Here is a 72,089-nt window from a genome sequence, read left to right as displayed (position 1 = left end):
GTCTCTGTAACCCCCTCCGACCCCTACACACCTCCCCGTCTCTGTAACCCCTTCTGGCCCTAACACCCCTCCCCATCTCTGTAACCCCGTATGGTCCCACACCCTTCCCCATCTCTGTAACCCCCTCCAGTCCCCACACCCCTCCCCGTCTCAGTAAACCCCTTCAGTCCACACACCCCTCCCCATCTCTCTAACCCCCTCAGGCCCCTAAAACCCTCCCCATTTCTATAAATCTCTCTGGCCCCTACACCCCTCCCCGTCTCTGTAACTTCCTGTGATCCCTACATCCTTCCCTGTCTTTGTAACCCCTTCTGGCCCTTACATCCTGCCCCGTCTCTGTAACACCCCTCCATCCTCGACACCACTCCCCATCTCTCTAACCCCTCTGGCCCCTACACCTATCACTCTGTATCCCCACTGCAGCCCCTACACCCCTCTGTCTCTGTAACCCTCTCCGACCCCTACAACCCTCCCTGTCTGTAACCCCCTCCGACCCCTACACCCCTCCCCGTCCCTGTAACCCCCTCCGACCCCTACACCTTCCCAGTCCCTGTAATCCCCTCCGCCCCTACACCCCTCCCCGTCTCTGTAACCCCCTCCGGCCCCTATACCCCTCCCCGTCTCTGTAATCCCCTCCAGTCCCTACAGCCCTCCCTGTCTTTGTAACCCCCTCGGGTCCCAAACCCTTCCCCGTCTCTGTAACCCCCTCCGGTCCCACACCCTTCTCTGTCTCTGTAACTCCCTCCAGCCCCTACACACCTCCCCGTCTCTGTAACCCCCTCCGCCCCTACACCCCTCCCTGTCTCTGTAACCCCCTCCGACCCCTACACCCCTCCCAGTCCCTGTAACCCCCTCCAACCCCTACTCCCACCCAGTCCCTGTAACCCACCCCGACCCCTACACCCCTCCCCGTCTCTGTAAGCCCGTATGGTCCCACACCCTTCCCCATCTCTGTAACCCTCTCCGGTCCCACACCCTTCCCCGTCTCTGTAACCCCCTTCAGTCCCTACACCCCTCCCTGTCTCTGTAACCCCCTCTGAACACTACACCCCTCCCCGTCCCTGTAACCCCCCTCCGACCTCTACACCCTCCCAGTCCCTGTAAACCCCTCCGGCCCCTACACCCCTACCCATCTCTGTAACCCCCTCCAGCCCCTAAACCCCTCCCCATCTCTGTAAACCCCAGGCCCCTACACCCCTCCCCGTCTCTGTAACCCCCTCCGGCCCCCACACCCCTCCCCGTCTCTGTAACCCCCTCCTGTCCCTACAGCCCTTCCTGTCTCTGTAACCCCCTCCGAACCCTACACACCTCCCTGTCTCTGTAACCCCTTCTAGCCCCTACACCCCTCCCCATCTCTGTAACCCCCTATGGTCCCACACACTTCCCCATCTCTGTAACCCCCTCCGGTACCACACCCTTCCCCATCTCTGTAACCCCCTCCGGACCCTACACCCCTCCCCGTCTCTGTAACCCCCTCTGGCCCCTACACACCTCCCCATCTCTGTAACCCCCTCCGGTACCACACCCTTCCCCGTCTCTGTAACTCCCTCCGGCCCCTACACCCCTCCCCATCTCTGTAACCCCCTCCGGCCCCTACACACCTCCCCATCTCTGTAACCCCCTCCAGCCCCTAAACCCCTCCCCATCTCTGTAAACCCCCAGCCCCTACACCCCTCCCTGTCTCTGTAACCCCCTCCTGTCCCTACAGCCCTTCCTGACTCTGTAACCCCCTCCGACCCCTACACACCTCCCCCTCTGTAACCCATTCTGGCCCCAACACCCCTTCCCATCTCTGTAACCCCCTCTGGTCCCACACCCTTCCCCATCTCTGTAACTCCCTCCGGCACCTACACCCCTCCCCGTCTCTGTAATCCCCTCCGCCCCTACACGCCTCCCTGTTTCTGTAACCCCCTCCAGTCCCTACACTCCTCCCTGTCTCTGTAACGCCCTCCAACCCCTACACCCCTCCCCGTCTCTGTAACCCCCTGTGATCCCTACATCCTTCCCTGCCTTTGTAACCCCTTCTGGCCCTTACATCCTGCCCCGTCTCTGTAACCCCCCTCCATCCTTGACACCACTCCCCATCTCTCTAACCCCTCTGGCACCTACATCCCTCACTCTGTAACCCCACTGCATCTCCTACACCCCTCTGTCTCTGTAACCCCCACCGGCCCCAACACATCTCCCCGTCTCTGTAACCCCCTCCGGCCCCTACACCCCTCCGGTCTCTATAACTCCCTCCAGCCCCTAATCCACTCCCTGTCCCTGTAACCCCCTCCAGTCCACACACTCCACCCCATCTCTCTAACCCCCTCAGGCCCCTAAATCCCTCCCCATTTCTATAAATCTCTCTGGCCCCTACACCCCTCCCCGTCTCTGTAACCCCCAGTGATCCCTACATCCTTCCCTGTCTTTGTAACCCCTTCTGGCCCTTACATCCTGCCCCGTCTCTGTAACCCCCCTCCATCCTCGACACCACTCCCCATCACTCTAACCCCTCTGTCTCTGTAACCCTCTCCGACCCCTACACCCCTCTCTGTCTGTAACCCCCTCCGACCCCTACACCCCTCCCCGTCCCTGTAACCCCCTCCGACCCCTACACCCCTCCCAGTCCCTGTAACCCCCTCCGACCCCTACTCCCTCCCAGTCCCTGTAACCCACCCCGACCCCTACACCCCTCCCCGTCTCTGTAAGCCCCTCCGGCCCCTGCACACCTCCCCGTCTCTGTAACCCCGTCTGGTCCCGCACCCTTCCCCATCTCTGTAACTCCCTCCGGCCCCTACACTCCTCCCCGTCTCTGTAATCCCCTCCGCCCCTACACCCCTCCCTCTGTAACCCACTCCTGTCCCTACACCCCTTCCTGTCTCTGTAACCCCCTCCGACCCCTACACACCTCCCTGTCTCTGTAACCCCTTCTGGCCCTAACACCCCTCCCCATCTCTGTAACCCCGTATGGTCCCACACCCTTCCCCATCTCTGTAACCCTCTCCGGTCCCACACCCTTCCCCGTCTCTGTAACTCCCTCCGTCCCTTACACCCCTCCCCGTCTCTGTAACCCCCTCCGCCCCTACACCCCTCCCCGTCTCTGTATCCTCCTCCGACCCCTACACACCTCCCCGTCTCTGTAACCCCTTCTGGCCCCAACACCCCTCCCCATCTCTGTAACCCCGTCTGGTCCCACACCCTTCCCCATCTCTGTAACTCCCTCCGGCCCCTACACCTCTCCCCGTCTCTGTAATCCCCTCCGCCCCTACACCCCTCCCCGTCTCTGTAACCCCTCTGGCCCCTACACCCCTCCCCATCTCTGTAACCCCCTCTGGTCCCACACCCTTCCCCATCTCTGTAACCCCCTCTGGTCCCACACCCTTCCCCATCTCTGTAACTCCCTCCGGCCCCTACACCCCTCCCCGTCTCTGTAACCCCCTCCTCAACTGTGTAACCCCTCCGGCCCCTACACCCCTCCCCGTCTCTGTAACCTCCTCCGACCCCTACACCCCTCCCGGTCTCAGTAACCCCCTCTGACCCCTACACCCCTCCATCTCAGTAACCCCCTCTGACCCCTACACCCCTCCCTGTCTCTGTCACTCCCTCCGGCCCCTACAGCCCTTCCTGTCTGTGTAAACCCCTCTGGTCCCACGCCCTTCCCCGTCTCTGTAACCCCCTCTGACCCCTACACCCCTCGTCTCAGTAACCCCCTCCGACCCCTACACCCCTCGCTGTCTCTGTCACTCCCTCCGGCCCTTACACCCCTCCCCATCTCTGTAACCCCCTCCGGCCCCTACACCCCTCCCCGTCTCTGTAACCCCCTCTGACCCCTACACCCCTCCCTGTCTCAATAACCCCCTCCGGCCCCTTCACCCTTCCCCATCTCTGTAACCCCTCTGGCCCCTACACCCCTCCCTGTCTCAGTAACCCCCTCCGACCCCTACACCCCTCCCTGTCTCTGTCACTCCCTCCGGCCCCTACACCCCGTCTCTGTAACCCCCTCCGACCCCTACACCCCTCCCTGTCTCAGTAACCCCCTCCGGCCCCTACACCCCTCCCTGTCTCTGTCACTCCCTCCGGCCCCTACACCCCGTCTCTGTGACCCCCTCCGGCCCCTACACCCCTCCCTGTCTCTGCAACTCCCTCCGGTCCCTACACCCCTCCCTGTCTCTGCAACCCCCTCCGGCCCCTACACCCCTCCCTGACTCTGTCACTCCCTCCGGCCCCTACACCCCTCCCTGACTCTGTCACTCCCTCCGGCCCCTACACCCCTCCCCGTCTCTGTAACCCCCTTCGGCCCCTACACCCCTCCCCGTCTCTGTAACCCCCTCTGACCCCTACACCCCTCCCTGTCTCAGTAACCCCCTCCGACCCCTACACCCCTCCCTGTCTCAGTAACCCCCTCCGACCCCTACACTCTTCCCTGTCTCTGTCACTCCCTCCGGCCCCTACACCCCTCCCCGTCTCTGTAACCCCCTCTGACCCCTACACCCCTCCCTGTTTCAGTAACCCCCTCCGACCCCTACACCCCTCCCTGTCTCTGTCACTCCCTCCGGCCCCTACACCCCTCCCCGTCTCTGTCACTCCCTCCGACCCCTACACCCCTCCCTGTCTCTGTAACCAATCTCCACACACCCCCTCCCCCCAGCCCTCTGCATCTGGGTTTTGGATACAGTATTGGATTCTTCCAGGTGGCAGTGTGGAGATATGTCTCCACCAAAGGAGGTGTGAGGCGCTCCTTCCCTCTGCTCACCTGCAGGTCACCCTTGGGCAAGGTGTAGCACCTGCTTAGCCCCCCGATCAGGGTGACGTGAAACCATGGGAGCGGGTGGTGGGCAGCCGTACGAGCAGTGGGTTCTGCCACCACTGACGCCAGGCAGACACTCTCTGAGGAGTATTGATAATGGCCAGGGGTCACCCGGATTGTAAAGGCACCCTGCCCAAGCCACTTCAGTAGGAAAATTTGCCCAAGATGATGGTCAGAGACAAGAGTGAATGGAGTCCTCCCCACAGGAGACAGACGGACCAGCAGGTTTGCCCATGTTATCAAAGTGATAATGGTGACTGAATTCTCTGCCGGGGTGTATGTTGAACGCGGTGATTTGATACGCTGTCACTCTGCCCCACTCTCAGTGTATTAGCCTGCCTTGAGGCAAAGTACAACAGGGTGGAGGAGCACAGTGCGTCAATCAGATCTGTGGTGGTGGTGCGGGGAGAGATTGCCAACGCTCTGGGTCAATCTCGTTGAAGCTCATTGAATATTGAAAGGCCTAGATCAAGGCCTGCCAACCTGGGGTTCATGGATCCCTGGGTTAATGGCAGGGGTCCATGGCATTAAAAAATTGGGAACGTGGAGGGGATGTTTCCTATGGTGGGTGAGTCTAGGTCCAGAGGGCACAGCCTCAGAATACAGAGACATCCATTTAGAACAGAGCTGAGGAGGAATTTCTTTAGCCAGAGGGTGGTGAATCTGTGGAATTCATTGCCAGGGACAGCTGTGAAGGACAAGTTGTTGGGTATATTTAAAGGAGGTTGATAGGTTCTTGATTAGTCAGGGCTTCAGGGAGAAGGCAGGAGAATGGGATGGAGAGGGTTAATAAATCAGCCATGATGGAATGGCGGAGCAGAGTCAATGGGCCAAATGGCCTAATTCTGCTCCTATGTCTTATGGAAAACTTGTATCAAATTTTCTCCCCCCCCCCCCCCCCACCAACACCCGAAATGTCGACCGTCCATAAGACCATAAGGTACAGGGAAAGAATCAGGCTATTCAGCCCATTGAGACTGTTCTGCCACCGGAATCAGGATCAGGTTTATTATCACTGATACAGTCAGTGAAATTTGGTGTTTTGTGTCAGCAGTACGGTGTGAGACATAAAAATTGCTATAATGAATATATTTTAAAAAATAGTTTTTAAAAAAAGAGCAAAATAGTGAGGCTGTGTTCGGATGAGGCAGGGGTTCAATTCCCGCCACTGCCTGTGAGGAGTTTGTACGTTCTCTCCCTGTGACCGCGTGGGTTTCCTCCGGGCGCTCCGGCTTCCTCCCACAGTCCGAAGACGTACCGGTCGGTAGGTTAATTAGTCACTGTGAATCGTCCCGCGATTGGGCGAGGATTAAGACAGGGGAATTGCTGAGCAGGGCCTACTCCGCGCTGTGCGTTGATGTAAACCTGACGGCGGAACAGAAGAAGCTGTTACTAGAACACTGTGTGAGTCTTCAGGTTCCTGAACCTCCCCCACTCAATGGTAGTAATGAGAGAAACAATAAATTTTTATATTCAACCCCCTGTCTACAGCCTTCACCCCATAAACTTTAAACCCCTTATCAAGAGCCTATTGATTAACCTAGCCCAGCACATCACACAAACGTATCTTCCATCCTTGGACTCACTATACACCACACGCTGTCGGAGCAGAGTTGCCAGGATTATCAAGGACACGACCCACCCAGCCAACACACTTTTTGTCCCTCTTCCCTCCGGGAGGAGGTTCAGGAGCATGAAGACTCGTACGGCCAGATTTGGGAACAGCTTCTTTCCAACTGTGTTAGGACCACTGAATGGATCCCGACCCGGATCTGGGCCGTACCTTCCAAATATCCGGGCCTGACTTGCACTACCTCACTTTCCCTTTTCTATTTTTTAATTATGATTTATAATTTAAATTTTTATTATATTCACTTTGATTTGTACATCAGGGAGCGCGAAGCGCAGAAACAAATATCACTGTGATGATTGTACGCTCTAGTATCAATTGTTTGGTGACAATAAAGTATTTGTATTTGTATTGGCCTCTGCTTTGAATACACCCAGTGACTTGGCCTTCTCAGCCGTCCCTGGCAATGTGTAATGCTTCATACTCTGGCACCTTAAGTTTCCTTTGTTACCCCTATCCGTGTATCGGGTTATCTATAACCCTAATCAAAGTGAATATAATAAAAATTTAAATTATAAATCATAATTTGGAAGGTATCTATAAACCTATCCGTGTATCGGTTATCCTGAATTAAATTGGCTTATGAGGGCAAGCAGCCAACTGCTTTGTTTGAGTTGCCCCTTGGTTGGAATAGGGGCAGGTGGGGGGAGGGGGAGCCCACAAACCCCATCCTGAATTGGAGAGTGACCTGATTTTCATCTTTAAGCAGCAAGTGTGAATGACTGAGGAGGCTGCTTCCTGCAGCAGGGCAGGTGCTGAGAGATTTCCTGTGTCCGCAGGGTCACCATTCGCAGCTCCATAATTGCTCACAGTGGGGGGGGGGGGGGGTACTGCTCTCCTCCCCCCGCTCCCACCACCAGCTAATCAGGAGCACTATGTGACTCTGTGTGTGTGTGTGTGTGTGCTGTCTATCTGTACGTGAGTGCATCTGTGCATTCATGATGTCAAAATGGTTGTTGTGACGTGCCTAGTGTGGTAGTGCAGTGGGCTGTGCCTGTCGCTCTCACTCTCAGCTCCCACCGCTGGCCAGCCGTCTCGCGGAAAGGAGAGCTGAACGTGTCAGTACACAGCCTCTCCCACAGTAAGCCTCATGTCGCGCCTCCTCGCCGGCAACACACAGAAACCGAACTCCTCTCGGACTTGGGCTGAACTACAGGGGACAGGGAAGAGGTCCGGCCCCTGCCCACGTAGCACACCAGGCCCACCGGTGTGTGGACGTGCCCTGCTGCCCTTGAACCAGATCCCCAGCGATGGGTAAGTAGCCCCACTGCCTCAGGAGAGACGAAGGCTACGGGAGTAAAACCCAGACAGCAGATCCGGAGCGGAGCCCCGAAGGCGGCTGGACGTCACTGAACATCCTCCCGGCAGCTCCTGCGGCCGAGCCGGTGACAAACGTCTCGTTTCATAAGCTTTCCTTCGGACTCCACCAGTGAGGCTGAGAGGGGGATCTTGACGACTGGGCGTCTCAGGACCTCCACACCTTCTGCCCAGGCTCGTGCCCTGGAGAGGTTGCGGCAACAGAACCAATACAGACTAACCCACAGCGCACACTATACTTCCATTGTCCTTCGAGACAACGGATGCCATTATCATTGTAATCTGAACATCTGTCATGTATGTATTTCTGCATGTGTGCACCGTCGATCCATGTATGTGCATATGGCATGCATGTGCTGTGTGTACGTGTCTATGTGCATGGTGTCTGTATCTATGTGCGTGTATCTGTGTGCCTCAGTCCTTCAACATTTTTGTATATCTTTTCTCTACACTTTTCCAGTGTAGCATCATCTGCTTTATGGTCACCATCATTATGTGTCATGTCGTATGACACCATCATTATGCGCCGTGACGCACTGACGTGGGCGACCATGGTCTTACCATAACCATGATAGTTCTTGCAAGTTCGCCTGCAGAAGTGTTTTCTCAAACTTCCAGTAATTGCATTATTCCCTATCCCTGTTTCTCTCTCTCACCTCATCTCCTTACCTGCCCATCAACTCCCTCTGCTGCTCTTCCCTTTCCCTTTCTTCCTTGGCTTCTGTCCTCTCCCATCAGATCTTCCCTACCCCAGGCCTTTACCTCTTTCACTTCCCAACTTGTTAATTCACCCCTACCCCTCTCCTGGTTCCACTCATCACCTACCACTTCGTATTTCTTCCTCCCCCTCCCTCCACCCCTCATCTTTCTTTTCCCCAGTCCCGATGAAGGGTCTCGGCCTAAAACATTGACTGTGTGCTCTTTTCTGTGGATGCTGCCTGGCGTGCTGAGTTCCTCCAGCATTCTGTGTGGTTTGCCATTGCCTTCTTCTGGGCCAGTGTCTTTACAAGATGCGTGACCGTTATCAATACTCTACTTGGCGTCGGTGGTCACATAACACATAACCAGGACTTGTGATGTGCACCATACGACCATCCACCATCCGGGGGGGGGGGGGGGCTAAGCAGGTGCTACACCTTGCCCAAGGGTGACCTGCAAGCTAGTGGAGGGAAGGAGCGCCTCACACCTCCTTTGGTAGAGATGTATCTCCACCCCTAGCGATTGGTATGCCTTTGGACTGTGGGAAGAAACCCATGTGGACATGCAAACTCCTCGTAGGCAGTGGCGGGAATTGAACCCGGGTCACCCGTACTGTAAAGAGTCGTGCTAACCACTACACTACCGGGCTGTCCTGGTACCTACGCTGTCTGTGACGCCGCTTTCAGGCGAGCCAGCCCGTTTGTCTGTAGGTGCTGTTCCAAGACTGTGCACCACGTTCAAAGTAAATTTAACATTAAAGTACATTTAAAGTACTGGGACGGCACGGTAGCGTAGAGGTTAGCACAACGGTTTACAGTACCAGCAACCCCGGGTTCAATTCCCGCTGCTGTCTGTGAGGAGTTTGCACGTTCTCTCCCCGTGACCACGTGGGACTCCTCCAAGTTTCCTCCCACAGTCCAAAGACCTACCGGTTGGTAGGCTAATAGGTCATTTTAACTTGTCCCGTGATTAGGCGAGGACTAAATTGGTGGATAGTGGGCGGTGCAGCGCTATGTGCCAATTCCGCGCTGTAGCTAAATAATAGTTACTATATGCTAACTTGAGATTAATTTCCTTGAGACCGGAAGAAGGGTCTCAGCACGAAACGTCGATTGTTTATGCCTCTCCATAGATGCTGCCTGACCAGCTGAGTGTTCCTCCAGCACCTTACGTGTGCGTTGCTCTGGATTTCCAGCATCGGCACCATCTCTCGTGTTTGGGATTCAATTTCTCGCAGGCTCTGACGGGGCGGGAAAAAAAAAGTATATTAGAGAAACTATTCATGAACAGTCCGGGACTGACAATCAGTGTGCAAGAGAAGACAAACTGTGAGCAGATGTGAAATATCACACTGAGGGGAATTAGCACTCCTAGCAGAGTGCTCGGTTGAGGTCAGCACTGAGTGGTGTGAGGGAAAAAAAAGAGAATGGGCAACCCTCGCGTCTTCTTCGACATTGGTTTTGATAAGCAGCTAAGGGGCCGCATTGTATTCGAGCAAAGGAGCGATTTTGTTCCAAAAACTGCAGAGAACTTCCGTGTGCTTTCTACCAAGCCAGAGGGTGAGGGGTTTAAGGGATCCATTTTTCACCAAATAATTCCTGGCTTTACGTGCCAAGGTGGAGATTTCACAAAAGGCAATGGCACAGGGGGCAAATCCATCTATGGTAACAAATTTCCTGATGAGAACTTCATACTCAAAAACATGAAGGACCGGGAACACTGTGAATGGCAAATACTGGGCCCAATACAAATGGAACACAACTTTTTATCTGTACTGCCCCAACTAGTTGGTTGGATGGAAAGCATGTTGTGTTTGGCCGTGTGGTGGAAGGCTACGATGATGTACAACAAACGGAATCAAAGGGATGGCAGAGTAGAAAGACGAGTATTACCGTTCTGTGGAACAATGTGATGAGAACATTCCTACAGTGGCTGCTCAGTCTTTCTTCCATTGTTACGTTGCTATGAAGGTGGCAAAATCCAAATCACAAGTTGATTTGTGTGATCGTAAGTTTCCAAGTTGCCTGAGGCTTTTGCCCAGGTTGGTGCCTGAACCATTAATTTTCAGTGATCTGTGGCAGTGCTTAGCTTTTAACTTTTTCATGAGGTATAGTGGAATTATTTGCTTATTTTAGCCTTGTACTAAAACACTTCATTCAAATAAAATGTACATTTGCTCACCAAAAAACAAGAAATACTGAGGCTGTCTACAAGAAGGGTCAGAGTCGTCTCTACTTCCTGAGGAGACTGAGGTCCTTTAACATCTGCTGGACGATGCTGAGGATGTTCTACGAGGCTGTGGTGGCCAGTGCTATCATGTTTGCTGTTGTGTGCTGGGGCAGCAGGCTGAGGGCAGCAGACACCAACAGAATCAACAAGCTCATTCGTAAGGCCAGTGATGTTGTGGGGGTGGAACTGGACTCTCTGACGGTGGTGTCTGAAAAGAGGATGCTATCCAAGTTGCATGCCATCTTGGACAATGTCTCCCATCCACTCCATAATGTACTGGTTAGGCACAGGAGTACATTCAGCCAGAGACTCGTTCCACTGAGATGTAACATTGAGCGTCATAGGAAGTCATTCCTGCCTGTGGCCATCAAACTTTACAACTCCTCCCTCGTTGTGTCAGACCCCCTGAGCCAATAGGCTGGTCCTGGACTTATTTTCACTGGGCATGATTAACTTATTATTTAATTATTTATGGTTTTATATTGCTATATTTCTTCACTATTCTTGGTGGTGCGGCTGTAATGAAACCCAATTTCCCTCGGGATCAATAAAGTATGAATGTCTGTCTGATAAAGAGTAAAAGGGAGGTGAGAGTTGAGACTGGACCACTGGAAAATGATGCTGGTGAAGTAGTAATGGGGGACAAAGAAATGGCAGATGAACTTAATGGGTGCTTTGTGTCAGTCTCCACTGTGGAAGACACTAGCAGTGTGCCAGAGGTCCGTGAGTGTCAGGGTGCAGGAGTGAGTGCCATTGCTATTACAAAGGAAGAAGTGCCAGACAAACTCAAAAGGTCGTAAGGTGGATAAGTCACCTGGACCAGATGGACTACATCCCAGAGTCCTGAGAGAGGTATCCGAAGAGATATAGATGCCTTGGTCGTGGTCTTTCAAGAATCACTTGACTCTGGCATGGTCCGGATGGACTGGAAATTGCAAATGCCACTGCACTCTTGAAGAAGGGAGGAAGACAAAAAGAAAGGGAAATTATAGGCCGGTCAGCTCGACCTCGATGGTTGAGAAAATGTTGGCGTCTATTATTAAGGATGAGGTTTCGAGGTGCTTGGAGACCAATGATAAAATAAGTCAAAGTAAGCGTGGTTTCTGTCAAGGGAAATCTTGGTTGACAAATCCGTTAGAATTCTTCGAGGAAGTAACAGGCAGCGGTGAGACAAAGGAGAGGCGGTGGGCGACATTTACTTGGATTTTCAGAAGGCGTTTGACAAGGTGCCACACATGAGGCTGCTCAACAAGATAAATTCCTGTGGCGTTACGGCAAAGAGACTGGCATTGATAGAGGAAGTAGCTGACGGGCAGGAAGAAGCGAGTGGGAATAAAGGGGGCCTTTTCTGGTTGCTTCTCTTTCTCTCTTTGGTTGGTGATGGTTGGGATCCGTCTGACTCCAAGGATAATGGGTGATGATGATGATCATCACAACCCTGGGTAGAAGGTGTGGAGATCCTGAGATGCCCAGTCATCAAGGTCCCTCTCTCGACCTCCAAAGGAAAGCTTATGAAGCGATATGTTTGGCATCGGCTCGGCCATAGGAGCTGCCGGGAGGACGTTCAATGACATCCACTGGGGCTCCACTCCGGATTTGCCGTCAGGGTTCGCTCCCGTAGCCTTCGTCTCTCCCCGAGGCTGCTCACAGGGCAGCGGGGCTACCAACCAATCGCAGGGGGATCCGGTTTGCGAGCACCAGGGCGTGTCCGCACACCGGTGGGCCTGCGTGCTACGTGCGTGGGTGTTTTGGGGTCGTCGGTGGGGAAGTGTCAGCCCTGCACACTGCATACGTGCTTTGATAGTAAATAGTGACCCCCCGCCCCACCGTTTCTCGAACGTTCGCTTTACGACAGCTCGCTGTTAGAAAAGACCTACATTAGTACCTGTTTTCGCTAAAAGAAGAGGATTTCCGCTCTTACGAAAAAAGGACTCCCGCTTTATACTTGTGTTTACCCCGAGAAAGACTACAATGACCGTGAAGCTTTGTGCGGGCAGTTGTGTGCCTATGAGTGAACGTGCTGATTTTTTTTCCTCCAAATCGATTTTAGCTCATTGGCTTCCCGATTCTGATAAGTGAAACTACACCATACATACAATATTTCTACTTTACATAAGCTGTACATTTATCACATTATTCTTGCTTTTACTATATGTTAGTGTTATTTTAGGTTTCATGTGTTATTTGACATGATTTGGAAGGTTATTTTTTAGGTCTGGGAATGCTCAAAATATTTTCCCCATATAAATTAATGGTGACTGCTTCTTCGCTTTGCGACATTCCGGCTTTACGACTGGTGCAGAGCCACCAACCTGTCTCTGACTGTGAACAAAACAAAAGAGATGATTGCTGACTTTAGGAGGGCACGGAGCGACCACTCCCCGCTGAACATTGACGGCTCCTCAGTAGAGATCGTTAAGAGCACCAAATTTCTTGGTGTTCACCTGACAGAGAATCTCACCTGGTCCCTCAACACCAGCTCCATAGCAAAGAAAGCCCAGCAGCGTCTCTACTTTCTGCAAAGGCTGAGGAAAGTCCATCTCCCACCCCCCACCCCATCCTCATCACATTCTACAGGGGTTGTATTGAGAGCATCCTGAGCAGCTGCATCACTGCCTGGTTCGGAAATTGCACCATCTCGGATCGCAAGACCCTGCAGCAGATAGCGAGGTCAGCTGAGAAGATCATCGGGGTCTCTCTTCACGCCGTCACGGACATTTACACCACACGCTGCATCTGCAAAGCAAGCAGCATTATGAAGGACCCCACGCACCCCTCATACAAACTCTTCTCCCTCCTGCCGTCTGGGAAAAGGCACTGAATCATTCGGGCTCCCACGACCAGACTATGTAACAGTTTCTTCCCCCAAGCTATCAGACTCCTCAATACCCAGAGCCTGGACTGACACCTTACTGCCCTATTGTCCTGTTTATTATTTATTGTAATGCCTGCACTGTTTTGTGCAGGGTAGGTCTGTAGTCTAGTGTAGTTTTTTTTCTGTGTTGTTTTTTACGTAGTTCAGTCTAGTTTTTGCACTGTGTCATGTAACACCACGGTCCTAGAAAAACGTTGTCTCATTTTTACAATGCACTGTACCAGCAGTTATGGTCGAAATGATCCAATAAAAGTGACTTGACTTGATTTCTGTCTCTACAGAGCGAGATTAAGTTTTCTTTGTCCTCCACCCTTCAGGGGTCCAATGAAGAACTGCATTGATGATGGAATGGTCTCTCTTCTCTTAACGTGCCCGATCCATCTCCAACGTTTCTTCACGGTGATTGTGTCCTCTTGGTGACCCGATGACATTGCTCCCACCTCGCTGCCCCTCCCGCCGTCCCTCTCACAGCTCAGTGCTCCCTCGCTTCCCCTCCTGCAGCACAGTGTCCCCTCCTCGACGCCTCTGCCGCGCGCATGTCGCCATTTCTTCCCCTCAGCACCCGTCCCAGCTCGGTGCTCCCCAGAAACGTTGGCTTGGGGCGCGAGACCAGGATCTCCGGGAGAAGGACCGGAATGTACAGGAAGGATCGCGGGGCGGAAGAAACCTCCCTGTTTTGAGACGATTCATGAAGCTTGTCGGGGGACTGGCAGGGCCGGCTCCAAACAAGCCCAGCCTCCAAACAAATAAAGTTAATTCACTTTTTGCTGGCATTTGCAGCACACAGCAAACATTGATCTAAAACCCGGTAACTGCATTTAAATGAGTCAGTTGTTCTGGCCCAGGTGTACAATAGGGAGATAGGAGGGGGGTGGAGAGGACAGGCTAAAGAGGTGGGAAATAATTATTTAAATTTTAGCTAGAGGCTCAAGGAGAGAAGGACTGAGACACACACAGAGCGAGAGGGGCAGTGTTACAGGAGCACTGGCCACTCTCTGCTCAGTTTGTACAGCTTCAGTGCCTGGGACTCAGAGTGGGAGAGCAGGAGGAGACCCCTTCACAATGCTAAATGGGATTAAACTGGACGGCGTGGATTTCTCCGACTGGGATTGCTACTACACTGGGAATGAGGTAGGTTCAACTCAATCTTTTTTGATAGCCTCTTGATGAGAAAGCGTTTTAGATCTCTCAAAGGCTTTTGCAGTGTTAGATTTTCGGAGTCAGGTTTTGGAGGTGTAGGGAGCGGTCTGCTGTTGAGATTTGTCCCTTGATAGAGTTGGGAAGGGGTTTGAGTGCGGGGGAAGGGGGCGATCACTACTAGCAAGCAGCGGAGTGTGAGGTTTTTCCAAAGGATTGGAAAGTTTGGCCAAGTCAGGAGTTGTGTGTTGTGACCACGTCGCTGTTGGTTTTCCACTGGCCTGGTTGCATTACTACAGTCCCTCTGTACAGACAGGGTTCTGGAGAGAAAAAATTGTGCAGCACCTCCAAGGTGGCTGCAGTCTCTCAGGGCCCCTACCCAGCTCGCCAGCGGTGGGGATGGACCCCGAGCCACTTTGGGAGGGAACTAAGTAAAAAGAGGTCGCTTTACGGAGAGAGGTAGGTAGAGAGAGGGGGGAGAGAAGAGGAGGTGGAGACAGATGGAGCAATATATATATATAGATTCAGAGAGAGTGAAAGAGGTAGATATGAGACAGGAGAGGGAGAGAGCAACATATATATATAGAGAGGGAGAGGAAATGGAGAGACAGAGATACAGAGTGTGAGAGAGATAGAGAGAAAGAGAAAGAGAGAAAGGTAGAGGGGAGAAGGAGAGAGAGATGGGGAGAGAGGTAGAAAGAATGAGAGAAAATGAGAGAGAGGGAAAGAGGTAGAGAATGAGAAAGAGGGAGAGATAGAGGGGGAGAGAGGATGAGAAAGAGAGGGAGTAGAAAGAGGATGAGAAAGAGGGAGAGGGGGAGAGAGATAGAAAGGGAGAAAGAGAGAGAGAAAAAGGAAGCTAGAGAGAGAGAGAGAGAGAGAGAGAGAGAGAGAGAGAGAAAGGTATGGAGAGGTTTGGGGAAGGAATTCCTGTGCTCTGGGCCTGGGCAATGACAGAGAAATGGGAATAGTGGAACACGGAAATGGCAGAATAGGAAGAGGGCAGTGGGGCTGGTGGAGATCACAGAGGGAGGGATTTGAACACAAGGTGGTGCCAGGCACTATAGAAAAGCAACTCTTTTGTTCCTTCTCTCTGCTTCCCTCACTGTTTGCTTCCATCCCATTAGGGTCAGAGCTGGAGTTACCCCCCACACCTACCTTCAGAACCAATCTCAAGAACTGGCAAACGTACTCACAAAGGAAGGGTGGGGGGAGGGGGAGGGCAATTCACTGCGGCCAGTGGAACCATTCGCACGTCCTAGGGATCTAGAGGAAACTAGAGGGAGGGAGAGGGGGGGCAAGCCCTATGCAGTCAGCAGGTGAGGTCACTATTGACTCAGGACTCTGGAGCTGCCAAGCTGAGGTGATAACAACGCCACCGCGTTGCCTGGTCAAGGGCTGTAGAACGCAGTCCCTGAAGGTCGTCCACGTTGGCACGGCTTGGAAATCACTCCCAGTGAAAGACTTTAGAGAGATTTTCACAGCCTGCTGGAAATCTCAGAGGACTGAGAAAGTAAAGTCAGCCACTTCGAGACTGCTCAAAATCTCGTTCTCCGTAATGGTAACAATAATCATGTCAGAAAACTCTCTGTTAAGCATCCCAGCGTTGACACACCTATTTTACACCCTCCTTCTCAATATGTTGGTTGCCTGTCTTGTCTGACGATGACAGGAGATCTGTGTGGGAGAGTTTTTAAAGTGGAAAAGCCATTGTACTGGGGCTGTTCTGCTGTTTGGACCTCAGAAGTCCAGCTCCAGTGGGACGAGTAGTCCTCACAAATGGGGCCTTCTCTGGTTGCAGTGGATGACTGTGACGCCTTCTGTGCCTTGTCACTGCCCATCGCTCTCCACAGCGCATGGTAAAACAGCCTTCCTGGCTGTTGGATCTCATCTGCCTAGTCCACCAGAACTGACTTCACATGCTGGGACAGGCACGCCCCTACCTCACCCGTCCCTGGACACCCCAATTCTCAATATACGTAGTAACTTTTTTTTGTCAACCCTCACATCTTCTTGTGGCTGTTCTGTTTCTACCAATCACAGCCCTATATTCCTTGGTTGTGAAACATCGATCCCAATGAAGGGTCTCGGCCCGAAACGTCGACTGTTTATTCCCCTCCACAGACGCTGCCTGACCCGCTGAGTTCCTCCAGCATTTTGTGTGTGTGTGTGTGTGTGTGTGTGTGTGTGTGTGTGTGTGTGTGTTACTCTACATTTCCAACATCTGCAGAATCGCCTGTGCTTATGAAACATCGATCAGCCGAGGCTAGGCTGAGGGGAAAGGAGGATGAGAGGTGACTTGATGGAAGCGTACAAGGTGATGAGAGGCACAGACAGAGTGGGGTAATGTCGCAGCTCTATAAAACCCTGGTTAGACCACGCCTGGCAGATTGTGTCCAGTTCCGGTCCCCTCATTAGAGGAAGGACATAAAGCTTCAGAGAGGGTGCAGAGATTCACCAGGATGCTGCCTGGATTACAGTGTGTCTTATGAGGAAAGGTTGAGCGAGTGAGGGCTTTTCTCTTTGAAGCGAAGGAGGATGAAAGGTGCTCAAGATGGTAAGTGGCATAGATAGAGTGGAAACCCAGAATTTTTTTTCTCCTGGGCAGAAATGGCTAATACAGTGGGGGGAGGGCATAATTTTAAAGTTATTGGAGGAAAGGATGGGGGAGGGGGGTTGTCAGAGGTAGGTTTTTCTTTATGTAGAGAATATACAAAGGATATAGACAGGCTGCAGAGTTGGGCAGAAAAATGGCAGATGGAGTTCAATCCGGACAAGTGTGAGATGATGCATTTTGGAAGGACAAACCAGAAGACTGAGTACAGGATTAATGGTCAGTTAATTAAGAGTATGGATGAACAAAGGGACCTTGGGGTTCAAATGCATTCATCCCTCAAAGTCGCTGCGCAGGTTGATAGGGTAGTTAAGAAGGCCTATGGGATGCTAGGCTTCATTAACAGGGGGACTGAGTTCAAGAATAGAGAGGTCATGTTGCAACTCTACAAATCTCTGGTGAGATCACACGAGTATCGTGTTCAATTCTGGTCCCCTCATTATAGGAAGGACGTGGAAGCTATGGAGAGGGTGCACAGCAGATTTACCAGGATGCTGCCTGGTTTGGAGAACAAGTCATTTGAGGCAAGGTTAGCAGAGCTGGGACTTTTCTCTTTGGAGCGTAGAAGAATGAGAGGGGACTTGATAGAGGTCTACAAGATTATGAGAGGCATAGATAGGGTGGATAGTCAGTACCTGTTTCCCAAGGCAACAATAGCAAACACCAGAGGGCATATGTACAAAATTAAAGGAGGGAAGTTTAGGGGAGACATCGGGGTAAGTTTTTTTACACAGAGGGTTGTGAGTGCCTGGAATGACTTGCCAGGGATGGTGGTGGAGGCTAAAACATTAGGGGTACTTAAGAGCCTCCTGGACAGGCACATGGATGAAAGAATAATGGAGGGTTATGGGGTAGTGTGGGTTTAGTACTTTTTAAGGATTATATGGGTCAGCACAACATGGAGGGCTGAAGGGCCTGTACTGTGCTGTCGTGTTCTATGGTTCTGTAGTGAGTGGAGAGAGAGTGGAACGTGTTGCTGGGGCGGTGGTGGAGGCAGATACATTAGGGAAATTCAAGTGGCTCTTAGGTAGGCAGATGGATGACAGAAAAATGGAGGGCTAAGCAGGAGAGCTTGATCTTGGGGCAGGTTAAAAGGCTGTGGGCCAACGGGCTGGTACTGTGCTGTAATTCGATACTCTATGATCTCATGGCTACCTGAGTGCTCTCAGTGGGTGGGTCGGCTGTAGATTCACAATGCGTCATGGGAGGAGGACGTGGCCAGCAGTTCCCCGTGGCCCCACTGCTCAGCTCCCAGTGGCACCTTCCTTACCAGCCTTTCACCCGGTACAAGTTTTTAATCGTGTTATCTCTGACCCTGCTTATTCTGACCTCTCCAAGTGGCACTGTGAGCAGCCTCAGGCACCTTATCTTAAGGATGTGGGGAACATCCACCAGGGAATGAAAGGGTTAATATATGAGGGGCGTTTGATGGCTCCAGGCCTGTACTCACTGGAGTTTAGAAGAATGGGGGGGGGGGGGGGAGAATCTCATTTAAATTCATTTGCAAGACCAGCACCACCCAGGCTGTGCTCTCTTCTCTCAGCTGCCCTCAGGAAGGAGGTACAGGAGCCTCAGGACCCACACCACCAGGCTCAAAGACAGTTATTACCCCTCGACCATCAGGGTCTTGAACCAGAGGGGATAACTTCACTCGCCCTGACACTGCACTGTACCCACAGCCTGTGGACTCACTTTCAAGGACACTTCATCTCATGTTCCTGATATTTATTGTTTTTTTTCCTGTTTCTTTGTACTTTCTGTGAATGCCTGCGAGAAAATGAATCTCAGGGTTGTACATGTATGTAGTTTGATAATAGATGTACTTTCAACTTTGAACTCTGAGTGGTCATGGAGAGATTGTGTGCTATAGTGGGGGAAGTCTAGGACCAGAGGGCACAGCCTTACGATAGAGGGATGTCCCCTTAGAACAGAGATGAGGGGCATTTTCTTTAGCCAGAGGGTGGTGAATCTGTGGAATTCATTGCCACAAATGGCTGTGGAGGCCAAGTCACTGGGTGCATTTAACGTGGAGGTTGATAGGTTCTTGATTAGTCAGGGCGTCAAAGGGAGGAACAGCAGAATGGGGTTGAGAAGGATAATCAGTCAGCCATTTTGGAGTGGCAGAGCAGATGCGTTGGGCCAGTTGTCCTAATTCTGCTCCTGTGTCTTTAATCAGTTTAATCAGAATTATGGACTCTTTACATCCTATTCAGTGCTGCTGGAGTTTGGGGCAGCATGAAGGTCCTCCATCTCTGGCGATGTTCAGGATTTCCTTAATCGTGTGTGTAGCTCGGGCATGCACGTCCTGAGTGGAGACTCAGGAATACCGTTGCACTCAGATGTAGAAAGAACTTTCACTGCTGCTTCTGTAACAGTTTTGTTTGACCAGTTAGGGTTGTCGGCCCTGAGCTGAATCCTCAAACCTGGAGGACCGGTGGACCACTCTTAGTCTGACCTCTACCCTTTGACCTGTTTGGCATGGGTGACCCTTCCAGGAGCAACAGAGTCCTGACTCCAGCCAGCATGGCTCATTGAGGCACACAAGCCTCCAAGCCAGACAAGAAAGCTGCGGTCCTCTCGGAGGTCTGTTCAGCGCCATGCCAGAGTAACCTGTCCTTTCTGTCCAGCAGTCTCCAGTGTTCACAGAGGGCTCTGTGTTCCTTCGTGATTCCTCCACTGGCTGATTACAAGTGGTGGTACTGGGATTTGTATCACTGTATCACTGTCACCTTTGTCTGAAATGCGTGGTTTGCACCAATAACCAACACAGCTCCATCATGCGCGCCAGCCTCCCCACCATTGAGGACATCTTCGAAAGGCGATGCCTCAAAAAAATATTCAGCATTTATCATTAAGGATCCATCATGCAGGACATGCCCTCTTCTCATTGCTACTATCAAGAAGGAGATACAGGAGCCTGAAGGCACACACTCAGCATTTTAGGAACAGCTTCTTCCCCTCCACCATCAGATTTCTGAATGGACATTGAACTCGTGACATTGAACAAGTACCTCACTACTTTTTCCTCTCTTTTTGCACTACTTATTTATTTTTTCATAAATATGTGTACAGTATTTCTTATTGTAATTTATAGTTTATTGAAGTTATGTATTGCAATGGACTTCTGCCGCCAAACTATGTTTCATGACATACCTATGCCGGTGATACTAAAGCTGAAAGGAATAAGGAGTCGATGTTTCATTCTGAGACCCTTCATTAGGACTGGAAAGGGGGCACAAGCCAGAATTAGAAGTACTCTTCTGACCTGCTAAGTTCCTCTAGCATTTTGTGTGAGATAAGCTAATCGCAGAACCAGGTTTTCAGCTTTGAATTGAATTGACTTTATTTCTTACATCCTTCACCTACACGAGCAGTAAAAATCTTTATGTTACGTCTCCGTCGAAATTTGCAATGTGTAATTTATAGTAAATTGTAAAAAAAAATAGTATGTACAACAGGGCAGTCAATATAACTTTTGAGGGGCATTGGGATCCGCTTTGATGCAGAATAAGTGGGCCTTGTTGAAATCCAGCTTTATTTTCATGTTCAGCTACAGGGTATAAGTTTGGCAGATGAGACCATTATGCCCCAAGTGGCTACTTTGTTAGGTAGAGGAGTGAAACCTGGCATGGTCTTCTGCTGCTGTAGCCCATCCACTTCTAGGTGTGAAGTGTTGTTTATTTGATTATTTATCAAATAAAGCGTGGTTATTTGAGTTACTTGTCAGCCTGAACCAGTCTGGCCATTCTCCTTTGATCTCTCTCATTAACAGGATTTTTTTTTGTTTGGATAGGCACATGGATGTGAGGAAGATGGAGGGATATGGATATGGAGTAGGGAAGAGGATTAGTATTTGGGGGCTTCTGATTTACTTCGTAGCTGGTTTGACACAGCATTGTTGACCAGAATTCTGGCGCTGTAGTCTTTATGTTCTATTGCGTTCAGTTCAGGTTGCCCAATTGTAGGAGGAATATGGAGGCTTTTTGCAGAAGCCGTATGGTATGTCGGCATTCATTGGTTGGATGATAGCGTTCAAGAACTGTGAGGTAATGTTGCTGCCCTATGAAACTCTAGTCAGACCACACTTGGAGTATTGTGTTCAGTCCTGGTCGCCTCATTATCAAATTAAGTCGCTTTTGGCATCATCTCAACCAGAACTGCTGGTACAGTAGACAGTAAGAATGAAACAACGTTCCTCCAGGACCCTGGAAGGATCTGGAAGCTTTATGGAGGATGCCGAGGAGATTTACCAGGATGCAGTCTGGACTAGAGAGCACTCCTGATGAGAAACGGTTGAGCGGGCTGGGGCTTTTCTCCCTGGAGTGAAGGAGGAGGAGATGATAGATATGCATAAGATGATGAGCCAGGGACATTCTCCCGGGGTGGAATGGCTAATGCAAAGGGCCAGAATTTTAAGGTGATTGGAGGAAAGTATGGGGGGGGGGGATGTCAGAGGTAAGTTAGTTACACAGAGAGTGGTAGGTGCGTGGAACCTGCTGCTTGGTTGGGTGATAGTGGCAGGTACATTAGGGGCATTTAAGAAACTCATAGATAAGCACATCGATGATAGAAAAATGGAGGGAAGCGGTAGATTGATCTTAGAATAGGTTAAAAGGTCAGCACAGCATCGTAGATCGAGGGACCTGTACTGTGCTGTGTTTCATGTTCGAAGAGCTTCACCGGGATGCTACCTGGATTAAATTGCTCCTCTCCACGCCTTGCGGTGCACTGGGTGGAAAACCTCGCCATTTCTTGAGCATTTTTCTCTGTTTGTTCTTGAAGCTGAGCTGCTAGCTAGTGCAGAAAGTGTGCAAGGAGCCAGTCAGAATCGAATCCAGGACCGTTCGCCCGAAAGTCCAGTTCTGATGTCACTGCACCACCGGCCAGCTAGCCTGAATTAGAGGGCATGTGTTATGAGGAGAGGTCGGACAAACTTGAGTTGTTTTCTTTGGAGCGGCAAAAACCGAAGGAAGGTCTGATAGAAGACTGTGAGAGGCTTAGATAGATAGCCAGTATCTTTTTTTTCCCTCCAAGGTCGAAATGTCTAATATCGGGGGGGGGGGGGGGGGGGAAGCATGCATTTAAAGTGAGAGGGAGAAGTTTAAAGGAGATGTGTGGGGCAAGTTTTGTTTATGCGCAAACAGTCCATCATGGGTAAAGCCCTCCCAAGTATTGAGCAAATCTACATGAAACACTGTTGCAGGAAAGCAGCAGCCGTCATCAGGGACCCCCACCGTCTAGGATATCTCACTGCTGCCATCTGGAAGAAGGGACAGAAGCCTCAACACTAGGTTCAGGAACAGTGACTATCAGGCTCATGAACCAGAGGGGATGACTTCACTTGCCCCATCATTGAAATGTCCCCACAACCAATGGACTCACTTTCAAAGACTCCTCATCTCATGTTCTCGATATTTTTGCTTATTTATTTATTATTATCATTGTTATTTTTGCATTTGCACAGTCTTCTGCAGCCTGGCTGAATGCCCAGTTGGGTGGTCTTTCATTGATTCTATTACAGTTATTACTCTCTAAACTTACTATGCCCATGAGAAAATGAATCTCAGGGTTGTATATGGTGAGATATGGTTAGCTTTGAGTAGTGGGTGCCTGGAATGTGCTGCTAGGGGTGGTGCTGTAGGCAGATATGACATGATCAGGGTCCTACGTAGGTATCCTCCAAGAGGACCACAGCCTTGTGGTTGGGTTTGGAAGCTCAATGACCCACAGAGCCATGTTGGAGTCATGGCTTTATGCTTCGGCTCTTGGCCGGGTCACCCAAGGCAAACAGGGTCAAAGGGTAGAGGTCAAACTAAGGGTGGTCCACTGGTGCTATCAGGTTCAGGGGTTCAGCTCAGGGCTAACAAAATTGGCCAAACAACATTGTTACGGAAACTGAGTGTGATGGTATCTGAGTCTCCACCCGGGACTTGTACGACTGACGGTGGTGAAAACCGAGAGGAAGCTACTGACACGATGAAGCCCTGAGCATGGAGGATCTTCATTACCACCAGCGGGGTAACAATCTGTAAGTAAGTTACATAGGCACAGGAATATACAGAGAATGGAGGGATATGGAGGTAGGCAGCATGGAACAGGCCCTTTGAGTCCCGCCGCCCAGCAAATCCCCAATTTAACCCTAGCCTAGCCTAATCAAGGGACAATTTACAATGACCAATTACCAAGTAGTGTGTCAGTGGACTGTGAGAGGAAACCAGAGCACCCGGAGGAAGCCCACGAGGTCACCAGAACGTACAAACTCATCACAGGCAGCGGTGGGAATCGAACCCGGGTCACCTGCACTGTAAACCGTCACGCTAACCATTACGCTACCGCATACGCCCTGTCCTATAACATCGAACGTGCTGTGCCTTCAGGCTCCTGTACCTCCTCCTTGATGGTAGCAAGGAGAGGAGGGTGTGTCCTGGGTGGTGAGGGTCCTCCACGATGGACACTGCCTCCCTTAGGCGCTGCCTTTTGAGTTATGTTCATGATCTTGAGTTTCTTTTAAATATTTTAAACGTGGACTTTATTTGTCACATGTACATCAAAACGTTCAGTGAAATGAGTCGTTTCGATGACAAATACAGTTAATAATCTCTGGAAAGAGATTATAATAATAATAATAATAATAATAATGCCTGGAAAGAGTTTGTACGTTCTCCTGTAATGCCGTGGGTTTGCTCCCACAGTCCAAAGACATACTGGTTGGTAGGTTAATTGGTTATTGTAAATTGTCCTGTGATTAGGCCAGGGTTAAATTGTAGGCGCCAGGACTTGAAGGCCTGCACAATAGCTCAATAAATTTAAAAAAATCTTTATTTCCTGCCTCTGATCTGGGGTAAAGATTCCTGCAGACTGCCTTATCTATATAATTTTATATACCACAGTCACATCCCCTCCTAGCCTCCCCTGCTCCTCCAGGGAGAACAAACCCAGTCTTGCTTTGACACCAAAACGCTCCAACCCGGGCGATGTTGTGCCCGAGATCATGCTTGTGAGTTTGCAAAATGCATCTGGGTATGAGTCAGTGATTTCAGGAGATTAACTGGCAGGGATTGTGGGGGTGGGGGTGGTGCTGGGAAAATAGACCCTATTTGCATTCAATTTAGCAAAGCGATCTTATCAGAGCTCCAGCCAGTTATCACTGGGTAGTAACCTTGGGCCTTCCATCCCCTCCCCCCCGCCACCTTCCTCAACTCCGAATGTCCCAGAGAACTCCGCAAGCACAGAACACGGAACAGAACAGCACAAGAACAGGTCCTTCGGCCAACTATGACGTGCTAAGCTAATTAAATTACTAATTAATGTCAAAGTCTTTGACAATGGCTGATTCTTTTTCTTATCCCAGCCCATTCTCCCTGTAACCCTTAACTCCCTGCCAATCAAGAATTTATCAATACACCCAATGATTTGGCCCACACGGCTTTCTGTGGCAATGAATTCCACAAATCCACCACCCCCGCCTGAAGAAATTCCTCCTCGTCTCTCTGTTCTGAAGGGACGTCTCTTTATTCTGAGGCTGTGCCCTCAGTTCCTAGACTCCTCTCTATGTCCATCCAGGCCTCTTCAATATCACAAAGATGAGAAAATTTGCAGGTGTAGGAAACGTGGGCAACACACAAAAAACGCTGGAGGAATGAGTACAGAGTCAATGTTTCCAGACCCTTCATCAGGAGTGGGGGGGAAATGAGAAGTGGGGGGAGGGGAGGAAGAACTATAATGTGGTGGGTGATAGGCGAAACAGGGGGATGGGGAGGGGTGACGTAAAGAGCTGGGAAGTTGATTGGTGAAAGAAATACAGGGCTGGAGGAGGGGGAGTCCGATAGGAGAGGACAGAAGACTGTGGAAGAAAGAGAGTGGTATGGGACGGGTAACGAGAGAGGGAAACGGGAATGGTGAAGGGGGAGGGCAGTTACTGAAAGTGTGACAAATTGACGTTCATCCCACCTGGTTGGAAGCTACCCAGACAGAACACAAGGTTCTGTCTAACCTAAGTGTGGCTTCATTGTGGCAGTATAGGAGGCAGGAGTGACATGTTGGAATGGGAATGGGAAGTAGAATTAAAATGGCCACCAGGAGATCCTGCTTTTTCTGGCGGAAGGAGCATAGGCAGGTGAGAAGAGGCAAAAGGACGGAGTGGGGAATAGAGGAAGGAATATTGGATATATTCCAGGCAAAATATAAGGTGTTGGCCTCAGCTCGGCACAGGAGGAGGCCAAATGGACTGATGTGTCGGAACAGGAATGGGAATTAAAACGTTTGGCCACCGGGAAGTTCCAGTTCTTTTGCGGGTGGAGCAGTCCCTCCAATTTGCAACGCGATTCACCAATATAGAGGAGGCTGCATTGGGAGCACTGGACACAACAGTCGACCCCAGCAGGTTCACAGGTGAAGTGTTGCCTTACCCGGAAGGACTGTGTGGGGCATTAGGGTTAGCGAGCAAAAGGTAAATTGTTTTTTAAACGGCGTGAAAGGAGAGAGAGGTGGAGAACTTTCACAGTCATAATCAAAGTAAAGTTTTAAGTATGACTATGTTACCATACGCTACCTTGAGATTCATTTTCATACAGAAAAATAGCAAAATACTACAAAATTTATAAAAAATTATACATAAATTAATGAATGCAGATACATAACCTATGTGCGAAAGAACACAACCTGTGCAGATGCTAAAAAGAACACTGAGACCACGCAAGGAGTCCTTGAAAGTGTTTCTGTAGGTCGTAGAAACAGTTTAGAGCTGTGGTGGGTGAAGTAATCCATGCTGGTTCGGAAGCCTGATGGTTGTAGGGTAATGGCTGAGCCTGCTGGTGTGGGACCTAAGGCTCCTGCACTTCTGCCTGATGATCATAGCGAGAAGAGAGCATGGCCTGGATGGTGATGGATGCCGCTTTCTTGTGACAGCCCTCCTCAATGGCGTGAGGGTTCTGCCTGAGATGGACTGGGCTGTATCCACCAATTTCTGTAGACTTTCCTGTCCCTGGGCGTTCGTGTTTCCATACCGAAGTGATGCAACCAGTTAGGATATTCTCCCGCTATGCATTTACAGAAGTTAGTCAAAAGTTTTTGGAGGGATGGAGATACGTCTCTACCAAAGGAGGTGTGAGGTGCTCCTTCCCTCCGCTAGCCTGCAGGTCACCCTTGGGCAAGGTGTAACGCAAGTGCTGGTTATGCGACCACTGATGTCAGGCAGACAATCTCTGAAGAGTATTGATAATGGCTGGGGGGGTCAACCGTCTTGTAAAGGCATTGGCAAACCTCTTCTGTAGAAATGGAAAGACCATGATTGCCTATGTCATATAATGAACGAACAAGCACACATTTAAGAAAGTAGAGGTGCTGTCAGGCCTTCTTTGTGATGACACGTGTTGGTTCTGGGACAAATCCTCTGGAGCAGTGGGAGTCTTCGAGGGTCATCATTGTCACCAAAGAGACGTAGAAAGGGTCAGTGGATACCTGAGTGAACTAATACTGTCTCTCAAAGTCCTTCAAACACTTTGGAAAGATAACCTCTGTCAAAGGATAAGGAGCTTTTTCGCTTGCCACAAACTTCTACAGATGCACTGTTGAAACTATCTTGACCAGTGTATCATGATCAGATTAAAACTGTCTTGACTGGTTGTATCATGATCTGATTGAAACTGTCTTGAATGGTTGTACCTTGATCTGATTGAAACTGTCTTGAATGGTTGTACCTTGATCTGATTGAAACTGTCTTGAATGGTTGTACCTTGATCTGATTGAAACTGTCTTGAATGGTTGTACCTTGATCTGATTGAAACTGTCTTGAATGGTTGTACCTTGATCTGATTGAAACTGTCTTGAATGGTTGTACCTTGGTCTGGTTGAAAGTGTCTTGACTGGTTGTACCATGCTCTAGTTGAAACTATCTTGATCAGATGTATCATGGTACATCAATTTGAATGCCCAGGAATGTAAGAGTGCACGGGTACAGTTATAAGGATGCTGCCAGGATTCGAGGGACTGAGTTATGCAGGGAGGCTGAACAGAGACTTGATGCAATGGCATGTATGAGATTGAGAGGTCTGCGTACAACGAAGGGAATAGTGTGAATGTGCATGCATTTTTCCCAGGGTTGGGGAGTCAAAGAGCTGATTGTGGACTTCAGAAAGGGTAAGATGAGGGAACACACACCAGTCCTCATAGAGGGATCAGAAGTGGAGAGAGTGAGCAATTTCAAGTTCCTGAGTTTCAATACCAGTATCTCTCGGGATCTATCCTGGGGGCAACATATTGAGGGAGGCGGCTACAATGAAGGCACAACAGCAGCTGTATTTCATTAGGAGTTTGAGGAAATTTGGTTCGTCACCAAACACAGTTGCAAGTTTCTACAGTTGTACCTTGGAGAGCATTTTAACTGGGTGAATCACCATCTGGTATTGATGGGTGGGGGGGGGGAATTGAAATCAGCTGCAGAGAATTGTAAACTCAGTCAGCTCCATCATGGACAATAGCCTCCGCAGTATCCAGGACATCTTCAAGGTTCAATGCCTCAAAAAGGCGGCATCCATCATTAAGGATCCCCACCACCCAGGACGTGCCCTCTTCTCATTGCTACCATCAGGGAGGAGGTACAGGAGCCTGAAGGCACACACTCAACGATTCAGGAACAGCTTCTTCCCCTCTGCCATCAGGGAGGAGGTACAGGAGCATGAAGACACACACTCAGCGATTCAGGAACAGCTTCTTCCCCTCTGCCGTCAGGGAGGAGGTACAGGAGACTGAAGACACACACTCAACGATTCAGGAACAGCTTCTTCCCCTCTGCCATCAGGGAGGAGGTACAGGAGCCTGAAGACACACACTCAACGATTCAGGAACAGCTTCTTCCCCTCTGCCATCAGGGAGGAGGTACAGGAGCCTGAAGACACACACTCAGTGATTCAGGAACAGCTTCTTCCCCTCTGCCATCAGGGAGGAGGTACAGGAGCCTGAAGACACACACTCAACGATTCAGGAACAGCTTCTTCCCCTCTGCCATCAGGGAGGAGGTACAGGAGCCTGAAGACACACACTCAACGGTTCACGAACAGCTTCTTCCCCTCTGCCATCCAATTTCTGAATGGACGTTGAACCCATGAACACTACTTCACTACTTTTTAATTTCTGTCCTTATTTAATTTAACAATATACATATACTTACTGTAATTCATTTTTTTCTATACTATCATTGTACTGTTGCTGCAAAGATAACAAATTTCACGACATGCCGGTGATATTAAACCTGATTCCAATTCAGATTCAAAGGAGCGCAGTCTCAACCCTGCTGTGCACTTATCCCTGCCCGACCTGATGGCCCTACCTGTCAGAGTCTTTTTAAAGTTTAATACCTAGAGTTGAAGAGTTCAAAGAAAACAATGGAAGGGGCGGGAGGACGCTTGCTGGGTGGCCTCCGACATGTCTCGGAGGAAGGCACTTCCCTGTTTACACAAAAACAGTGACACTAAGAGCCCAAGGAGCTCTGAAGACAATTTACAGAGGACGAGCCGAGAAGGAGAGGAGCCGGTCGGTCGGACTGCGCGTTTTGGACGGGGCACCGGGGAAACAGGATTCCATCCAGACCCACTCCAGGAATGATCCGTGCGCTTAATGGAGGAAATTCGTATCAACTGGCGCACAGCAAGATCTCAGAAATGACAATGGGATATTGGAAATGTAGCACAGGAATCAGCCCACTGGCACATGATATCATCCCAAGCTAACTGATTGCACTAATCCCTTCTGCCTGCACATAAGGCTCATAAGACATAGGAGCAGGATTAGGCCATTCAGCCCCTCATGTCTGCTCTCACTCCATCATGGCTGACTTATTATCCCTCGTCCCTCCCTTATTACCTCATTCTCCTGCCTTCTTCCGTATCTACATTTGTCACCCAGACTAATCAAGAACCTATCAACCTCCGCCTTAAATACGCCCAATGACTTGGCCACCACAGTAGGTGTGGCAATAAATTCTACATATTCACCTATCTCTGGCTAAAGAAATTCCTCCCCATTCTCTGGTCTTTGTATCCTGAGGCTGTGCCCTCTGGTCCCCGACTCTCCCCATTAAACGTCCACTCAATCTAGGTCTTTCAATATTTGATAGGTTTCAGTGAGATCCCTCCTCATTCTTCCAAACTCCACAACCACAGGCCCAGAGCCATCAATCGCTCCTCATACATTAACCCTTTTGTTCCCAGGGCCATTCTCGTGAACCTCCTCTGGACCCTCTCCATTCCTGGTGTATTCCTGCGTCTGCATAAGAATCTCTTTAATGCCTCTATTGCATCTGCCTCCCCCAGCCCCCTGGCAGTGTGTAGCAGGTACCTGCTGCTCTCTGTGTAAAAATCTTGCCCCACACATCTCCTTTGAACCTGCCCCCTCTCCCCTTGAATACATGCCCTCTAGTATCAGACATTTTGACCCTGGGGTAAAGATACTGGCTGTCGACTCAATCCATTTCTCTCCACTTTTATCGACTTCCGTCACGTCTCCCCTCCACCTCCGCCGCTCCAGGGAAAACAACCAAAGTTTGTCGTACCTCTCCTCAGAGCTCATACTCTCTAATCCAGGCAGCATCGTGGTGAACCTCCACATCCTTCCTGCACTGGGGAGGCCAGAACCGAATAAAATATCCCAGACATGTCCTAACCAGGGTTTTATAAGGCTGCAACATAACCTTCTGACTCTTGAACTCAATACATTAACTAAAAAAAAGCCAAGCACACCATAGGCCTTCTTTACCATCACATCAACTATCTTTACCCCACCACCCATGCTCTCTTCTCAGTGCTGTCATCAGGAAGGTACAAAATCCTCGGGACTTGCACCACCAGGTTCAGGAACAGTTACTACCCCTTAACCATCAGGCTCTTGAACCAAACTTCACTTGCCCCATCATTGAAACGTTCCCACAAACAATGTATTCACTTTCAAGGACTCTTCATCTCATGTCCTCGATATTTATTTATGATTACTGTTTCTTCTTGTTGCATTTGTCTTCTGCAATCTGAATGGCCTTAATCGGGCAGCCGTTCATTGATTCTGTTATAATTGACACTGAGAGCCTGAGCTGTGGAGTCCTTGAAAGTGTCCATTGATTGTAGAATCGATTCAGTGTTGAGGTGAGTGATGATTATAAGGTAGTAACTGACTCCCTCATATTAGACAGATCTGCTCTAGGGAAAAAAACTCTGACTTTCCACTCAGCCTATGCCTCTTATCATCTTGTACAGCTCTATCAAAGTCTCCAAAGAGAAAAGCCAAGGTCGGCGGGTTAATTGGTCACATGGGAGTAGGTGGTTGGGGACTGAACTGAATGTGGACTTCAGGAAGGGTAAGACGAAGGAACATGCACCAGCCCTCACAGAGGGATCTGGAAAAGGTGAGCAGTTTCAAGTTCCTGGGTGTTGGCATCTCTGAGGATCTATCCTGGGCCCAACATATTGATGCAGTTACAAAGAAGGCAGAACAACAGCTGCATTTCATTAGGAGTTTGGGGAGAGTTGGTATGTCACCAAAGACACTTGCAAATTTCTACAGATGTGCTGTGGAGAGCGTTCTGACTGCGTGCATCACCGTCTGGTATGGGGAGGGGTGGTTACTGCACAGGGTTGAAGTAAGCTGCAGAGTTGTAAACTCAGTCAGTTCCATCTTGTGCACCAGACATCCAGGACATCTTCGAGGAGAGGTGCCTCAAAAAAGGCAACAACAAATTTCATGACACGTGCAGGTGATATTAAACCTGATTCTGCTCTGGGTGGGCTCGTTGGCCTGGACAAGCTATTACTGCGCTGTAGCTCAAAATAAATAAGTCAATGACCACACTCACGCTAGCCCATTTTAAACTCCATCTGCAATTTCTCTCAAAAGCTTCTATAGTTGTACCATGGAGAGTCTTCTGTCATCACTGCATCACTGTCTGGTATGGAGGGGCTACTGCACAGGACCGAAAGAAGCTGCAGAAGGTTGTAAATTTAGTCAGCTCCATCTTGGGCACTAGCCTACAAAGTACCCAGGACATCTTCAGGGAGCAGTGTCTCAGAAAGGCAGTGTCCATTATTAAGGACCTCCAGCACCCAGGGCATGCCCTTTTCTCACTGTTACCCTCAGGTCGGAGGTATAGAAGCCTGAAGGCACACATTCAGTGATTCAGGAACAGCTTCTTCCCCTCTGCCATCAGGGAGGAGGTACAGGGGCCAGAAGGCACACACTCAGCGATTCAGGAACAGCTTCTTCCCCTCTGTCATCAGGGAGGAGGTACAGGAGCCTGAAGACACACACTCAATGATTCAGGAACAGCTTCTTCCCCTCTGCCATCCCATTCCTAAATGGACAGTGAATCTTTGGACACTACCTCACTTTTTATTTAATATACAGTATATATGTTTTTGCATGTTTTTTCCCCAAACAATTCAATATACATAATTGATTTACTTGTTGATTTATTATTTTTATTTTATTTATTATTATTTTCACTGCTATATTACGTATTGCATTGAACTGCTGCTGCTAAGTTCACAAATTTCACGTCACATGCCGGTGCTAATAAACCTGATTTGGATTTACCTGTACAGTTTTCTCTTTCTGTGCACTGGTTGTTTGTCAGTCGTTGTTTATGTAGAGTTTTTCCACAAATTCTCTTGCACTTTCTATTTTCTGGTAATCGCCTGCAAGAAAATGAATTTCAAGGGAGTTTACAGAGACTCAGAGGCCAATCTTTTAGGTACACCTCACTGTCCATGAGGCATAAGAGCAGACTTGGACCATGGCTGACTTATTGTCCCTCTCAACCCCATTCTCCTGCCTTCGCCCCGTAGCCTATAGGACCGTAACTCCTCGCATTGGAACTGTAATCGGTCTGTCATCTGCACAGTGAAAAGGTTTTGCTTTACCACCATCCAGATAGATCAAAGCCCAGTGAAGTTATTGCCAAGCGACGTGTATGTTACACTTACCGGCTTGAGATGCGGGGGAAGAGAGTGAGAGTGGGGGTGTGGGGCTGGTGAGAATTTACAAAGAGTTACGGCAGCACGTTGAGTGAAATGCCTCTCTTCCATCTGGCCTACTCCAGCTGCTCAATTTGGTTCGGAATCCTGTTGCTCGCTTCTATTGTTTGCATGATTTGTGTTTTTTTTTCTTTTTCTCTGTGCATTGGGTGTTGGTGCTATTTTAAAAATCTGGGTTCTTTTGGGTCCCTTGTTTTGTGGCTGCCTTTAAGGAGACAAACCTTGTATGTAGTTTATGCGTACTTTGATAGTAAATGTACTTTGAATCCTTGCATCGTTGGAATTCCTCACTGGGTGTCCTGTTGCATTCCAGTCTCCTCTCCTGGGTCAGTGTGATGATCCCTGACCCAGATTTCGACCGGCTGAAGGTGTGGTGCAAAGCCACGGCCGTCACCCCCCCCCCCCAACCCTTCTTCCTACCGGCACACTTCAAACCCCCCCCCCCCCCGCCCCCCTCACAAATATCTCACTTCATGCCTCCCTCCCTGTATTGAGGTGAGGGCATCAGTAAATTAGGTAAAACTGCCTGGGATAAGAAGGTCTGCAGCCCCAGAACGTTCTCAAGGTCACCCAGCCACCTGAGAACTTTCTTCCAATTCCCTTTCTGACCTACGACTCCCCACCACCACAACCATCCCCACTGATTCCCATCGCTCCAGCACCGTGAGCTGCCAGGGTCCGAGTTCTATGATTCCATCCAAAGCCTTTCCACCTCTCCTTCCCTCCCTCTTTCTATCCCCTCTCTCATGCTCTCCCTTCCCCTTTCTTTTTTCTCCACCCTCTCTCCCTCATTCCCACCCTCCTCCTCCTCTCTCTTTCTCTCCAGCTCACTGTCTCGCTTCCATGCCTCTCTCCCCCTCTCTGCCCCTTTTTCCCTCTCTCTACTGCACTCTCTTTATCCCTTCTCTCCCTCTCCCCCTCTTTCTTGCCCCACTCCCCCCCCTCTCTTTCCCCTCTCTCCCTCTCCCACCCTTCACCCCTTCCCCTCTCTCTTCCATCCCCTTTTTCTCCCCCCACTCTCTCTCTCTCTGCCCCCTCCTCTCTCACGGTCACTCTGCCCCTCTCCCTCTCTCCTTCACATCCCTCTCTCTGCTACCTTCGCTCCCTCTCCATCTCTTTCTTCATCCCTTCCCCTCTTTCTTCCATCCTTTTTCTCCCCTCACTCTCTCTCTCTGCCCCCTTTCTCCTCTCTCCCTGCTCCTCCGTCCCATTCTTCTCTCCATCTCCTCTTTTCTCTCTCCCTTCCCCTTCACGTCCCTCTCTCTTCCCCACTCTTTATCCCCTTTCTCTCCCCCTCCTCTCTGTCAGTTTATTTTTCCTCTCTCTGCCCCGTCCCCTTCTTCTCTCCCTCTCCCCCCTCTCTCTTCTCCTCTCCTTCACTCCTGACTCACTGTCCCCCTCTTCTTTCCCACCCCCTCCGTTACAGTGCTGTAAATAAATAAACTGAAAGATGGACCAGCACGGACTTATTGGGCTGAAAGGTCTGCCTGATGGGTGCTTGGGCTTCCCCTCATGTCCCAAAGACATACTGGTTAGGGTGAGTGAGCCGTGGGTGCTCTACTTTGGCACTGTAAGTGTGGCTGCCCCTCAGCACATCCTTGGGCCACGTTTGGCCACTGACGCAAACTGCACATTTCACCGTGTGTTTCGTTGTACGCGTGACAAACGAGGCCAATCTTCAATCCTGTCCTTTCGCCACTGGGCGTAAATTTCGGCTCCTAACCATTGCTTTCTGCTCTGTGCCAGGTTTACCAGCCGATGAACAACATGAACCTGGGGATCAACCTGAGCCCTTATGAGGAGGAGGCGAGGCACCCTGGCACCCTCAACGTGTCCTACATCAACCCCGGGGTGATGAGCCGCCACCACCTGCTGCCGGGTATGGGGGCTGGCGCCGGAGCCGTGACCAGTGCGGCCTCGGAGGTCACCGGGCTGGAGAGCTCGATGGGTTCTCCAATGGATCAGGTCGGAGCCCAACCCAGCGCCATGAGCCAGATTGCTTCCTACTGCAGCGTCAACCCCGTCATCGGCCCAGCACTCAGGCGGGGCAGTCTGGAGTTTGCGGGGGACAGCAAGAGCTTCAGGCGGAACTACACGCACGCCAAGCCTCCGTATTCCTACATCTCCCTCATCACCATGGCCATCCAGCAATCCTCGCAGAAGATGCTGACGCTCAACGAGATCTACCAGTGGATCATGGACTTCTTCCCTTACTACCGGCAGAACCAGCAGCGTTGGCAGAACTCCATCCGCCATTCCCTGTCCTTCAACGACTGCTTCATCAAGATGCCCCGGTCGCCAGAGAAGCCGGGGAAAGGCTCCTACTGGGCCCTCCACCCGGACTCGGGCAACATGTTTGAGAACGGCTGCTACCTCAGGAGGCAGAAGCGGTTCAAGTGCGAGCGGCGGAGCGAGGCGGCGGCCGCCCGGCGGAAGGACGGCGTGACCCCCGCGCCGGAGGGCTCGGGGCCGAGGGACGCGTCGCCGGCGGCGGGCGGGGACACAGACTCTTCCGTCGGATCGCCCGGCTCGGAACAGGGGAGGAACCAGGGGAGGCCCCTCTACCAGCAGTTGGGCAAGGCATCTCCAGAGGCCAGCCCCGGCATCCCGAGTCAGGAGAGCCCCCTGGACACCAAGTCGGCTTCCTTGGTGTCCTCCCAGCCCTCATTCCTCTCCCAGCTCTCCTCTGAGGTCTACCTCAAGCCTGACCCTCAGTTCCCCTTGAACCACCCTTTCTCAATCACCAACCTCATGTCAGCAGAGCAGCAGGCCAGCAGGGTGGACGTGAAGCCCTACGAGCAGATGGTAGAGTTCTCCAGCTACGGACCCTCGATGACCACCGACATCTCCGTGAACTCCATGTTCTCCAAAACTGGACTGGACCTCATGCCCGTAGCCAGTGAGCCGCCTGCCTACCAGTCTCTGTGCTCCCGACCGGTTCTGAGCTCGATATAGACTGTGCACCAAAGAAAAATAGACTCTTATCCGCATGTATGTAGGTGCTTTGTAGATAACTGTAATCTTGTCAAAGAACTGATGAAAATTAATATTAATCCTTTGTATAAATCAAAATCAAAAGGACTTTAAGGACTTTACGAGAGAGTAAAACGACTTTTAATGCATGCAAATCCTTTTTTTATTGCAAACATTTACAAAACAGGGACAGGCCATTCGGCCTTCATCTGTTCTGCTGTTCAAAGGCTCCGCAACCACCAAGATTTATTGCCAACACTAGCCAACACCCCCCACCTGAAGCGTAACCACATCTCCTAACACTAAACATAACACCTTAAGACATAGGATCAGAATTCGGCCATCCAGCCTATCTCTCTCTGTAGTACCCACATCCTTCCTGTAGAGAGGTGACCAGAATTGAACACACTACTCCCAGTGTGGTCGAACTCAGGTCATACATAGCTGTAACATTACCTCACAGCTCTTGAACTCAGTCCCATGGTTGATGAAAGCCAACACCCCATATGCCATCTGTTAACGCTGTTAACCTGTGCAACAGCTTTCAGTGTCCTATGGACATGGACCCCAATACCTTGCAGATCCCCCATGCCGCCATATTCTGTCTTCAAATTTGACCTACCGAAATGAACCACCTCACACTTATCTGGTTTGAACTGAATCTGCCACTTCTCAGACCTGGGCTGGACCGGAACCAATGTCGGGGGAGCGTTTGCTACTGCTGTTCAGGAGGCTTTAAACTAATGTGGCGGGGGGGGGGGGCATGGGAACAAGTGCAGAGAGACAGAGGGGTGTAAAATGAGGGTAGAAGCAAAAAGTAGTAAAGTGAAAAGTGGCAGACAGGCAAATCCAGGGCAAAAACAAAAAGGGTCACTTTTCAACATAATTGTATAAGGGCTAAGAGTGTTGTAAAAACAAGCCTGAAGGCTTTGTGTGTCAATGTGAGGAGCATTCGTAACAAGGTGGATGAATTGAATGTGCAGATAGTTATTAATGAATATGATATAGTTGGGATCACAGAGACATGGCTCCAGGGTGACCAAGGATGGGAGCTCAACATCCAGGGATATTCAATATTCAGGAGGGATAGACAGGAAAGAAAAGGAGGTGGGGTAGCATTACTGGTTAGAGAGGAGATTAATGCAATAGAAAGGAAGGACATTAGCCTGGAGAATATGGAATCGATATGGGTAGAGCTGCATAACACTAAGGGGCAGAAAACGCTGGTGGGAGTTGTGTACAGTAGTAGTGAGGTTGGGGATGGCATTAAACAGGAAATTAGAAATGCGTGCAATAAAGGAACAGTAGTTATAATGGGTGACTTCAATCTACATATAGATTGGGTGAACCAAATTGGTAAGGGTGCTGAGGAAGAGGATTTCTTGGAATGTATGCGGGATGGTTTTCTGAACCAACATGTCGAGGAACCAACTAGAGAGCAGGCCATTCTAGATTGGGTATTGAGCAATGAGGAAGGGTTAGTTAGCAATCTTGTCGTGCGAGGCCCCTTGGGTAAGAGTGACCATAATATGGTGGAATTCTTCATTAAGATGGAGAGTGACATAGTTAATTCAGAAACAAAGTTTCTGAACTTAAAGAAGGGTAACTTTGAAGGTATGAGACGTGAATTAGCTAAGATAGACTGGCAAATGATATTTAAAGGGTTGACGATGGATATGCAATGGCAAGCATTAAAAGATTGCATGGATGAACTACAACAATTGTTCATCAGTTTGGCAAAAGAATAAACCAGGGAAGGTAGTGCACCCGTGGCTGACAAGGGAAATTAGGGATAGTATCAAGTCCAAAGAAAAAACATATAAATTAGCAAAAAAAAGTGGCACACCTGAGGACTGGGAGAAATTCAGAGACCAGCAGAGGAGGACAAAGGGCTTAATTAGGAAAGGGAAAAAAGATTATGAGAGAAAGCTGGCAGGGAACATAAAAACTGACTGTAAAAGCTTTTATAGATACGTGAAAAGAAAAAGATTGGTCAAGACAAATGTAGGTCCTTTACAGTCAAAAACAGGTGAATTGATCATAGGAAACAAAGACATGGCAGACCAATTGAATAACTACTTTGGTTCTGTCTTCACTAAGGACGACATAAATAATCTTCCGGAAATAGTAAGGGACCGATGGTCTAGTGAGATGGAGGAACTGAGGGAAATACATGTTAGTAGGGAAGTGGTGTTAGGTAAATTGAAGGGATTAAAGGCAGATAAATCCCCAGGGCCAGATGGTCTGCATCCCAGAGTGGTTAAGGAAGTAGCCCAGGAAATAGTGGATGCACTAGTGATAATTTTTCAAAACTCCTTAGATTCTGGATTAGTTCCTGAGGATTGGAGGGTGGCTAATGTAACCCCACTTTTTAAAAAAGGAGGGAGAGAGAAACCGGGGAATTATAGACCGGTTAGTCTGACATCGGTGGTGGGGAAAGTGCTAGAGTCGGTTATCAAAGATGTGATAACTGCACATTTGGAAAGAGGTGAAATCATCAAAGTCAGCATGGATTTGTGAAAGGAAAATCATGTCTGACGAATCTTATAGAATTTTTTGAAGATGTAACTAGTAGAGTGGATAGGGGAGAGGCAGTGGATGTGGTATATTTAGATTTTCAAAAGGCTTTTGACAAGGTACCACACAGGAGATTAGTGTGCAAACTTAAAGCACACAGTATTGGGGGTATGGTATTGATGTGGATAGAGAATTGGTTGGCAGACAGGAAGCAAAGAGTGGGAGTAAATGGGACCTTTTCAGAATGGCAGGCAGTGACTAGTGGGGTACCGCAAGGCTCAGTGCTGGGACCCCAGTTGTTTACAATATATATTAATGATTTAGATGATGGAATTAAATGCAGCATCTCCAAGTTTGCAGATGACACGAAGCTGGGTGGCGGTGCTAGCTGTGAGGAGGATGCTAAGAGGATGCAGGGTGACTTGGATAGGTTAGGTGAGTGGGCAAATTCATGGCAGATGCAATTTAATGTGGACAAATGTGAGGTTATTCACTTTGGTTGCAAGAACAGGGAAGCAGATTATTATCTGAATGGTGGCCGATCAGGAAAAGGGGAGATGCAACAAGACCTGGGTGTCATTGTACACCAGTCATTGAGGGAAGGCATGCAGGTACAGCAGGCGGTGAAAAAGGCAAATGGTATGTTGGCATTCATAGCAAAAGGATTTGAGTACAGGAGCAGGGAGGTTCTACAGCAGTTGTACAAAGCCTTGGTGTGACCGCACCTAGAATATTGTGTTCAGTTTTGGTCCCCTAATCTGAGGAAAGACATTCTTGCCATAGAGGGAGTACAGAGAAGGTTCACCAGATTGATTCCTGGGATGGCAGGACTTTCATATGAAGAAAGACTGGATCGACTAGGTTCATACTCACTGGAATTTAGAAGATTGAGGGGGGATCTTATTGAAACGTATAAAATACTAAAGGGATTGGACAGGCTAGATGCAGGAAGATTGTTTCTGATGTTGGGGAAGTCCAGAACGAGCGGTCACAGTTTAAGGATAAAGGGGAAGCCTTTTAGGACCGAGATGAGGAAAAACTTCTTCACACAGAGAGTGGTGAATCTGTGGAATTCTCTGCCACAGGAAACAGTTGAGGCCGGTTCATTGGCTATATTTAAGAGGAAGTTAGATGTGGCCCTTGTGGCTAAAGGGATCAGGGGGTATGGAGAGAAAGCAGGTACAGGGTTCTGAGTTGGATGATCAGCCATGATCATACTGAATGGCGGTGCAGGCTCGAAGGGCCGAATGGCCTACTCCTGCACCTATTTTCTATGTTTCTATGTTGCTACCAGTTCTGCAACCTATCGATGTCCCGCTGTAAACTCTGAGAACCCTCCAGACTATCCACAACACCCCCAACCTTTGTGTCATCAGCAAACTTACTAACCCATCCCTCCACTTCCTCATCCAGGTCATTTATAAAAAGCCTCTGGGTTCTCTAATTTCCTCCCACATTTCAAAGATGTACGGGTGTGGGTTAGTAGGTGTTGGGCACGCTATGCTGACGCTGGAGGCGTGGCGACACTTGCGGGCTGCCTCCATCACATCCTCTCTGACCGTGTTGGACATTGACACAAGCGATGCCTTGTCACTATGTGACAAATACAGCTAATCTATCTTCCAAACAGTGGTGAAGTGGCATCCGCACCGGACTGCGAGGCGAGTGGTTCCGAATTCGAATCCGGCCAGCCCTTTACACGTTTTCCATCCGTGCTGGGTTGAGCGTCAAGTGGGCAACTCAGCCTCATAAAAAACAGACAAAATTGCTAAAGAAACAGCAAGGTTGCCGCCCGATGCGCGGAAAGGGACAAACAATCTTCCGAAGAGCCCTAACTTCACACTGATGTGATGTAATGCATCATGGTTCAGAGGGGCCGCAAAATCTACCATTGTGGGTGGCAGACAGAGGTAGAGCCAATCAGAGTCAAGTTTATTGTTATGTGCACAGGTACACTTACACAGGGGTGCAATGTAAAGCTAACTTGACAGTAGCATAGTGGTTAGCACAATGGCTCAGAGCACTGGCAATCTGGGTTCAATTCCCACCGCTGCCTGTGAGGAGTTTGTGCATTTTTTATGGGACCTTTGATGGACGTTGCCTCCTCCTCAAGGCAGCACCTCCTGCAGTTACTACCAATAGTGGGGCTGAGTCCGTAGCTCTCTGCGGCTTCTCAAATTCCCGCCCGTTCGAATTGCCGCACCAGACCGGACCATACTCCAGGCAGCCGAGGTGGAGTTTGTGGGTTCCTGGACCATTCAGAAATCCGATGGCAGAGGGAACCAAATTGTTTGGAACTCATTGAGTGAGTGGATGCCGCCTTCTTGAGGCACCTCCTTCTGAGGGTGTCCTCCATGATGGAGCTGGCTGAGTGGAATAGGCCCTTCGAGACACACCGATTCCCCAGTTTAACCATAGCCTAATCATGGGACAATTTACAATAACCAATTAGCTGACCGACTGGTGGGTCTTTGGACTGTGGGAGGAAAGCCACGGGGAGAACGTACAGACTCCTTACAGGCAGCGGCGGGAATTGAACCCGGGTCGCTGGTACTGTGAAGCGTCGTGCTGACCACCAGGGCGGCCGCGCCACCCCGAGTCTGCGGAGGGAAATCCTTCCACAGATGTTGCCAGATCCGCTGAGTCCCTCCAGATTTCCGGCATCTGCAGACCACCAGCTCTCCCGTGCCTTCCTTTAAGCTCCTCGACGTCACTTGAGCTCAGGTCTGTGCAGCCGAGGTCGAGCCCCGTTCCCTGCCTGAGCTCTTTATCTGCAAACGCTAAAGCAAACACTCTCCCAGCCTTGGCTGCCGGACCACCTAGAGCCAATGATTGACTACTGACCTTGTGTCTCTGTGCACTTTGCCCCCTACCTCACAGAACCAAGCAATGTTCCTTTTGTAACCTTCAGGCTCTCAAACAGCGGGGGGTGGGAGGGGGCAGAAGAATAACACCACCACCAACAGAGACAATTTTGGGGCGCCAGGCTAGTGTGGCGGTTAGCGCGACACTATCACAGCTTGGGGCGTTAGAGTTCAATTCCGACATAGTCCGTGCGTCCGTCCCGTGACCACAATGTGTTTCCTCTGGGTATTCCCGTTTCCTCCCACAGTCCAAAGACGTAACACTTAGTAGGCTAATTGGGCCTTGTAAGTTGTGATTAGGCTGGGGTGAAATCGGTGGGTCGCTGGGCTGTTCCGCTCTGCATCTCTAAATAAATAAGAAAACTGTCCCCACCATTATGATACTGGGGGAGAGGGGGCTCTGGTCCGTAGCAATCACATGCCTCTTTGGACCTTAGAACAAGTATAGGACAATACAGCCCACGTCATCTGTGCTGAACACAAGGCCTGAACGTGATCCCATGAAAGGTTGTGCTGACATTGGAGAGGGTTCCTGAAAATGATTCCGGGTTTGAAAGGCTTGTCATATGAGGCGCGTTTGATGGCTCTGGGCCTCTGCTCACTGGAATTCATGAGAGTGAAGGGTGACCTCATTGAAACCCATCCAATGTCGAAAGGCCTCGATAAAATGGGAAGTGTGGAAAGGATGTTTCCTGTGGTGGGGGAGTCTAAGACTAGAAGCCACAGCTTCAGAATAGAATGGGTGCCCTTTCAGAACAGAGATGAGAAGTTATTTCTTTAGGCAGAGGGCTGAATATACCCTGCAATACACCCTGCAAAACTCAGCAGGTCAAAGTTCAAAGTAAACTTATTATCAAAGTACATGCCGGACGGTGGTGAATCTGTGGAACTCGTTGCTACAGGCGGCTGTGGAGGCCAGGTCATTGAGCATATTTAAGGCCGAGGTTGATAGATTCTTGATTGGTCAGGGCATGAAGGGATACGGGGAGAAAGCAGAAGACTGGGGCTGAGGAAAAATAATTCAGCCATGGTGAAATGGTGGAGCAGACTTGATGGGCCAAATGGCTTAATTCAACTCCTATATCTTATAATCTTACATCTCTTTATTTGCAGCATAATCACGTGCCTGTCTGGAACCCTCTCAAACACCCCTAGTTCAAAGTTTAAAGTAAATTTATTTTCAAAGTATCTATGTCACCATATATAACCCTTAAATTAATTTCCACGCAGACACACTTAATCAATCCAGTAAGCATGAGAATCAATGAAAGACCGCAGACTACCAACAAACTGTGCAAATACAAAAAGAAATAAACAATAAAAATAATAAATAAGCAAGCAATAAATATCGGCAACATGAAGATCCTTGAAAGTGGGAACAGTTCAGTGAAGTTATTCCCTCTGGTTCAGGAGCCTGATGGTTGAGGGGTGATAACTGTTCCTGAACCTGGTGTTGCGAGTCCGGAGGCTCCTGTACCTCCTTCCTGATGGTTGAGGGGTGATAACTGTTCCTGAACCTGGTGTTGCGAGTCCTGAGGCTCCTGTACCTCCTTCCTGATGGTTGAGGGGTGATAACTGTTCCTGAACCTGGTGTTGCGAGTCCTGAGGCTTCTGTACCTCCTTCCTGATGGTTGAGGGGTGATAACTGTTCCTGAACCTGGTGGTGTGGTACCTGAGGCTCCTGTACCTCCTTCCTGATGGTTGAGGGGTGATAACTGTTCCTGAACCTGGTGGTGTGGGACCTGAGGCTCCTGTACCTTCTACCTGATGGTTGAGGGGTATTAACTGTTCCTGAACCTGGTGGTGCGAGTCCTGAGGCTCCTGTACCTCCTTCCTGATGGTTGAGGGGTGATAACTGTTCCTGAACCTGGTGTTGCGAGTCCGGAGGCTCCTGTACCTCCTTCCTGATGGTTGAGGGGTGATAACTGTTCCTGAACCTGGTGGTGTGGTACCTGAGGCTCCTGTACCTCCTTCCTGATGGTTGAGGGGTGATAACTGTTCCTGAACCTGGTGGTGTGGTACCTGAGGCTCCTGTACCTCCTTCCTGATGGTTGAGGGGTGATAACTGTTCCTGAACCTGGTGGTGTGGTACCTGAGGCTCCTGTACCTCCTTCCTGATGGTTGAGGGGTGATAACTGTTCCTGAACCTGGTGTTGCGAGTCCTGAGGCTCCTGTACCTCCTTCCTGATGTGGGCAATGAGAAGAGAGCACGGCCTGGGTGGTGGGGACCGCTGACGATGGATGCTGCTTTCCTGTAACAGCATTTCATGTAGATGTGCTCAATGGTGGGGAGGGCTTTCCCCGTGACGGAATGGACTGTATCCACAGGTTTTTTGTAGGATTTTCCACACCAGGCTGTGATGTAACCAGTCAATATGCTCTCCACCACACATCCATAGAAGTTTAGCAGGCAAGGCTAAAGCGGGCCGAAACGTCGACTGTACTTTTTTCCACAGATGCCGCCTGGCTCATTGAATTCCTCCAGCATTTTGTGTGTGACACATGGATTCCCAGCAACTGCACATTTTCCCTTGTTTGCCTATAGAAATTTGTCAAAGTTTTAGATGTCATGCCAAATCTTTGCAAACCTCTAAGGAGGGAGAGGCGCTGCTTTCTTCATAATTGCACTTATGTGCTGGCCCCGGGACAGGGCCTCCGAAGTAACAGGACCAAGGAATTTAAAGTTGCTGACCCTCCCCGCCTCTGATCCCCCGATGAGGACTGGCTCATGGACCTCTGGTTTCCCCCTCCTGAACTCAATAATCAGCTCCTTGGTCTTGCTGACGTTGAGTGAGAGGCTGTTACAGGTTGTCACCACCTTTGATTTGGCCTATGACAGTGCTGTCGTCAGCAAATTTCAATATGGCATTGGAACTGTGCTTAGCCTTACAGCCATAAGTGTAAAGCAAGTAGAGTGAGGGGGCTAAGCTCACAGCCGTGTGCCTCTGTTTTATCTGACTCCATCACCACCCCAGTCCAGACATCTAGCTCTCTCTAGCTAGCACATCTCCTGCACCGTCTCCTAAATTCATGCCCTCTGGTATTGGGCATTTTGGTCCTGGGAAAAAGATACTGGCAATCCTCTCTGTCTACGCCCCCCCATAATCTGGGCAGCACGGTCGCGCAGTGGTTAGCATGACGCTCAAGAGTACTGGCGACCAGGGTTCAATTCCCGCCGCTGCCTGTAAGCAGTTTGTACGTTCTCCCCGTGAGTTTCCTCCGGGTGTTCCCGTTCCCTAGCACAATCCAAAGACGTTCCAGTTGGTAGGTTAATTGGTCACTGGGCTAATTAAATTGGGGGATCACTCTGCGGCGTGATTCAGAAGTCCAGAAAGGGCTATTTCACACTGTATCGCAATAATTAAATTAAAGTCAAGTTTATCGTCATTTTAAACTACATAAATGCATATATAATGTATATGGAAACAAGATGCTTCTCCAAACCAGGATGTAAAGCACACATAACACACGATAACTTATGAAGGTAAAGATAAAATCTGCAGGTGAATCACACAGAAGTGATCTACTAAAGTGCATAAATTAAATATTGTCAGGTATAGAACAGATTAACCAGTGACACTTCGAATGCGATGCGACAGGGAGTTCAGAAGCCTGACGGCCTGGGGGAAGAAACTGTTTCCCATCCTGACCGTTCCTGTCTTTATGCATCCGAGTCTCCTGCCTGATGGTAGAAAGTCAGAGAGGATGCTGGATGGACGGGTGGGATCCTGGATAATACTAAGGGTCCTGCGTACGCAGCGCTCCTGATAAATACAAGTAAAATCGTATGAAGCCCTATCAGGTCTCCCCTCCTCACCGCCCCTCCCACAGTGCAGTGCTCCCTCCTCACCACCCCTCCCACAGTGCAGTGCTCCCTCCTCACCGCCTCTCCCACAGTGCAGTGCTCCCTCCTCACCACCCCTCCCACAGTGCAGTGCTCCCTCCTCACCACCCCTCCCACAGTGCAGTGTTCCCTCCTCACCACCCCTCCCACAGTGCAGTGCTCCCTCCTCATTGCCCCTCCCACAGTGCAGGTCTCCCCTCCTCACCACCCCTCCCACAGTGCAGTGCTCCCTCCTCACCACCTCTCCCACAGTGCAGTGCTCCCTCCTCACCACCCCTCCCACAGTGCAGTGCTCCCTCCTCATTGCCCCTCCCACAGTGGTGCTCCCTCCTCACCACCTCTCCCACAGTGCAGTGCTCCCTCCTCACCACCCCTCCCACAGTGCAGTGCTCCCTCCTCATCGCCCCTCCCACAGTGCAGTGCTCCCTCCTCATCGCCCCTCCCACAGTGCAGTGCTCCCTCCTCACCACCCCTCCCACAGTGCAGTGCTCCTTATTGCCCCTCCCACAGTGTAGTGCTCCCTCCTCACCACCCATCCCACAGTGCATTGCTCCCTCCTCACCACCCCTCCCACAGTGCCATGCTCCCTCCTCACCGCCCCTCCCACAGTGCAGTTCTCCCTCACCACCCCTCCCACAGTGCAGTGCTCCCTCCTCATTGCCCCTCCCAGTGCGGTGCTCCCTCATTGCTCCTCCCACAGTGCAGTGCTCCCTCCTCATCACCCCCACAGCGCTGTGCTCCCTCCTTATTGCCCCTCCCACAGTGTAGTGCTCCCTCCTCATCACCCCTCCCTCAGTGCTGTGCTCCCTCCTCATTGCCCCTCCCAGTGCGGTGCTCCCTCATTGCTCCTCCCACAGTGCAGTGCTCCCTCCTCATCACCCCTCCCACAGTGCAGTGCTCCCTCCTCATCACCCCTCCCACAGTGCAGTGCACTCTCCTTATCGCCCCTCCCACAGTGCAGTTCCCTCCTCATCACCCCTCCCACAGTGCAGTGCTCCCTCCTCATTGCCCCTCCCAGTGCGGTGCTCCCTCATTGCTCCTCCCACAGTGCAGTGCTCCCTCCTCATCACCCCCACAGCGCTGTGCTCCCTCCTTATTGACCCTCCCACAGTGTAGTGCTCCCTCCTCATCACCCCTCCCTCAGTGCTGTGCTCCCTCCTCATCACCCCTCCCACAGTGCTGTGCTCCCTCCTCATTGCCCCTCCCACAGTGCAGTGCTCCCTTCTTACCATCCCTCCCACAGCGTGGAGCTCCCTTCTTGCTGCCCTTCCAACAGTCACACTCCCATCTTTCTACCCCTCCCAGAGTGTAACAATCCCTCCAACAGCGCGATGCTCCCTCCTCAACCCCCCCCACAGTGTAACACTCCCTCTTCACCGCCCCTCCTGCAGTGTAACACTCCATCCTCACTGCCCCTCCCACAATGTAACACTCCCTCTTCACCGCCCCTCCTGCAGTGTAACACTCCATCCTCACTGCCCCTCCCACAATGTGACACTCCCTCTTCACCGCCCCTCCTGCAGTGTAACACTCCATCCTCACTGCCCCTCCCACAATGTGACACTCCCTCTTCACCACCCCTCTAACAGTGTGGCACCCCCTCAGCCCTGACTATCTGCTCCGTGGGAGGGGAAGCCACAGGAGCTGCAGTTGGAAGGCACACACAGGTTCATGCAGATCGGTGAGACACTCCAGTACAGTTCGGTGCCCTCAAGAACAGCAAACAAAACTGGAGCCATTCTATTTGCCCAGCTGAAGTTGAACCTTCAGCTTTGACCCCACAGAGATACACTCCACAAGAAACTATTCACAGTAGAAGTTCTGTCTAAACCAGGGGACTAACAGGATGTTAAAATGCAAAACCTGCAAGAAGGGAAAAAAATGTTACAGGGTCACACAGCACAGAAACAGGCCCTTCGGCCCAACTAATCCATGCTGACCATGATTCACATCTAGGCTAGTTCTACTTGCCGATGACACAACTATTGTTGGCAGAATTTCGGATGGTGAGAAGGCGTGCAGGAGTGAGATAGGTCAGCTGGTTGAGTGGTGTTGGAGCAACAACCTTGCATTCAACATCAGTAAGATCCAGTCCTCACAGAGAGATCAGAAGTGGGAAAGAGTATTTTCAAATTCCTGGGTGTCAACATCTCTGAGGATCTCTGCTGGGCCAACATATTGATGCAGCTACACAGAAGGCACGACAGCAGGTACAGTTCATTAGGAGATTTGGTATGTCACCAAGGATACAGACAGACAGACATACTTCGTTGATCCCTAGGGAAATTGGGTTTCTTTACAGTCGCACAGACCAAGAATGGGTAGAAATATAGCATTATAAAACCCATAAATAATTAAATAATAATGTGAATTATGCCAAGTGGAAATTAGTCCAGTACCAGCCTATTGGCTCAGGGTGTCTGACACTCCGAGGGAGGAGTTGTAAAGTTTGATGGCCACAGGCAGGAAATGGCTTCCTGTGACGCTCAGTGTTGCATCTCACAGATTTGCACAGATACACTACAGAGAACATTCTGACTGGCTGACTCACCATCTGGTGTAGGGGGGCGGTGAGGGGGTTGCAGCCCAGGGTCAAAGAAAGCTGCAGGAAGTTATAAACTCAGACAGCTCCACCAGCCTCCCGAGCTTCCAGGAGATCTTCAAGCAGCAATACCTCAAAAAGGCAGCATCCATCAATAAGGATCTCCACCACCCAGGACATGCCCTCTTCTCATTGCTACCATCGGGAAGGGAGGAGGTACAGGAGCCTGAGCCACACATTCAACATTTTAGGAACAGCTTCTTCCCCTCTGTCATCCGATTTCTGAACGGACATTGAACCCACGAACACTAGCTCACCACTTTCTTTTGCACTATTTATTTAATTTAACTTCTTAATATACATGTTCTTTAACCACCAGGTTCAAGAACAGTTACTACACCCACCCCCAACAATCAGACTTTTGAACAAAAGGGAATAACTACACTACCCCACCCTTCCCACTAAAAATGATCTGACATTCAAGGACTCTTCATCTCATGTTCTCGTTATTTATTGCTGTTTATTTCTATTTCCATTTGAACAGCTTTTGCCTTCTACACTCTGGTTGTAAGCCCCAGTTGGGCAGTCTTTCATTGATTCTGTTATAGTTGTTATTCTTCTGATTTGCTCAGTATGCCCTCAAGAAATTGAATCTTCGGGTTGTATGAAGGATAATTGATAAGTGGCCTAAGGTAGAAGGAGTTAATTTTAGAAAACCTGGCACATTTATTTTTCAACATAGTACCCTCCTACATTTACACACTTAGTCCAGCAGTCGTGGAGCATACGGATCTTGGACCTCCAGAAGGTGTCCACAGCAAGGGTGATTGATAAGTTCATGGCCTAAGGTAGAAGGGGTTGAGTTATTAACTTCAAACTTTCTGCATGATCACTCAAAGAGTTGACCTGCATGTGCATGTAACGAGAGCTGTGTAACTCATCGCCTTCTACCTTAGGCCACGAACTTATCAGTCACATCAAAACATACAGTGAGATATGTCATTGACCGACACAGCCTGGAGATCGCGCTAAGGGCAGCCTACAAGTGTCGCCACACTTCGGGCGCCATCTTAACATATCTAAAACTTACTAACCCTAACCCGTACATCTTTGGACTGTGGGAGGAAACCGGAGCACCCGAAGGAAACCCATGCGGTCACGGCGAGAACGTGCAAACTCCTTACATGCAGCGGTGGGATCTCAGGCGCTGTAAAGCGCTAGGCAAGTGGCCAGGCCACTGTTACTGCCCTCATGCTCTGGAGTCCTTGTCCGTCCGCTTGGAACTTCAATACACACTGCAAATCTCAGCAGGTCACAGTTCAGAGTAAATTTATTATCAAAGTACCGCATATAGATGCCAGAGAGTGGCGAATTTGTGGAATTCTTTGCCACAGGCGGCTGTGGAGGCCAGGCCTTTGGGTATATTTAAGGCAGAGGCTGAAGGAGTCTTGACTGGTCAGGGCATGAAGGGGTACGAGAGACTGGGGCTGAGAGGGAAAATGGCTCAGTCATGATGAAATGGCAGAGCAGACTTGATGGGCCAAATGGCCTGATTCTGCTCCTATATCTTATGGTCTTATGTCATTATGTACAACCCTGAGATTCATGTTCTTACAGACCTCTCAATAAATCCAAAAACTATAATGATATGAATGAAAGACTGCACCCACAGAACGGACAAACAACCAATGTGCAAACAAAAACAAACTTTATTCAAATACAAACAAACAATAAATAAATAAGCAAGCAATAAATATCGGGAAGATGAGATGATGTATCCTTGAAAGCGAATCCATAGATTGTGGGAACATTTCAAGTGAAGTTGAGTGAAGTTATCCCCACTGGTTCGAGAGCCTGATGGTTGAGGGGTAATAACTGTTCCCGAACCTGGCTATGAGAGTCCTGAGGCTCCTGTCCCTTTTTCCTGATGGCAGCAGGAAGAGGAGAGCATGGTCTAGATGGTGAGGGGCTTTGATGATGGATTCTGCTTTCCTGCAACAGGGCCCTGTGCAAATCTGCTCAATGGTGGGGCGGGCTTTACTCGAAATGGACTGGGGCTTATTCACTGCTTTCTGTACGGCTTTCCACTCCAGGGCATCTGTACCAGGCCATGATGCAATCCAATCCATCAGCATTATTCCCTCCATCCAAAGTAGTAAGGAATACTCACAAATCCGTCAGGAGAGCCTTACCACTGATGTGGTGAAAGGTCAGCTTCGGGCCGAGCCCCTTCATAAGGACTTGACGGAGGGTCTCGGCCAGAAACATCAGTGCTTTATTTCTCTTTTTAGGTTGGTCATGGCTAGAAACAACTCCTGCAAGGACGTGGGCCGACCGCAAATTGCCTATCTTTATAATAAGTCTATTGCGGACGTGATTTCATTGGCTCTTCACGCAGCCTTAGATCACCTGGACAATACAGACACCTGAGGATCGACCATAAGACATAGGAGCAGAATTACCCATGTCAGGATGCCGTTTACTGACTACAGCTCGGTGTTCAGCACCATGAATCCCACGGTACTGATCGATAAGCTACAGAATCTGGGCCTTTGTACCTCCTGGACTCCTAACCAGAAGGCAATAATAGAAAATAGACAGTAGACAGTAGGTGCAGGAGTAGGCCATTTGGCCCTTCTAGCCAGCACCACCATTCACTGTGATCATGGCTGATTAGTACCCTGTTCCTGCTCTCTCCCCATATCCCTTGACCCTGCTATCTAAAAGAGCTCTATCTAACTCTCTCTTGAATGCATTCAGAGACTTGGCCTCCACTGCCTTCCGGGGCAGAGCATTCCACATATCCACCGCTCTCTGGGTGAAAAAGTTTTTCCGCATCTCAGTTCTAAATGGCCTACCCCTTAATTCTTAAACTGTGGCCTCCAGTTCTGGACTCACCCATCAGCGGAAACATGCTTCCTGCCTCCAGCGTGTCCAATCCCTTAATAATCTTATATGTTTCAATCAGAAAAGAAAATGGAGAACAATGGGAAACCACTGATTCGTAACATACGGACCTGACATTAGTTATTAGCTATATTTGCATACTTCACAACTACTACAGATCAATTTCTATATATCTGTGCCAATTGGTAATAACACCTCCACCTCTCTGACAATCAAAACTGACACACCTCAAGGGTATGCCTACTGCTTTACTCTCTCTATACCCATTACGGTGTGGCTAGGCATAGCTCAAGTGCCTTCTATAAATTCGATACAACCATTGTTGGCAGAATCTCAGATGGTGACGAAAGGGCGTATAGGAGTGAGATATACCAGCTACTATAGTTCAGTGGTGTCACAGCAACAACCTAGCACTCAATGTCAGTAAGACCAAAGAGCTGATTGGGACTCCGGGAAGGGTAAGACGAGGGAACCCAAACTAATCCTCAGAGAGGAATCAGAATTGGAGAGAGTGAGCAGTTTCAGGTTCCTGGGATCTAACCTGGTGCCAACATATTGATGCAGCTATAAAGGCGGTAAGGTGATATAGGTCATTATATCACCTAATGACAGCGGTGATATGTCATTAGGGGTTTGAGGAGATTCTGTATGTCAATTAAACCACTCAAATTTCTACAGGTGTACCGTGGAGAGTATCCTGACAGGCTGCCTATCCACACATCTGGTATGTGTGTGGGGGGGGGGCGGGGTGCACAGGGTAAAAAGAAGCTACAGAGAGTTCGAAACTCATAGCCTCTGTAGTATCCAGGACATCTTCAAGGAGCGATGCCTCAAAAAGGCGGTGTCCATCATTAAGGACCCCCATCACCAAGATCATTCTCTGTTCTCATTGCTACCCGTCGGGAAGGAGGTACAGAAGCCAATTTCTGAATGGGCAATTGAACCCATGAACACTAGTGCAAAGTTAACAAACTTCACGACATACGCTGGTGATAGTAAACCTGATTGAGATTCTTTCCATAAATATCGCCTGCCCTGCAGAAAGCCTCAAGCATTTTGTGTGTGTTGCTATTCTGGATTTCCAGCATCTGCAGAATCTCTTGTCCTTACACTTTGCAAAAGCCTCCTTAGTTTTATGCAGCTAATCCCCATTGTGTAACTCTGACCCAGAACGAGCTAAGAGAGAAAAAAGCATAATCCTTTTTAGCCAGCCAGGGCTCCCTATCTTGAGTTACCTTCAACAATTCTACACTGTACTTTATCGGCTTGCAATGGTATAGACAATATCTCCTGTGGGACAATGCTATCTACCACAGGCATTGTGTCCAGAACAATTATGCATGCAGCCCCATTCCTTATCTTTTAATGTGCTAAGCCCCATTTCGACAGGTATCTGAGCAGCTCCAGCTGAGTGTGTATCAGGAGCCTCTGCCTGATGCAGGAGAAGCACAGCTCCTTCTATTGTTAAAGGGCTCAGCACAGCACGTACTTCTTCAAGATTGTTCCGCATCATTTCCAGCACACAAGTGTAAAGGAGAACAAAATAATTGTGCCTCATGATCCGATGTAGCACAAAAAAAAGCAGAACAAGATAAAGAAAACAACACTAAATGCTCCCAATGGCATGAGTCTCAAGTAGCCTTTGACAACCAAGTCCAGCCCCTGGCCTTCACGTCTGGCTTAGCTACTAAACCTGACAGAACTGTTTCTACTGACAGGAGAAGGGGCAAAGGCGGTTTACTGGAGCCTTAAAACCAGTTGCTTCGGGCAGATGGGGCTCGTCAGCCGTGGTTGGCAGCTCATCTGGGAGAAGGAAAACTCCGATCTCAAACCTCCGCTGCCTTGTGGCGAGACCCACTCATGGGGAAGGCTTCAGGAGTGAACACTGAGGAGAAGTCCAGAGCTGGAGTCCCTAAGGCAATCCTACGCTGAGTCCAACCTGACTGGCAACTCCTGGTGACAAACTGTTCTGGTCCCTGCCGTTCCTTTGGATCCGTCTGCTGCGTGGAGATGGGGAGCCTGCTGCATGGGCAACAACTTGCTCTCTCCATCGTACTGTTCTGGCTTGTACGAAGACTTGTATATCACGTAGAAAGCTGCGACCCGACCTCTGGAGGGTCTCAGGGTCTTCATCAGGTTCGTTTTCAGGATCTGCACATTCCTCATCTCAAATGTCTGGTGTTCTTTCAACACTCCCCCTGGTCTCTCCCTTTTGACACTGCAGACCCCCCCCCCCACCTCACCATCCAGGCCATGCTCTCTTCTCACTGCTGCCATCGGGAAGGAGGTGCAAGAGCTTTAGGACTCACACCACCAGGTTCAGGAACAGTTATTACACATTGACCATCAGGCTCATGAACCAGCGTGGACAATTTCACTCACCCCAGCACTGAACTGATACCCTTGGACACAATTTCAAGGACTCTACAGGCTATTTATTTATTGAGATATGGCACGGAGTAGTCCTTCTGGCTCTTTGAGCCCCATTGTCCAGCAATCCTAGCCAAATCACGGGACAATTTACAATGACCAATTAACCTACCAACCAGTATGTCTTTGGAATGTGGGAGGAAACCAGAGCACTTAGAGGAAACCCACTTGGTCACAGGGAGAACGTACAAACTCCGTTTTCAATATTTATTACTTAATTATTTGTTTCCTTTTGTTTTTTCACAGTTTGTTATCTTTTGCACTTTGTCCCATTGTCCCTCTTCGTTATGTGTGGTTTTTCATTGATCCGATTGTGTTTTTTTCATGTTTGTCACAGGAAGCAAATCTCATGGTTCTCAGTTCAGGTGAACTGGGTTCAATTCCCGCCACTGCCTGTAAGGTGTTCGTAAGTTCTCCCCATGACTGAACGGGTTTCCTCCAGGTGTTCTGGTTTCTTTCCACAGTCCAAAGACGTACTGGTTGGTACGTTAATTGGTCACTGTAAATTGTGCCGTGACTAGGATTAAATTGGGGCATTGCTGGGTGGCAAGCTCAAGGGGCTGGGAGAGCTTTTTCCACACTTTCTCAAATTAAAAAATAAAAATTTCCTTTGAACTTTGGATCCCAACATATCGATGCAGTTATAAAGAAGGCAAGACAGTGACTGTATTTCATTAGGAGTTTGAAGAGATTTGGCATGTCAACAAATACATTTAAAAACTTCAATAGATGTACCGTGGAGAGCATTCTGACAGGCTGCATCACTGTCTGGTATGGGTGGGTGGGGGGAGCTACTGCACGACCGAAAGAAGCTGCAGAGGGTTGTAAATCTAGTCAGCTCCATCTTGGGCACTAGCCTACGAAGTACCCAGGACATCTCCAGGGAGCGGCGTCTCAGAAAGGCAGGGTCCATTATTAAGGACCTCCAGCACCCAGGGCATGCCCTTTTCTCACTGTTACCCTCAGGGAGGAGGTACAGAAGCTTGAAGGCACACACTCAGTGATTCAGGAACAGTTTCTTCCCCTCTGCCATCTGATTCTTAAATGGGCATTGAACCCATGAATACTACCTGACTTTTGTAATATATATTACTTCTGTTTTTTGCACTATTTTTAATCTATTCCATATACACATACTGCAATTTATCTATTTATCTATTTATTTATTTATTTATTTTTTTATTATTGTATTCTTATCTTCTAGATTATGTGTTGCATTGAACTGCTGCTGCTAAGTTAACAAATTTCACGACATACGCTGGTGATAATAAACCTGATTCTAATTCTGAGCTGTCTCAGCTCGTCCCCCTCACGAAAGGCACCAGTGAATGTCATAGGACACAGAAATCTACAGCACATCACAGGCCCTTCGGCCCATAACATTGTGCTGACCTAGAAACTCCTGAGAATTTCCCTTCTGCATAGCCCTCTAATTTAGTAAGCTCCATGTACATATCCAAGAGTCTCTTAAAAGACCCTATTGCATCTGCCTCCACTGCTATCGCTGGCAGTGCATTCCACGCACCCACCACTCTGTGTGGAAAAGCTTACCCCCGACATCCCCCTTGTACCTCTCCGGTTCTGTTCACCCTGTACACATCAGACTTTCAATATAACTCGGAGTCCTGCCATGTGCAGAAGTTCGCTGATGACACGGCCATAGTGGGGTGTGTCAGGAATGGTCAGGAGGAAGAGTATAGGAAACTGATACAGGACTTTGTGATATGGTGCAACTCAAACTCAAACTACCTGTGTCTCAATATCACCAAGACCAAGGAGATGGTGGTGGACTTTAGGAGACCTAGGCCTCATATGGAGCCAGTGATCATTAATGGAGAATGTGTGGAGCAGGTTAAGACCTACAAGTATCTGGGAGTGCAGTTAGACGAGAAGCTAGACTGGACTGCCAACACAGATGCCCTGTGCAGGAAAGCACAGAGTCGACTGTACTTCCTCAGAAGGCTGGCGTCATTCAATGTTTGTAGTGAGATGCTGAAGATGTTCTATCGGTCAGTTGTGGAGAGCGCTCTCTTCTTTGTGGTGGCATGCTGGGGAGGCAGCATTAAGAAGAGGGACGCCTCACGTCTTAATAAGCTGGTAAGGAAGGCGGGCTCTGTCGTGGGCACAGAACTGGAGAGTATGACATCGGTGGCAGAGAGGACGGCGCTGAGTAGGCTACGGTCAATCATGGAAAACCCTGAACATCCTCTGCACAGCACCATCCAGAGACAGAGAAGCAGCTTCAGCGGCAGGTTGCTGTCAATGCAATGCTCCTCAGACAGGATGAAGAGATCATTACTCCCCAACGCCATTCGGCTCTACAATTCAACCACCAGGGGCAAGACATGTTAAAGTGCCGGGGTTAGGACTGAGCTTAAGTTACCACTCAATGCACTTTAGTAAACTATTAAAGAACTTTTTAAAAGCTATTTATTAATGGTTTTTGGAAGGTTGATTTTAGATGCATATCATATTTATACTGAGTTAAATACTGTATGTAATTAGTTTTGCTACAATAAGTGTATGGGACACTGGAAAAATGTTGAATTTCCCCTTGGGGATGAATAAAGTATCTATCTATCTATCTATCTAACTACTTCCAAGCACCTTAAAACTAAGCCCCCTCGTGCTAGCCATTTCAGCCCTGGGAAAAAGCCCCTGACTATCCACATGATCAATGCCTCTCATCATCTTATATACCTCTATCAGGTCACCCCTCATCCTCCATCACCCTAGATAATGCATTTGGACTGTTAATCTGACTCATAGGTGAGAGAGTGTGCCAGCTGAGACAATTTGCACCGGTGAATTGGATCTGGTCGAAGTTGATCTAATTACTGTGTCTGCACACTCAGAATGCTTAATGAAATCTCCGACTGAAAAACACAGATCACTGTGAGTTACTGATCCTCCCCCTCCTCAAACCTCTCCCTGGGTGGCTTTTGTATGACAATTACCAAGGCAGATTAGCCCCTCCTCCTCTTCACCCGCTTCACAGTGTCAGCACAAAGACCAGAAAATCTGCAGAAACTGGAAATCCGGAGCAATCACACACACTAAGTGCTGGAGGAGCTCAGCAGGCCAGGCAGCCTCCTACGGGATAGAGACAACACTTGACCTTTCGGGCTGAGACCCTCCTTCAGGACCTGATGAAGGGTCTCGGCCCGAAACACGAAGACTGCTTACTCTTGTGAGGTGGGAGGGGGGAATATTTCGGTTTATGTCTTCTCCAGCACAGTAACTTGCTGTTCCGCTTACAGAATCGGAATCCCGTTTATTGACACTGATGTACCCCATCATTTGATTAGGTTCGTCTTGTAACTATATATAAAGTGCCCACTGAGTCTACGTTCACAGATTTTATTTATTGAGTACAGAATCAGAACACGGTTTAATATCACTGGCGTATGTCATGGAATTTTTTAATTTTGCAGCAGCAGGACTTGCACTACCTTACTTTCTCTTTTCTATTTTCTAATTATGATTTATAATTTAAATTTTTATTATATTTACTTTGATTTGTACTTCAGGGAGCTTGGCTCTAGTATCAATTGTTTTGTGACAATAAGAGTAAAGTAAAGATGCTAGAGATTCGAGCAACACACACAAAACGCCGGAGGGACTCAGCAGGCCAGGCAGCATCAATGGAAAAAAGTACAGTCGGCGTTTCGAGCTGAAACGCTTCTGTACTTTTTTCCATAGGTGCTGTCTGGCCTGCTGAGTACCTCCAGCATTTTGTGTGTGTTGCATAAATTATACAGCCTTCAGATTGGTTTGCTCACAGGGACCCACAAAGGCAGAAACCTGGAAGAACCAAATCAAACAAAAGAAAGCGACCAACACCCGATGCACAAGAGAAAGGGAAAAACAACACAAATCATGCAAACACGAAGTAAACAAAAATCCAAATCAAAAACTAGTCCTCAGATCCAAGCTCTAAACTCTGGATTCTGAATTCTGAATTACAGAAACTGTGTGTGTGTGTGTGTGTGTGTGTGTGTGTGTGTGTGTGTGTGTGTGTGTGTGTGTGTGTGTGTGTGTGTGTGTGTGTGTGTGTGTGTGAGTGTGTGTGTGTGTGTGTGTGTGTGTGTGTGTGTGTGTGTGTGTGTGTGTGTGTGTGTGTGTGTGTGTGTGTGTACTTATATTAAATAACTAGTGCAGAAATAAAAAAAGGTAGTAGGAATGGTGAGGCCATTTTGGCCTATTGAGACATGCCATCCAGCAATCCCCCGATTTAACCCTAGCCTAATCACAATGATCAATTAACTACCATCTGGTTGTCAAGGTTATCAAGCTGAGGAGTGGTAGTGGGGACAAGCTCCCATTACCTAAAAGTGCTCCTCAGCATGCGCCTCAAACAGCCTCTGACAACCAAGTCCAACTCCTGGCCTTCTCGTGTGGCTTAGCCTCTAAGCCCGGCAGAACTGTTTTTACTGACAGGAGAAGGAGCGAAGGCGGGTCCCGGCGCCTTAAAACCAGTGTTTCGGGTAGATGGAGCCCCTCAGCCTGGGAAGGCAGCCCATCTGAGAGAGGGAAAACTCTGATTTCAAACCTCTGCTGCCTTGCGGACATACCCACTCATGGGAAAGGCTTCGGGAGTAAACCCTGAGGACAAATCCAGAGCTGGAGTCCCTGAGACGGTCCGACTTTGCCTTCAACCTCGATCTGGCAACTCCTGCAATGACACCAGTGCCAAGCTGTATCGGCCCTTGCCCTTCCCTTGGACAACATCGGTGGCGTGGAGAGGGGAGACTCGTAGCTTGGGCAACTGACGGTCTTCCATACAACCTTGCCCAGGCCTGCGCCCTGGAGAGGACTGAAGCAAGACTATCCAGGCGCAGATCCATGGTCTCGCGAGACTAATGTATGCCATCCAGTGGTACGTCTTTGGACTGTGGGAGGAAACCAGAGCACCCGGAGGAAACCCACGCAGCCTCGGGGAAAACATACACACTCCTTACATTGTTATCGAAGTATGTATACGATGTACAATCTTGAGGTTTGTCTCCTCGCAGGCAGCCACAAAACAAAGAAACCCAATAGCACAATAAAAGTAAGTTCACAGAAGAGAGTCCACAGCCACGAGGCCAGCAGCCGATTCAGGAGTCCGTTAGTTGCAGGCCGCAGCCTCAGTTCAGCGCAGATGAGTAAAGCTCAGGGAGCAGCGATCCCTCGCCTCTGAACCGGACACCCTGTACTTTTCAATCTGGCCAGGCACAAGTCATCCAAAATGGTCACGGTCTTCTGCCGCTGTAGCCCGCCCACTTCAATGGTTGATGTGTTGTGCGTTCAGAGATGCTCTTCTGCACCCCACTGTTGTAACCGGTGGTTATTTGAGTTACAGTCGCCTTCCTGTCAGCTCGAACCAATCTGGCCAATCTCCTCCGACCTCTCTCGTTAACGAGGCGTTTCTCGTCTGCAGAACTGCCACTCATTTGTTTCTCGTACCATTCTCTGTGAACCCTAGAGACTGATGTGCGTGAAACTCCCAGGAGATCAGCAGTTTCTGAGATGCTCAAACCACCCCATCTGGCACCAGCAACCACTTGCATGATCTAAGTCACTCAGATCACGCTTCTTCTGCCATTCTGATGTTCGGTCTGAACAACAGCTGAACCTCTTGACCGTGTCTGCATGCTTTCATGCATGGAGTTGCTGCCACCTGATTGCTGCTTAGAGCAGGGGTACCTAATAAAGTGGCCACTGTATCCAAAAACAGTCCTATCTTATGGAAACACAGAGGCTGTTGTTGCCCGGATGTGAAGCAAGCAAACCTGCTGCCGTCTGTGAGGAGTTTGTGATCGTCTAGGTTTCCTCCGTGTGCTCGGGTTTGCCCCACGTTGTATAGATGTCTGGGTTAGTAGGTTAATTAGTCACGTGGGCGTAATTGGGCAGCGCGGGCTCGTTGGGCCAGGAGGGCCTGTTACTGTGCTGTATCTCGAAGTAAGTATTTTAAGAGAGCTGTTGTAAAACTCAATGGGTCAAGCGGGATCTGTGGAGGATGATGGACGAAACATCCCAGACCGACACACACAAAATGCTGGAGGAGCTCAGGAAATGAATAAATAGCCGATGCTCTGAACCTACAGCCTTCTTCAGGGCTCAGACCATCCCAGACCATGCTCCTGACCCTCGACCCCTTTGCTCTCGGGAGTCGGGAGAATGGGGTTTTGCATATTCACACTCATGTCGTTATATGCGTGCGCAGTGGAGAGTACCCTAACAAGCTGCTTCACTGCTTGGTACGGAAACTTCACTGTGGTGGGCAGGAAGGCTTTACGATGGCTCAATGCATTACTGGCACCAGCCTACCCGCCATCAAGGACCTCTGTACAGAAAAGGGCCAGTAACATCCCACCCACCCTGCTCACAGACTGTTTGCCCCACTCCCATCAGGGAGGAGGCTACGCAGCATCCACGCCAGGACCACCAGACTCAAAAACAGTTCCTTTCCCCAAGCAGTGAGGCTGATCAACACCTCCACCCCCTAACCCACCCCCAACCACCATTACTTTATCATTTCCTGTCAGAGTCACCTTATGTACGGACACTCCTCTGCCTAGTGTCACTTTATGGACATACAATCGATCTGTGTCTATGTATTTATATTGATTGTGTTTTTATTATTGTGGTCTTTACCTTATTGTGCTTTTTTGTACTGCATCTGATCCATATAACCATATAACAATTACAGCACAGAAACAGGCCATCTCGGCTCTTCTAGTCCGTGCCGAACACTTACTCTCACCTAGTCCCACTGACCTGCACTCAGCCCATAACCCTCCATTTCTTTCCTGTCCATACACCCATCCAATTTTTAAAAAATGACAATATCGAACCTGCCTCTACCACTTCTACTGGAAGCTCATTCCACTCAGCTACTACTCTTTGAGTAAAGAAGTTCCCCCTAAACTTTTGCCCCCTAACTCTCAACTCGTGTCCTCTTGTTTGAATCTCCCCTACTCTCAATGGAAAATGTCTATCCATGTCAACTCTATCTATCCCCCTCATAATTTTAAATACCTCTATCAAATCCCCCCTCAACCTTCTACGCTCCAAAGAATAAAGACCTAACTTGTTCAACCTTTCCCTGTAACTTAGGTGCTGAAACCCAGGTAACATTTTAGTAAACATCCAGAGTAACAATTATTTTGCTCTCCTTTACACTTGGGTACTCGGAGTGACATTAAACAGTCTTGAATCCTAAAGCTTAGGCCCGGCCACCGACCTTGCTTGTCCTCTGGACTCCTGGTTCATATTCTGGACTAAAGTGTTTGCCGGACTGCCAGGATTTCCAAGCGATCCGACGCGCCACAAGAGGCGGGATTTCACGTACAGGAGTGAGATGCTGGGCTGTCTACTGGGTGTAACTGGGGCATCAGTGTTGAGGAGGAGTCGGCCCATTATAGGAAGGACGTTGAGGCTTTGGATAGGGTGCAGAAGAGGTTTACCAGGATATTCCCTGGATCAGAGGGTATGTGCTATAACGAGAGGTCGGACAAACCCCGGTTGTTTTCTCTGGAACGCAGAGGCTGAGGGGAGATCTGATAGAGGTTTATAATGTTAAGAAAGGCACAGACAGAGTAAACAGACAATATCTTTTTCCCAGATTTGAAATGTCTAGTACCAGAGGCATGCATTTAAGGTGAGAGGGAATAATTTGAAGCAGATGTGAGGGGTAAGTTTTTATACAGAGAAGTCGCTGGAATGTGCTGCCTGATATGGGGGTAGAGGCAAATACATTAGAGACTTTTAGGAGACGCTTAGATAGACACATAAATGTGAAGAAAATAAAAGTTTATGGACATTGTGCAGGCAGAAGACATTAGCTTAGCTAGTTATTTGACCATGTACATTGGTGGTTCAGTGGTAGAATTCTTGCCTGCCATGCAGAAGGTCGGGTTTCGATTCCTGGCCAATGCAAACCTGCATTTTGGGGCCTTGCGGTAGCATGGTGGTTAGCACAACACTTTACAGTACAGGCGACTGGGGTTTATTTCCCCATGCACGCCGGGTGTATGGAATCTGTACGTTTTTCTCGTGAGCGTGTGGGGTTTCCTCCGGGCGCTCCGGTATCCCCCCACAGTACAAAGACACACCAGTCGGTAGGTTAATAGGTCATTGTAAATTGTCCCGTGATTCGGCTAGGATTAAAATCGGGGGATTGCTGGGCAGCGAGGTTTGAACTGCCGAAAGGGCCTACTTTGTGCTGAATCTCAATCAAACAATCAATCAATCAATAAATAAACTGGTTCAGCTTGTCATCATTGACTGAAAAGCCTGTTCCTGTGCTGTACTCCTCTATGTTCTTTTAGACAACACTGGGCTCATTAATCCTGAAAGCGGATTAGATCGGATTTTAACTTTGTTTCTTTTAGTGACAATTCTGGCTTCTTCCCACTTCCTTTCGTGTCTTGATGAAAGGTCTCAGCCCGAAATGTCAGTTGTCTATCACTCACTGCGTACGCAGGACCCTTAGTATTATCCAGGATCCCACCTGTCCATCCAGCATCCTCTCTGACTTCCTACCATCAGGCAGGAGACTCCGATGCATAAAGAGAAGAACGGTCAGGATGGGAAACTGTTTCCCATCCCAGGCCATCAGGCTCCTGAATTCCCTGTCACATCGTATTTGAAGCGTCACTGGTTAATCTGTCCTGTACCTGACAATATTTAATATTAATGCACTTTAGTTTGTTACTTATGCATAATTCATCTGTAGATTTTATCCTTACCTACATAGGTTATCATGTGTTACGTGTACCACTATGCTTTACACCCTGGTTTGGAGAAATATTGTCTCTGTCAGCACCTCCAGCGAACTCTGTCTTTTTGTGTGTTCCCCCTCACTGTCAGTCTGTGGTTTTGTATTGCCATGTGCTCCTGTCCCTGCTCCTGCTCTACTCCGGCCCCTGTATCACCGAGTGCTCCACCTCTCATCTGCCTCTCTGTTTATTGCTCAGTGTATTTCAGTCCTGTGTTTTCACCTGCTTGTTGCCAGATTGTGCCAGTGAATTTTCCTGAGCCTTTCCAGCATTTGTATCTGTACTCTGTCTGTCTGAATATCGACTCTGCCTGTTTCCCAGTTCTGGTTTTTGGATTTCTCTGGATGTTTTGATCTCTGCCTGAACTTTGACGCTGACTTTGTTTGCACCTCGGGATTTGTTATTCAATAAATATCACTGTGTGCACAGTACTGGGTCTGCGGTTGGATCCCTACTCCAGCGCCCTGACAGTCTCATTTCTTTATTATTTCATTATATGGTTATATATGTGTATATAGTTAAAAGACAATAAACCTGACTTGAGGTGCTAGGAATCCAGAGCAACACACAAAATGATGGAGAAACTCAGCAGGTCAGGCAGCATCTCTGTAGGGGAATAAACAGCTGACATTTCACCCAATCTCACTGAACACCTGCCAGTTGTACTCTTCCTCCTCCCCCCCCCCCAACACCTCACCTTCCATTTCCCACTTTTCTCCCCTCTTCATTTCCAGCCCTGATGAGTCTCGGCTTGAACTGTCGACTGTTTATTCATTCCCACGGATGCTGCCTGACCTGCCCGGTCCCTCCAGCATTTTGATTGTGTCGCTCTGAATTTCCAGCATCAGCAGAATTTCTGGAGCTTTCCGTCGCGGAAGGGAGGTCCGTGGCAGTGACCCGGTTTGTTCAAAGTGCAAGGTAAATTTATTATCAAAGTACGTATATGTCACCATACACTACCCTGAGATTCATTTTCTTGCAGGCATTTACAGGAAAATAAAGAATCAGGATACTTCAGTTCTGGTGAAGGGTCTCGGCACGAAACGTCGACTGTTTATTCCCCTCCGTAGATGCTGCCCGACCCACTGAGTTCCTCCAGTACTTTGTGTGTGTGTGTTGCACTATGAGTACAGGACTCATTTTAAACATTCTCTGCTACGTGACCGTGAGGGATTAATCCCTGATTAATGGCTTAAGATAGTAGATAAGAGGTGCAAAGAGTGCTTTAGCAGTTCGAGGTTAAAGAAACCCTGGTTGTGCAAGGCAGCGGATGGTGAAGACCCGTCCTCCCCTGGAGGTATGCATCCAGCCATGAGTTCCCTGCGTTTGTTCCGATCGGCACGGGTGCAGGTCTCTTTCTGGTTCGTTCACTTGAAACTCCGCTGAGGATGGTCCCAGCTGTGAAAGGGGGAGGATTGGGCATGGGGCTAGTAAGCCCCATCCTGTTTAAAAACCCAGAGGTACAGACACACCACCAGGTTCTTGAACAGTTATGACCTGTCAACCATCAGGCTTCTGAACCAGAGGGGATTATCTTACTGACCTGATTCCACAACCTATGGATTCAATTTTAAGGACCCTAACAACTTGTGTTCTCAATATTTATTGTGTATTTATTATTATTGTTATTCTCTTTTTTGTATTTGCAGTTTGTTGTCTTTTGCACACTGGTTGTTTCTCCACGTTTGTTGTGTGTGGTCTCACTGATCCTGTTGTGTTTCTTTGCATTTACTGTGAACGCCTGCAAGAAAATGAATCTCAGGTCTGTGTGTGTGGCCTCCGTCGGTCGTGGTCAGCCATGGGTACTGCGCTCACTCGGGGTGGCTTCTCCAGGGCAGGGTTGATATGGAGATCCGTCTGTTGCCCATGCAGTGGGACCCCCCTCCCCGTGCTGACGACAGGTCCAAAGGAACGACGGAAGTCGATACAGTTAGATGCCAGCAGCATCGTAGGAGTTGCCGTGCCGGTGCTGGGTACAGCAGTCAGCCGCCTTCGGGACTCCGACACCGGATTTTTCCTCAGGGTTTACTCCAGAAACTTTTCCCGTGTGCGGATATGGCCGCAAGGCAGCGTTGGTTTGAAATCGGAGTTTCCCTCTCCTAGATGAGCTACCATCCGTGGTTAACAAACCCCATCTGCCCGGAGCAACTGGTTTTAAGGCGCCAGTGGCCCGCCTTTGCCCCTTTTCCTGTCAGTGAGAACAGCTCCGCCGGGCATAAGAACTATGCCACGCTGAAGGCCAGGAGTTGGACTTGGTAGTCAGAGGCTGTTTGAGACGCACGCCATGAAGAGCATTTGTTTAGCAGTGGGAGCTCGTCTCCACTACCACCCTTTGGAGCCCCCGGGGTTGTATATGGTGACATATTTGGACTTTGCCCCTGGCATATGCGTGCTTAGCCCCCTGCTCTACTCGCTTTACACTTGTGACTGTGTGGCTGAGCACAGTTCCAATGCCAAGTTCAAGTTTGCTGATGACGCCACTTGTCGTGGGCTGAATCAAAGGTGGTGATGAATCAGCGTCTAGGAGGGAGATTGAAAATCTGGCTGAGTGGTGCCACATTAACAGTCTCTTACTCGATGTCATCAAGAGCAAGGAGCTGATTACTGACAGGCTGCATCACTGTCTGGTACGGGGGGGGGGGGGGGGGTTCCTGCACAGGACCGAAAGAAGCTGCAGAGGGTTGTAAATCTAGTCAGCTCCATCTTGGGTACCAGCCTACAAAGTACGCAGGACATTTTCAGGGAGCGGTGTCTCAGAAAGGCAGCGTCCATTATTAAGGACCTCCAGCACCCAGGGCATGCCCTTTTCTCACTGTTACCATCAGGGAGGAGGTACAGAAGCTTGAAGACACACACTCAGTGATTCAGGAACAGCTTCTTCCCCTCTGCCATCAGGGAGGAGGTACAGGAGCCTGAAGACACACACTCAGTGATTCAGGAACAGCTTCTTCCCCTCTGCCATCAGGGAGGAGGTACAGGAGCCTGAAGACACACACTCAACGATTCAGGAACAGCTTCTTCCCCTCTGCCATCAGGGAGGAGGTACAGGAGCCTGAAGACACACACTCAGTGATTCAGGAACAGCTTCTTCCCCTCTGCCATCAGGGAGGGGGTACAGGAGCTTGAAGACACACACTCAGCGATTCAGGAACAGCTTCTTCCCCTCTGCCATCCAATTCCTAAATGGACATTGAACCCTTGAACACTACCTCACTTTTTTTGTAGTATACAGTATTTCTGATTTTTGCACATTTTTTTTTCTCTTGTATATTACATATTGCATTGAACTGCTGCTGCTAAGTTAACAAACTTCACGTCACATGCCGGTGATAATAAACCTGATTCAAGGGAAGGAAAGTGGAGGTCCAGGAGCCAGTCCTCATCGGGTGATCAGGTGTGGAGATGATAAGCAACTTTAAGTTCCTCAGTGTTATTATTTCAGAGGAACCGGTCCCAGGCCATTTCTGTAGATTGATTTCTTCTCCATCTCTCACCTCCCAGCTTCTTACTTCATCCCCTCCCCCCACCAGCCTGGCTTTGCCTACCACTTACCTCCTTCCCTTGCCCCCACCCCCCACCTTCTCATTCTTCCCCCTGTAAAGCTGTAAATCTTCCCTCTTTCCTTTCCAGTCCTAATGAAAGATCTCGGCGCGAAACATTATTCCCCTCCAAAGAGCCTACGTGACTCGCTGAATTCCTCCAGCATTATAAGTGCCATTATAAAGAAAGCACAGCAGCGTCTCTACTTCCTTAGGAGTCTGCGGAGATTTGGCATGAGATCGGAAATGTTTATGAACTTCTATAGACAGAGAGTACGCATATTGACTGGCTACATCGCAGGCTGGTATGGAAACACCAATGCCGGTGAACAGAAAATCCTACAAAAGTAGTGGATGCAACCTAGTCCATCGTGGGTAAAGCCTTCTCCACCATTGAGCACACCTCCATGAAACGCTGTTGACGGAAAGCAGCATCCATCATCAGGGACCCCCCACCACCCAGGCCATGCTCTCTTCTCGCTACTGCCATCAGGATGGAGGTACAAGAGCCTCAGGACTCACACCGCCAGGTCCAAGAACAGTTGTTACTCCTCAGCCATCAGGCTCCTGAACCAGAGGGGATGACTTCACTCAACTTCACTTGCCCCGTCATTGACATGTTCCCATAACCTATGGACTCACTTTCAAGGACTCTTCATCTCATTCCACGATATTTATTGTTCCTTTATTTTTTATTATTGTTATTTATTTCTCTTTGCATTTGCACAGTTTGTTGCCACACTGGTTGAACGCCCAAGTTGATTCCATTATGGTTATTATTCTATTATGGATTTATTGAGTAAGCCCGCAAGAAAGTGATTCTCAGGGTTGTATGTGGTGACTTTATATGTACTTTGATAATAAATTTACTTTGAACGTTTCGACTTCGATAATAAATCTGTTTTGAGTTTTGGAGTTTTTGAACAAAGACCCCATCCCTGGGAGAGGAAGGATCTTGGAAGTTGGACCACATCTGTGCACAACTGGCAAACTGGCCCAGGATGAGAACTCTGGCGAGCTGCTATCGGTGGCCTATGCCCCAGCAGGGGCAATGTGCTTAAGAAGTAGTATTGGTTAACTTGAGGAGCTGAAGAGGCCATGCGGCACACGGCGGCAGCGGCCTTTCGGATCTGGTGCTACTTTAATTTAGTTTTTTAATTTAATTTTAAGGCACAGTTAGGGTTCAGGGCAATGGATAACAGAGCGACTATCTACCATCGCCAGATACTGCTACAGCACAGAGATCGCCCAAAAACAAACCTACATGAAAATCTGCTGGGCAGATTGTGCGACCACGACTTGCTGAGGGAATCGGGCCTGCAGACCTCGGAGTCGCCTGATGCCGGTGGCCGGAGGTGGGGATGTCGTAAGCAGTGTGCGAGGAAGCGAAGCGAGGTGAGCGGGCAGGAGTCCGTGCCAGCAGAAAAGCAAGCCCTAGCCAGCTGGCTCTCCCGTCCATTCTGCTCTCCAGTGGACATTAAATTGGACTACATCTGTGGCAACGAAATACTCGGCGGGAGTACAGAAACGGACGGAATCCCGGACACTGCCATTCAGCTATTTATTTAACAGATTTTCCCCCAAGCTATCAGGCCACCAACCTACTGCTCTCTGCTGTGCCTATCGTCCTGTTTATTATTTATTGTAATGCCTGCACTGTTCTGTGTGCTTTATGTAGTCCTGGGTAGGTCTGTAATCTAGTGTAGTTTTTTAGTTGGTTTATGTAGATCAGTGTAGTTTTTGTATTGTTCATGTAGCACCATGGTCCTGAAAAACGTTGTCTCATTTATACTGTGTACTGTACCAGCAGTTATGGCCGAAATGACAATAAAAGTGACTTGCCTTGACTTGACTTTGCAGGGGCGTTTGTGGAGACAGAGCAGTGGGATTTCTCTGCATAGATGCTTGAGGGGGGTTAGAGCAGGCACGGGCAAACTACGGCCCGCGTGCCATATGCCGCCCGTTAAGCTTTTTAATCCAGCCTGCAGAACTTGATGAAATTATATTAATAAACCTTGTTAACGTTTTTTCCCCGCAATTTTGGCGTTTTCCCAATAGATGAAGCACTCTATATACATTGACCTTTGTTGAGGTGCAGCGTATTACTCCACATTTGCACTTTACTTTGTGACCTTGTGGTGACCCATTTCCTGGCACATCCGAACCGGCTCACAATTAGCCAGCGTTCCAGCTAAGAGAGATAGCCTGCGGGGATTTGCGAGCACCGAGCTCCGCATACCGGCGCGCACTCACTGCTCTGTCATTGTGCGAGTCGTTGTTGAGTTTTGGCACAGGGGACAATTGAATAAGAAGGAACAGGACAAGTAGACCTGCATCTCCTACCGTTTTTGAAATAAAGACAGTCAGGAGGAGAGTGATGATGATAATATCTTGAAGGATAACAGAATTTTCAGTGCTTTAAAATAATAACTGTTACTATTAAAAAAAGCTGTATTTTATTCATTTAATTTACAGTGTTTTAAAAGTCATTTCAATAAATAGCTAAATACCATGGGACTTCAAAGACAGATATTTTGTTGTAATGCATTTGTTCATTTTCAATTGAAATTAAAGCACATGTTTTCTACATATCCCATGATATTTTATTTTCTCTTATGAGGTGTATTACCAAAATACTCTGTCCATCTGCTCCTGGTCCGGCCCCCCTGTCAAATTTTAGAACCCTTTGTGGCCCTCAAGTCAAAAAGTTTGCCCACCCCTGGGTTAGAGGCAAGACGAAACAGCCAGAGGCGAGTGAGTAAATAGTTTCACAAGGGGCTGTGCCCTATACCTTAACTACTCCTCTGCTGGTTGTTCCAACAGAGAGAGCTGGTACGTATTGTAGCTCAAACAATCAGACTTCAACCCCGTGTAAGCCAAATGACTCAGGGAACAAACAGAGCTGTTTGATTTGGACAAGCCTGGCTGTGGCAACCAGACCCAAATAACTTCATTATCGCTTTGGATATTCATATCAGTGCTACTCCTGGCTTCTGAAAGCTAGCTCGCTCAACTGGTCAGGGTGTTTGGGGACTTGGTTCTAGTTAGTCAGAGAAAAACACACAAAATGCTGGAGGAACTCAGCGAGTCACGTAGGCTCTTTGGAGGGGAATAATGTTTCGCGCCGAGATCTTTCATTAGGACTGGAAAGGAAAGAGGGAAGATTTACAGGGGGAAGAATGAGAAGGTGGGGGGGGCAAGGGAAGGAAGTAAGTGGTAGGCAAAGCCAGGCTGGTGGGGGGAGGGGATGAAGTAAGAAGCTGGGAGGTGAGAGATGGAGAAGAAATCCGATAGGAGAGGAGAGTGGACCATGGGAGAGAGGGGCACCTGTGGGAGATGATGGGCAGGTCTGGAGAAGAGGTAAGGGGCCAGAGTGGGGAAACTGAAAAATAGGGAAGAGGGAGGGGAAGAAGTACTAGAAGCTGGAGAAATCGATGTTCATGCCACCGGTTTGGAGGCTGCCCAGACAGACTATGAGGTGTCTCTCCTCCAAGTAAGAGGACATGGACTAACATGTCAGAACGGGAATGGGGATGTAAATTAAAATGGGAAATCCTGCTTTTTTTTTGCAGATGGAGCGGGGATGCTCAACAAAAAAGGTCCCCTTATCTATGTCAGGTCTCACCACTGTAGAGGAGGATGCACTGGGAGCGAAGGTCAGAGTAGGTTTAGAGAGAGGTAGATTCAAAACTGGGGGTGCAGTGAGAATGGGAAGAAGAAGAAAGTGATTAGGTTTTGAAAATCGGGGCCCAACCAGAGCTTTGAAAAATAACCTGCAGAGGAAACGTAACTGGCATGGTCAAAGAATGAGGGAATGGATGCTTGTTCTATGGGGGGCCAGTATGAAAAAAATGGGCCAAATGGCCTTCTTATCACTCTGTGGTGAATTATTTATTTAATTTATTCAGAGATACAGCTCAGACAGGTCCTTCTGGCCCACTGAGTCCAGCATCCGACTGATATAACCCCATCTTAACCACAGGATAATCTACAATGACCAATTAACCTACTCATACCTTTGGACTGTGGGAGGAAGCCAGAGCACCTGGAGGAAACCCAAGCGTACATGGGGGCAACGTACAAACTTTTATACAGAGGACGCCAGAATTGAACTTCAGAGTCTGATCTCCCAGCTGTAACAGCACCGTGCTATCCCCTGCGCCACTGTCGTGCCCCAGAATCCCCCTTCCAATATTCTTGAGTTTATGGGATAACAGATTAGATTACAAAATTAGCTTTATTTATCACATGTACATCGAAAGGAGAAACTGAACAACCAAGAGACCCAGCCACCACTTACTCTTGCCTGCACTGCACCAGAATATCTGGATCCCAGGTTGGCTGTCCCAGCCACCTGAGGACCTACCAATAGACAACCGCCAAGGAGAACAGCACTCTCACTAGTACCATTACAGCATCGAAACATCAAAATATACAGTGAAATGCTCCCTCTGCTTCAGAAAGGGTAAGATGAGGGAACACACACCAGTCTGCATAGAAGGATCACAAGAGGAGAGAGCGAGCAATTTCAACTTTCTGAGGATCTAACCTGGACCCAACATGTCAATGCAGCCACAAAGAAGGCAAGACAGTGGCTATATTGCATTCGGAGTTTGAGGAGATTTGGTTTGTCACCAAAGACACTCACAAACTTCTACAGGTGTACTACCAGACAGCATTCTAACTGGCTGCATCAGTTAGGTGGGGGGGGGGGGGGGGCTCCAGGATTGAACTTGCAAAGAGTTGTAAACTCAGTCAGCTCCATCATGGGCACCAGCCTCCCCAGCATCCAGGACATCTTCAAGGATCGATGATTCACTGGATTCTAGAGATGTACTGGGGAGAGCATTCTAGCTGGCTACATCACCGTCTGATATTGGGAGGGGGGGGTCTATGCACAGGATCAAAGTAAGCTCCAGAGAATTATAAAACTCAGCTCCATCATGGGCACTAGCCTCTGTAATATCCAGGACATCTTCAGCATCCATCATTAAAGACACCCACCACCCAGGACATGCCCTGATCTCATTGCTACCATTAGGGAGGAGGTACAGAAGCCTTAAGGTACAAGCTAACAATTCAGGAACAGCTTCTTCCCCTCTGCCATCTGATTTCTGAACAGACATTGAACCCATGAACACTACCTCAGTACAGACCCTTTGGCCACAATGAAATTCCTCCACATCTCCATGATGAAAGTCCATCTCCCACCCCCCCCATCCTCATCACATTCTACAGGGGTTGTATCAAGGGCATCCTGAGCAGCTACATCACTGCCTGGTTTGGAAATTGCACCATCTCGGTTCGCAAGACCCTGCAGCGGATAGTGAGGTCAGGTGAGAAGATCATCGGGATCTCTCTTCCCGCCATCACGGACATTTACACTACACACTGCATCTGCAAAGCAAACAGCATTATGAAGGACCCCACACACCCCTCATACAAACTCTTCTCCCTCCTGCCGTCTGGGAAAAGGCTCCGAAGCATTTGAGCTCTCATGACCAGACTATGTAACAGTTTCTTCCCCCAAGCTATCAGACGCCTCAATATCCAGAGCCTGGACCTTACTGCCCTATTGTCCTGTTTATTATTTATTGTAATGCCTGCACTGTTTTGTGCACTTTATGCAGTCCTGGGTACGTCTGTAGTCTAGTGTAGTTTTTTTCTGTGTTGTTTTTTACGTAGTTCAGTCTAGTTTTTGTACTGTGTCATGTAACACCATGGTCCTAAAAAACGTTGTCTCATTTTTACTGTGTACTGTACCAGCAGATATGGTCGAAATTACAATAAAAGTGACTTGACGACTTGACTTCTAAGTAGACATCCTTCTATTCTGAGGCTGTAACTCTCGGCCGTCCCATGATAGGAAACATCTTCTCCACATACACTCTATCTAGGCCTTTAAATATTTGATAGGCTTCAATGAGATTCCCTCCCCCCTTCCTTCCCACCCCACACTCATTCTTCTAAACAGGCCCAGAGCTATCAAACACTCTTTATACATTAACCCTTTAATTCCCGAATGACGAGACTACACACAGGTCAGGGTGAGCAGTTTAAAAAGGAACGTTTGCCGGCTTTCAGCTTTTCCCAAAAGCCTGATTGAATCGCGATTCATTAGCATGGGCAAATAGAGATAATGTAGAGATAAGCAGCACAGCTATTGCTGGAGTGGACTGGCGTTGGAGTGGGGAGGCTTTGGCTCAGCAGGCTTCGGCAAACGCAGGATGGGCAAGGTAAGTTTCTCACAAACTCGAGACAATCCAAAGCGACACACACAAAACACTGGAGGAACTCAGCAAGTCAGGCAGCATCTATGTAATAAGTTTTTTCTTCATTCTTCATCTGTTAGTGCAGTGAGAATGGCTCCAGGGGCTGCGATGTGAAATATAGAAGCTCTGGGAGACCTCCAGTCTGTCTCCTAGAGAGCCACATCTGCACTAGATGCGCTGAACCACAGCTCCTCTAAAAATGTGTTAAGGAACCGGAACTGCAGCTCGATGAGCTTCGGCTCATACGGGAAACGGAGGAGGTAATGGATAGGAGCTACAAGTTGCAGGAGGCAGGTATCTGAGTGACACTCAAGAGAGGGAAGGTAAGTGGGCAGCCAGTGCAGAGCACCCCTGTGGCCATTCCCCTCAATAATAAGTATACCAATTTGGATACTGTTGAGAGGGACGACCTACAAGGGGGAGCTGCAGCAATTGTTCTCTGGCACAGAGTCTGGCGTTGTGACCGAGAAGAGAAGGGGGAAGAAGAGGACTGCAGTAGTGGTAGGGGGTTCCATTAGAGGAGCAGACAGCAGATTCTGTGGACAAGATAGAGACACCGGGATTGTATATCGCCTCCCAGGTGCCAGGGTCAGGGGCATGTCGGACTGGGTCCACTGCACTCTAAAGGGGGAGGGTGGACAGCCAGAAGTCTTGATACGTATTGGCACCGGTGAGGCAGGTGGGAAAAGGGAGGAGGTTCTGAAGAGCGAATTAAGGGAGCGAGGTAGAAAGCTGAGAAACAGGGCCTCCAGAGTAGTAATCTCTGGACTGCTGTCTGTGCCACTTGCCAGTGAGGGTAAGAAAAGGACGATTTGGCAGGTGAACGTGTGGCTGAGGAACTGGGTAAGGTTGCAGATTTCTGGGTCACTGGGATCTCTTCAGGGGAAGGTATGACCTGTACAAAAGGGATGGGTTACATCTGAATCCGAGGGGACCAATATCCTTGCAGGCACCTTTGCCACAGCTGTTGGGGAGGACTTAAACTAAATTGGCAGGGGGATGGCCAAGGATGGGGCAGTTGGTATTTAAGCAGAGGCAGTGTGTAGTGAGACTGTCAGGAAGGACAGGCAGATGTTAGAACAAAATTGCAGTCAACGGGATGAGTTGCTGTGTAACAGGGGGCCAAAAT

At 49.2% G+C, this 72,089-nt stretch overlaps 1 protein-coding gene and 1 pseudogene across 1 annotated transcript; both read left to right on the top strand.

Moving 5' to 3' along the window:
• The first annotated feature begins 9,864 nt into the window (after positions 1 to 9,864).
• Positions 9,865 to 10,406, top strand: LOC132383709 (peptidyl-prolyl cis-trans isomerase-like; annotated as a pseudogene).
• Positions 10,407 to 18,506: 8,100 nt separating this feature from the next.
• Positions 18,507 to 35,301, top strand: LOC132383671 (forkhead box protein A2-like). The gene is made up of 2 exons (XM_059954862.1): positions 18,507 to 18,577; positions 34,054 to 35,301. Exon 2 carries the CDS (start codon positions 34,066 to 34,068, stop codon positions 35,260 to 35,262), a length of 1,197 nt encoding a protein of 398 aa, XP_059810845.1. The 5' UTR covers positions 18,507 to 18,577; positions 34,054 to 34,065; the 3' UTR covers positions 35,263 to 35,301.
• Positions 35,302 to 72,089: the final 36,788 nt, after the last annotated feature.

The sequence above is a fragment of the Hypanus sabinus genome, chromosome 31 (assembly GCF_030144855.1).
Source record: "Hypanus sabinus isolate sHypSab1 chromosome 31, sHypSab1.hap1, whole genome shotgun sequence".
In the NCBI taxonomy this organism is placed as follows: domain Eukaryota; kingdom Metazoa; phylum Chordata; class Chondrichthyes; order Myliobatiformes; family Dasyatidae; genus Hypanus; species Hypanus sabinus.
Note: the sequence above shows the minus strand (reverse complement) of the source record. Positions and strands in the feature narration are given on the sequence as shown.

Excerpts from the sequence above, each read along its gene's own strand:
- LOC132383671 (XM_059954862.1), top strand. The coding sequence starts at position 34,066 with ATGAACAACATGAACCTGGGGATCAACCTGAGCCCTTATGAGGAGGAG.